The sequence below is a fragment of the Clytia hemisphaerica genome, unplaced genomic scaffold (assembly GCF_902728285.1).
Source record: "Clytia hemisphaerica strain Z4C2 unplaced genomic scaffold, Clytia hemisphaerica genome assembly, whole genome shotgun sequence".
Taxonomy (NCBI): domain Eukaryota; kingdom Metazoa; phylum Cnidaria; class Hydrozoa; order Leptothecata; family Clytiidae; genus Clytia; species Clytia hemisphaerica.
This window is the reverse complement of record NW_027104597.1, coordinates 28,674-100,762: the sequence shown is the minus strand read 5'-3', so window position 1 is coordinate 100,762 and position 72,089 is coordinate 28,674. Positions and strand designations below refer to the sequence as shown.

Sequence of the window (72,089 nt, the reverse complement as noted above, 5' to 3'; positions counted from 1 at the left end):
AAAGAGATAATTGATTATTTGATGCAAAATATTGATGCAATTCAAAGATGTTCTTTAGTAGCATTTCATTTTGATGGTTTATTACTATCAAATTTCTGGCTTGGATTTTTTTACTTGATGGGGAGATTATTTGATAGTATAACTTACTATTGTGACTCGAATCCTAAAGGAGACCTATTTATGGTATTCGAACATACTCCAGAGTCATCCAATAAGGACACTGCAAACGTTGATCAATTTGTAAGATATCTGAAGAGAGTCGAGTCTTTGCTGAGCAGTTTGGAAGACAACAAAGATGTCTTGCATGTTATGGATATTAAGATACTGATGGAAAGTCATTACAGAAATTACATTAAACAGTCAAATGAAGCTTTCATCAAAAACTTTAATCATGTATCGAAGAATTAGATATTTTTCTGAATTCATATTATTTTGGATACCTTGGTTGAGGAGCAATAAATGAAATAATTTGCGTAGTTTCTTGTGAGGTTTATTCTTTTTATCATTTTTCTTTTGTAAATGGTGCGACATGGTAAGCAATAAACATGATAACAAATGATTATTCGTTTGTACTTTCTGGTTTCCCATACCAGAAGTCAACTATTTATGGTCTCACAATATGTAATAGTTATCGGACAGTTGCGAGTACAATATGAGAAATATTTTATGAGTTCCAAGATTTTCTCGTACAATATTTTCCGAACCTTTAGGCGAGGAAAATATACGGAAAATCCGGAACGAGTGAAATATTTCCATTTTGTACGAGCAAATGTCTGATAACTGGTTTATCGGTGACCCAAAAAATACACTTTTTGTGTTGGAAGAAAGCGCAAGGCTTTTGTAGCAAAGTGACGTTAGATTGCTGCTACCGCTACAATGCAACAACACCTTTTCGTCAATTTGTATTTTGTACATGTAAAATATAAGATATATTGTACTCTTTTTAACCAATCAGATTGCAGATATTTTTTAGACTGCCGATAAGAGGTTTTTCGACCCTACTTTACTGTATAGTCAAAACTGTTTTAACCGTCATAATTTTTTGAGGTTTATTCTTATTTATTTTAGACAAAAATAAAGCTAACAAATAGAAAGCAAATTAAAAATAAAACAACAATAATTAAACATACACATGATGTCGGACCAGACCAATCAACAAATCATCAATGAAAAAACAACCATCCCATCAACACAAAGCTCTGGTCAAACTCCAGTCTTCGCTACACCGTCGCCTTCAGCCCTCCCTGTGACTGTCTCCCTCAATACAAGTTCATGTTCGATGTTGACAAGTCCTGTTCATGTCACACCCCTAACATCACCAAAAGTCGAATTTTTGAAACATTCAGAGGGCCATTTATCAGTAGCAAGCTTAAACAAAACAGGTATCTCAGAGAATTTTGGTTTGAGATATTTTACCTGTACACGTTTTTTTTTATAAGAACATCCAAAAATTTTGAAGCCTTTGGATATTCTTAATTTTTTGAATTTTGAGATTAAAAATGCTCTTAGAATGTTCTTAATTTCCCTATTTTGTGGGTATTTTTTTGTGCAATTTTCTAAGAAATTGGGTGTTTTAGAGCCCATGAAGCCTTAAAATGTCCTTAACTTGTTCTTAACATTTTGGCCATCGAAGCCTTCTGTTCTTATATAGTTTGTTCTTATAAAAAACGTGTAGATTCCTCTCTGGTTATTAAAGAAACCTGAGAGCCCCTAAAAGTTGGTTCTTGCTCGGTTCTTATGGAGTTGTTGCGCAGAACCATTAAATAAATCTACAGGCAAAATATCTCACAATCTGACACCTATAGGCGCTAGTTTTTGGATATTCTTGGTATAATCATGATTGTGATTTGATCTATCTAAGTTTAAAGAAATTTTTGGTCTGTATCATCTGTTTTAATTACCATAAATGGAAAATTTTCATGTACACGCCTGTTAGTGTGGTCGTGTTACAAAAATACAGGCTGTTTGTAGGAAAAAAATATGATCTAGCTGAAACTTTCTCCAGACCTTCTCTATAGGATGCTTATATCTCAGGAAAAATTCCCCTAAAATCCCACTGGTGGAACACCCCTTTTTTGGGACATTTCTATTTTCCCTAGGCAAAACCCTAAGGGCGAAATTTTTTGAAAATTTCAAACTTTCCAGACAATATCATGTATACCATTCGAAAGCTCTCGAAAATCTATAGAAGACTTTTAAACGGTTATAGCTGATTTCCTTACCTAACTCGAGATATTTCATGCGCAAGTTCCACTTTTCGCCACATTTTGGTCTAAATTGACTATAAATAGCATCTTCTGCGTGAATTATCTTGAGTTAGGTAATGAAATCGGCTATACCCGTTTAAAAGTCTTCTATATAGTTTTTCAAGAGCTTTCGAATGGTATACTTGATAATGTCTGAAAATGAGTTTGAAATTTTCAAAAAATTTCGCCCTTAGGGTTTTGCCTGGGGAAAAAAGAAATGTCCCAAAAAAGGGATGTTCCACCAGTGGGATTTTAGGGGAATTTTTCCTGAGGCATAACCATCCTATAGAGAAGGTCTGGAGAAAGTTTCAGCTAGATCTTATTGTTTTCTCGTAAATTATGCTAAACGACCCCACTATGTGTTTTGTTAAATGATTTCTGGCAAAGTTATAAAAAATTGTTCAAGGTCAAAATTTATTGCTTATTTTTCAAAAAAAATCGCTCAAACGTATTTAAACGATAGCAATTATCTCGGTGTAATTATTGAGCAAAATTGTTGACTGACCACAAATTCTTCTTCTGATCCTCTTATGTTTCAAAACATCGAGCCAAGAAATCTTTCTTATGTAATCTGTATTTCAGTTAATGATTTTGAAGCAATGATATATAGCCCGAAGAGCATCATTACTTAGTGGACTCTTGGCTAGGGAGTCACGCATAGCATCAGCCAAGTTTCAGCCCCCAGGCAACTATTTGATTTTTTCAAGGCAGCCCCCGGTCCCATTAGTGAAAAAGAGGCATAAAAAAGTATGGTTTAGCCCCCAGCCTACCCTTAAAAAATCTCAGCTCCCTCTAATCTCCTATATTAGCCCCCCCCCAAAAAAAAAAAAAATGTGGGGTGTAACCCATTGAGTTTGAAGCCCCAAAAGGCTAGAGAGGAATCTTCAACCTTTCTCAAGCAAAAAGAAGTGAAGCCTTAAGTTTGCTCTGCATTAAGAAATTGTGTTTGAAAACTACACGGGTCACAAGTTTAGGATGGGAAATAAGTGGCCTCATTTCCCATCTTTGAGTTTTGGATCTAGCCTCCTCGGGGCTTTAAAATCAATGGTGTGCCCTCACCCCCCCCCCCAAAAAAAAAAAGAAAAAACTACAGGGGGGCTAGAGATGGTGTCCGAAAAGACAGAAATATTTCAAGGATATTTTTAGACTTTTCAGACTCTAAAACATTTTCAAAATGCTGAAATAAGAACATTTTAAGAACATTTTTCTGATGCTTAAGACCCATAAAGTCAAGAACGAGCGAAGATTTTTTACGCTTTAAGTCTGCAGTCTTAGTCAGTCCGACAAATCCTTTCACTGATGATTTTCACATTCCAGGTGGTAATGCATCATCAACGAGTAGTACCCCAGCAGTGACACCGTTATCACAACAACGCCGAAGCTCGTCAAGGTCCATCAAAAGACCAAAGTTTGATGACGAACTGGTGGAAACGAGTGGTTTAAAACGAAGTTCGTCTAGAAAAAATTCCGAATCAAGCCCCTCAGATACCAGGTCTAGAAAGGTACAATATACTTGATGTTGTATTTGACATCTCATTTTTGATATGATGCGTATTTTCTACTGTCCATTAAAAGGAAAGCAAAGTTTTGATGGAATCACTCTCTCGCCTAACTGCCGTCACATAAGTATTTATTTTTTCTTTTCATTTTCGATTAAGTGGTCTCAAGGAACTCAGAAGAAAACATAGCATTATTTTTTTAATAATGGTTAAAATATGCCTCTTAACCAATCACTAGTACAACTTCGTTGTGTGTGAAACCTTTTTTGAACCCCTTCAAAGATTTTAGATGTTACAGTACAATATATTATTATGGAATAGAGTTCTGAGATGTATCAAATTATCTCTAAAACCTAATTGATATTTGACATAAATGAAGCAAAACACCTGCAAAAAATGAGTTTTCATTTAAAATCTATGATTTGTTTCGTTTTTAGTCTGTTTCAAAACAAACTAGCTCTCTTCAACCGAAAAAAAAGCTGAAGAAAATCAAGGTATGTCTTCTTCCTCCTTCGTTTTTGCGGTGGTGTGTTATGGCTATCAAAAGTTACATCATATTGTCGCTTATTACTTTGCCTGGATAAAGTTTAAAATTTACTATTCTTCTCAGAGTTGAGTACAGTTTATTAATATTAGAAGTATAGGGAAGAAATTCCATGCTTCGCGGTCAAATAAACGGTTACTGAATCTTAAGAATTCTTGTTTCTTTTGTGTATTGGATCAACAAAAGCTCATTAGGCGGTATACATCACCCTCTGCGGGCCTTTCCCCTCAAAAATCAATTCACATGTATAATAATTTTTATACCAAATGTCGATTTTTTGCCATTTCAAAGCGTAAGATATGACAGATAATAGTCTATAGGTTGTTTTTCATCTATAGGCAAAAAAAGTTCTTAATTAATGACCGTTTGCTCATTGACCCCCTAACTCTTAATGATTGACGATTAAATAATGACAAAAGCATTTTGTTTATTCCGTGTTTTTAATCAAGAAAGAATGCGGCAAGCATCGATATAGTTATTCAACTTTGAGATGTTGCTTAACTTAAAGGTTTGAAAAAGTCACGTGGAAAATAAAAGTGAAGTGATTATTATATTTCACGAAAAAGTACCCCAATTAACAAACATTTTATTACATTAAAGTAAACGGTTTTTGTTGCTTTTGAAATTGTGCAACATGATACAGACAGTGTAATTTCTTGATACTGCTCAGATCAGGACCTACCCGAGGCGCCGGGGTCATGAAGGGGGTACTATGGGGTTTGGAGCCCAATTTTCGTGACTTTCTAAAAAAACTGGAACAGTCGATTATAGCCCGTAAATTCGTTTCTTTTTTTTTCTCGAGATTTTATTGGGCGGCACATACCTGTACCCTCCATTTGCCAATGTAACCACCCCCTGTGTACAGCGGGATAATGTCCCTTTTCTGGTAAATGATTTGAAATACTTGAAAGGAGTATGATTGCTATTTTCGAGCAAACCATTAGGGCTCTTTTAGCCTATTTTAAAGTAAGAGTTTTAAGATTCTCGTTGGACCTGACTATGGTGAGCTGGTTGGCCTCGCTCCAAGTTCTCAAGTCCCGTGACTAACTCAATTAATTCGTACAAATTACCGCATTGTTTTTTTAAGAATTGCTTCAATGGTCACGATTATAGGCTTTTCAGCGAGCTATTGATATAATGTTTTGTAAACTGTACGCCTACAATTACCAACCGTGTTATGCAATTTACTCCTGCACGCGATCTGTAACTATCCCTGCAATCTGATTGGCTAACAATGATGTAACAGTACTGTTTCGGTATTTTTCTACTATTTTCTGAAATCAATAAAAATGACGTTTAATTCTATTTAATCAATACGCTCTTTGAGATAATTACTTAAACACAGACTTCTCATACCAAACTGCATCTAATTGATGCTTTCAGCACATATATTTTCGATTCATTTTAACAAAATACCCCCTGGAGATATCATTTAAATTGCTTTTATTTTCTACCCTATCGAGGGGGTATGTTATATAATTTGGAGCTATTGGAAAAGGTATTTAGCTAAGAGGAAGATTATACACGAAAACGCACAAGGGGAAAAAGCATTTGGTATATAGACAGTGTCTAGTGCGGTTCATTCCATTTACGAAAATTCAAATCTATTACACATTCTTTCATTCTGTCACCATCTTTCTGATTCGATAACAGTATTTGTGGTATATCTTTTTTGTCGGAAAAATATAAAATTGGGACACTCGCAAGCTGTAACAAAAAACAAACTGCAAATTTTTCTCGTCAAGAATTCGATATAGTTATCGTATGAAACGTTTCTGCATACAACATTTTCCGAGATTTTGAATATTTTTGAATATGGCGCCTCAAGCTAGCGACAGCGCGGTGGATTTGCCACCTAAAGGCTCCGCTGACAGCAATGGTGTGACGGTTGTGGACAGCCATAAACAGAAAGACTCAAAAGGATGTTGTAAAACCTTCACTGACACGATTAATGCAAGCTTGGAAAACTTCTTTGGAGCGTGAGTATATATGTTTTCATGTTTTTGCAAAGGAAAATTTCAATATTTAAAATCTTCTCCAGCCCTTATTTTAGCCGTTTGAAAACTGTTACCGATGTGTTTTTTATCGCTCTTCATCTATACTCGCAGACTCTTGTTTCGTCCTTCCCACGACTTATCAGTGCGACTCGGGTAAGCGAGCAGAGACGAGCATGTGACCTTTTAAAAATTTCTAAAATCATAAAAAAAAACGATGAGTTTGTAAAAAATGGTTTTAACCAGCTGAGCTTTTGATAGGTCCTTTCGCCAAAAAAATTGACATCAATACGTCAATATTACAATCATGGTCAGAATATGTTGACATTTTTGGGTGTTTTAGCTTTTTGCTGAATTAAAAATTCGGGCGAGAATGACAAACATTTTCAGTTGCTACTTTATCTGATTGAATATTTCGACTTAGGAGGGGTACAATGGCTTCCAGGCTCTATTGTTAGCCTAGTGAGACCATTCCCAAGTTTTTGGATCCTCAGATCTTAAGCCCCTCCTAAGTCGTAAGTCTCATTTTAAAACTCAAACTCTACTTTCTAAGGCACTTAAAAACTACTTGCGGTTATTAAAATATTCTACCGATGGTTGTAGCAAATTTAAATCCGGCTGAACTTCGTGTAACTTTTTGTAAAGAGTCTATTTTATTGTCGTTTTCTTTTGTTCTGCTTTTGTTATTACATTTATTTGTAATCTTTTTTTAGTATTGGCCGTATAGTAGCCAACAATCCATGGCCAGTCATCTTGATCGCATTGACAATCTCAGGTTTATGTATGGTTGGAATAATCGAGCTACAAACTGAAAATCGTGGTGAAAAAAATTGGGTATCTCAAACATCAGATCCTGTCAAACACAAAGAATGGGTGGACGATGTCTTCCCAATACCATCCAGAACCTCTAAACTTCTCTTGGAGAAGAAGGATGGATCGGATCTGTTGACAAGAGATGGACTTCTCAAACTTTATGAAGAAGACCAGAAAGTGAGAGGGATGTTGTTCAATGAAACTGGATACCAATGGCATGATATTTGCTACTCGTAAGTAAACGTTTTCTTAAGTCAGATGGTTTGGGTTGTTTTTGTCAGGGATATTTTATGTTGTTCAGAGAAAAAAGTCCAATAAGTCCAAGAGTCCCATAAGGACGAAATGCATATGCTGCTCTGTCACCCAAATCTCCTTAAAAAGATAGTTGGACACAATTTACAATTTGAAATCTCTAAAATTTTGTTCTAATACGATTTTCTTACGTTGAAATTCTATTGTTTTCTTGATTTTGGGTAAGAATTAGACGAAAAGATATTGCTTAGGACCATTGATGACATCTACAAGCAAAACATCTCAAACTATCTGATTATCACTTAAACGTACTTTTTTAATGAATACCCAACAACTGTTAAAAATAACTACTGAAGTAGAATCTGTGTATTTCCAGCAACTATTTGTTCGTTTTGAAACTAATCTAGATTTTTCACTGGTGTAATTTCCAAATTCGTTCATCAGGTTGGAGTCTAGTAGAGTAGAGTAAGACATTTTTCAATTAAGTTTGACATTCACATATTTTTGGCTAACCCATAATTAGTTTGGCGGAAAAGTCCCCTGTTAGTGATAAACTATCATAAATTAGCAATAGGGTTGTCGGCAATCTAGATTTTTCACTGTTTTTAAAAATTTAAATTCTTGTTTACAGAGCTTCAGCAAGTGCAGACTGTATTCCCGCATCGATCCTAGAAGTCTGGAGCTACAATCGCACTATTATTGAAAATTTAACAGATAAAGAAATAAAATCCACTATCAATAAAGGGGGATTGTTGAGCCCTATGACTGGCCGTTTAGTGACGGTAGAACGACTCATTGGAGGTCCAGTTGTAAGGGACAATGGAACCATTGTGAAAGCTTCCGTATTGAAAGTCGATTACAGATTGCAGAAGCAAGATATCTTTGACAAAGGAAAGGGACGCGACGTAAGCACTTTTAGACGACTGGTTTTCAATTCCAGTGCCTTACGGCACTTACCTTACGGCCACAATGGAATTACGGTTCTTTTTGACGGATTCCTTTTAAATACTACGGAATTTCAACAATTTTTAGAACCTTACATCTTAGAACGGAAATAAACATCTTCATTAAGGCGGTACAGGAGTGTCCAGAATAGTCCCAAAACAGGTTAGAGTACCAGGGAAAAACTTTGACCCTTTTGTGATGAAATCTCCCTTCATTTCTCAGGTCGACAAATACGCTGATAAATGGGAAGAAGAACTAGAAAAAACATTCGAGGGTGGTCAACCAGATTATGAAGTTTACACTTTCTCACAATGGTCACAAGCGAAGGCTTCGGAAGATGCTTCTAATGGAGATTTACAGTTCTTTGTGATAGGCTACATCATGGTCATAGTCTACCTATCCATCATGTTGGGGTCTTTCTCACGAATTGGACACAAGGTTCTGTTGGCACTGGCTGGAATCGGTGTCATTGGTATCTCTATCGGTATTTCGTACGGTCTGGGGTCCGCTTTCCAACTGAAATACACTGCAGTACATAACGTGTTACCGTTTCTTCTACTTGGTATCGGTGTTGACGATTTGTTTGTCATTGTTCAAAGTTGGGATAATATTGGAGGTCCGAAACGCGATCATCGCTCGGTTGAGGAAAAGATTTCGTTGGCTATGCGACACGCCGGCGTTTCCGTTTTGGTGACGTCTGTTACTGATGTGTGTGCTTTCTTGATCGGAGCCGCAACCGTAAGTGAAATGAAATGAAATCAATTTCAGATTACAGCGAGATTTAAAGCCTTTTTCTCACTAATTACACCGGCATACTTTAGTGCTACCAAGTCATTTTTTTCTGTGTGAACGAGATATTTAAAGAGAAATTCCGATCTGTTTCTACACTTTTTCAATTTTGAAATCAGTATTTTACTATAGTGTGTTCCAAAAAAGCGATAAAATTTTTTACATAAAGTGAAATCCTCGCTTTATTTCAGATTTAATGACTTGTATAAAACATACCATTTCATTCTCCACAACCTTTTAATCATCTTGGGAATTGAATAACGGTTGATAAAACAGAGAAATTGTTATGTTATTTAAACCGACTTTAAATAATGAGTATTCAGCATTTTACTAAATCTAATCTTTTTGGGACACACTATAATTATAACGACTTCTCAATCTGGAACCTTATATTTCAATCTGATAAAAATAATGCATTTGACAGTACTAAATTGATTCTTGTCTACTTCTTCTTAAAATCGTATGTTTTCGCCCTGGTTGTGTTACATGCAACCATTGAGCACTCATGGTGAATTTATTTATTCATACATACTTGAATTTCAAAATCAAAAGAAATTCATCCCTTTCTTCTTTGTGATTTTATTCTTTCAAAGACTGGTTTTTAATTTTTTTCTCTTCAGATCTTACCAGCTTTACGGTCGTTCAGTGTATGGTGTGCTATTGGCATCTTAGCTATCTTCTTATTGACTATCACTCTCTTCACCGCTTTGTTGACTTTGGATGCCAAACGACAAGAGAAAGAACGAGACGCTTGTTGCTGCTGTTTGAAACTTTCTTCAAGTTACGAGCCACCGAAATGCTCAGAAACCAAATATCTAAAAGGTTTTTTGAAGAATTATTACGCGCGTGCTCTTTTATCAACTCCTGGTAAAATTGTCGTTATGGTGGCCGTAGCTGGTTTATTGGCAGCTGGACTTTATGGATTAGTTGGACTTGAACAGGACTTCGATTACGCCTGGTTCTGGCCGTCTGATTCAAGACCAAGAGTGTTCATCGAGAAAGACAGAATTGTAAGTATAAGATTTGTTATATATTTCTTTGGTCGCCATTGCGTAAACTTTGTATTAGGTTTTTAACCCTTTTTTTGTTTGTTTTCTTGAACAGAATTTATGCAATTTCCTTTGTGAAATACCAAGGTAACCTTGGAAATTACCCACGGCTACCTTGAACAAAGCAAATCATTATAAATCAATTATTCTTAACTTCACTATGTAAGACGAATAAACATTGCAACAAAAGAGCACATTCGAGTAAAATCTGATTCAAAAATCTGAATGAATCATGGCGTTCTAAATCTATTTAGAACGCTATGGAATGAATCTAAAAAAGACTAAATTATCCTCATTCTCCCCTTTTTTATGTAGGCATTCCCTGGGAACGGCGTCCCTGGAAACATATACATTGGTCGCATCAACTACTGGAGAGACGGACATGAGCATTTGGGCAAAGTGAAAGAAGCTTTAGAGAGTGATAAATACGTTTCTGAAGGCACTGTCAATAGTTGGTTTCATCAATACCATGACTGGCTACGTTTGAACCATCCAGCTGATCTTGAAGCTGGATGCACCGAAACCTGTAAAGTGAAGAACGAAGAACGGTTTTATAAGTTGTTGGATGAGTTCTTGAATGGCGATGGCAAACTCTATAAATCGTTGATTGATATTCCAAGCAGTGATGGTCGTATTAGAGTAAGTAAACTTTCATTTCACCAGTCTTGTTGATCAAATTTTAAAGCGTCTGTTGAGATCTTGAGAAATCTTAAAGAAACCTTTGTACAATTTGTGGCAATTATGATAATTTTACGGAGGGATGAGAATTTTAGAAAGCATTTTACGAAGTATCCTCCGTTACTGAACTGAGAATTAGTTCGAATTATAGAAATATATACGAGAGTCTATAGTGGTTTTTTATGAATTGCGTCATAAGTACAATAACACTTGGCTCGTTTTCGAAACATCGTTTTTAACAATTGATTCCCATCTCTACACATTACCAATTTAAAGCATGATATTCAAATATCGATACTGTGCATGACACGAGAAAATAATTGTATTCTCTATTAATTTTCAGGCCTCGAAAATTCAATACACGCATCGTCAATTGGTTGGTTCAGACCAGCAAGTCAACGCAATGGACTCAATCACGGGAACAATTAAACCTGGGTTTATCCCTGATGGTGGAGAAGAAATCCTCCCTTTCGCGTTCACTCAAAACTATATCAACTGGTCCACTAATAAAGTCATCAGTCAAGAACTGGTTCGAAACATTGCTTTAGCTGGAGTTTGCGTTCTCTTGGTGACTTTGTTTTTGCTTTCAAATGTTATTGCATCTGTATTGGTTGTAGCTTGTGTTGCATTCTCCTTGATCGAGATTGCAGCTTTCATGGGATTCTGGGGTTTGACAATCGATACTGTGACCACAATCATCCTTGTCATCGCCATTGGATTGACGGTCGATTATTCAGTCCACATTGCACATGGTTTCATGGCATCCAGAGCTGGTGGTCGTAACGAACGAATGACTGAAGCATTATATGAAGTCGGTCCTGCTGTCTTTCATGGTGGATTTTCAACTTTCTTAGCTTTTCTGTTACTTTCCGCTTCAACGTCGTACGTTTTCTTGACTTTTTTCAAAGTATTTTTCCTTGTGGTGATTTTTGGTATGTTTCATGGGATGGTCTTTTTACCGGTCATCCTAAGCTTGGTTGGACCGGCACCTTACGCTGACCACGCCGCGGAGAATTGCGCTGCGTCGCCACCCGTAGAGACGCCAAAACAAAATGGCGGACATTCTACTGCAGAGAAGGATCATGAAATGAGGGTGGTTATCGATGGTAATGAGAATACTGGTTATGTTAAAGAATAAAACAAATTATTTTATTAAAAGACACACACTGTAAAATTTGATGCCGTTCAAAGAGAAGAGGTGACAAATTCGAGCATAGCAGGTTGAAAAGTTCTCAAGAAGTTCTTTTCCTTCCCTTTTAATGAGACGGTTTTTGCCATTTGAACCGATACGCAATGTTGCAGCTTTTCCTCTGTGTATGGAAAGTTTATATGTTAACAGTTTCATTTCCTTTAATAATATACATTTGCGAGATTTCATACTTTTTCCAGTTTGCCAGTTTACTAAAAACGCTTCACATTGCCCTGAAGATTTACATTAATGGTTTATACTTTGTAAATAAATATGCATTTATTTTGATTGTTTTAGTTGTAAAATAAATCTCCTATAAACAAAATATTGATCAACCAAGCTGATTTTGAATGTCGGTGCCATATTTCACGTCACGTCCCAGAGCTTCGCCCAAAAACTAACCTTTTTTCTCCAAAATTTCATGTTCTTTCCCATGGTAGCTACGAGAGTTCTGGAAATCTCTTAGTTCCGGAGATATAGGCCGGTGAAACTAAGTCCCGGGCGGGACGTCACGGACTGAAAGGGTTAAGAAGGTCTGAGGAAAAGCTCTTTGGCCGAACTCTTATTTTAAGTCGGCTTATTTTAATAAAGGGGTACCCTTACCTTTCCTCCTCCTATTTAATCATCCTTTGGAACGAAAGACGGACAAAGCGTACCTGAAGAAAACTCATTTTTGCGAGAACTAATTTTTGCTTTTTTAGAACCCGCGAATTACCTTAAGGGAACTAATTTTGGCGGGCAGCAAAAATCCTAAAAGAAATTAATTTTGGTGGGAACTTATTTTGGCGAATGGCGAAATTTTTAAATTTTGGCGGGAACTAATTTTGGCGAATGACAGCGTAAATTTGTTCTATTTTGCCTTATTTTGAACAACTTTGATGAATTTCAGGGTTCATTTAAGCAAAAAAAAACAAAAAAAATTAATTTTGGCGGGAACTAATTTTGGCGAGTGAGCAAAATATTTAATTTTGGCGGGAACTAATTTTGGCGAATTTCGTCTAAATTCGCCAAATCCGCCATTAAGGTACAAATGTGGCCATTTTTCATCAGAAAATTTGAAAACTCCTAGGAAATAGAAAGAAATGTATTCAAAATAGAGCGAAACGGCGAAAATTAGTTTCCTTAAGGTAAATATTAATGATATAAATAGTACAGTGGAGGCTCTTTAACTCGAACCTCTATAACTCGAATGTCCTCTTAACTCGGACAAGTTCTATAGTCCCTTCAGTTAGCAATTCCTTATAAATCTTACCCCATAACTCGAAATTTCCTAAACTCGAACAAATGTGTGTTTCCCGCGAGTGTCCGAGATATGAAGACTTTACTTTAGTAAATAATTCAGCTTCGCTTCTATAGGGCGATAATCTAAACCGGAATGAATTTCAGATATGAGTACGCAGGTTATGTCTGCTGTTTTGCGAGAGGAGTCTGTGGAAACCCGCCAGATGCTGCAATTTTATTTGAGGATTTACTGCCCATTAATACTATCAATAATACCGGGCTAATTGTTTCTGGTCAAAGCGATTCAACACTTATTATAAAGTCTTCGTGTGAGAGTCTAGTCCATCTCCAACTAGCTAGGCTACTCGCTTTAACTCGATTAAGCTAAAATCTGAGTCTGTCTGTTGTCTGTCCGCCCGTTCATATACAAGACTTCAACGAAGCCTGGGAACTTAAGATATGTCCTTTTGTGATTGTCTTCCTGCTTTTATTTATTTTTCGAAAGACTCTGATTTCGGGGGCCTAATTTTCTCATAAACTATAAATTTGAATAATTTGAAACATATTACATTTCTGCGGTTTGCAAGTTCAACTTTATCATCCACATTCTACTTTTCAACCAATCGAAAAAATGATAATCAACCATCCAACTGCTTCGTAATTCATTTTTCTATCTAACCACGGTTTTCTTTCACAGGCCAAACCAGTACCGGTAGATTTTGGACGCTGGCGTCCGACAGACGACTTGGCTCTAATCGTTGCTGTGTCTCAGGTAATTTTCATACTGTTCAATAAGCCATCAGATAATAGACCCTTCTCTTAAATCAAACGATTGTACCTTTTTTATAAGAACTATTTATTGTAGTCTTGCTGTTTCAATGTTTGCTTACCCAATACATATTTCTTATACTGAACGACGCTAGCTTAGTCGATATGTAACCAGGGAGATCTGCAGCTTTTCGGTTGGCAATTCTTGATATGCGTGAGTCAATTTTCTAACGGAAACACGCGAAAAAAGCCGGAATTTGACCACTGTCTGTTGCTAATAATCGAAACACGGTGGTCAAAATCTTTAAAAATGCGACTCTTTTTGGGTGCTCCCGTTAGAAAATACGACATCATTTCGACTTACACATATCAAGAATTCCAACGTTTTCTCTAATCATTTTATTTAGACATGTGATTTACAATCAGTGTTTCTGGGCATTCGTTTCTCGTGTCATTTCACCCTGAAAGAAGTACAAGATCGATGGTTTGCATTGCTTTACGATCCGTTGGTTTCAAAGTAAGACTCGTCTCTTTGTAGAACCGGCATTGAGAAGGATTCAGTCACATTTTGGTCATCACCCGGCTTGATTTAAACCAGGGAAAAGTTTGGCCAGGAACTGAAACAAAAGAATTTTGTCACATCATGCTAATTATACATATTTTATAAAGCGACAACAAAAGAAACCTATTAACTTGAAGCAAACTCCTCTATGTATGGGCAAGAGACCTGGTGTACGAAGAGCCGTCTTTATATTGTTTTTAAGAAGTTATCTATTAACGTTCATCTGCCTTAATGCCACCAGTCTGCTTGTTAATTTTCTTTGAAAGTTTAAATATATTACCTTTACAGACTAGCTCAACAATCCATAAAGGCTCTACCAGCAGAAGTAGTGGAAAAAGTTACCGTCAAAAGTGCATTGTGGTCCAAAGATGAGGACCAATTATTAGCTGATATATCACAGGTTAGCAACAAACATTTTTTTAGATGCTGGATAGCCTGAACCACATACAGTTACTTAACGATTCATCCCGTCTTTATCGTTGGGGATTTAGCCCCCTTAACTAGTTGACTCCTACAGCAATTTAGCCCATCCCCCTGGTCTCAGGTACCAGTGGCCGCTTGACCTTTTAGTCAGACCTGAAGGGGGGTTCCAGCCATGATTAGATGTTGAATTTCTAAAGCGTCTCCGAACATCATCATCTTTAAGCTTGTTCGGTTCTCCTGTCGTTTTTTCATCAAAAGTATCTATCAATTTTTCAATTGAACCCCTTCTTTGGCCAAAAATGTCCCAGGAGGAACTAATCCTTTATTTATTTTTCTATATATAGATTTTCTTTAGTTTTGTTTTCTATCTCGAATACTGGCATAATTTTCTATGTACCGGGCTCACGATGTTCTTGATTTGCTTTTTCTCTAGGAAGACAATTACGACTTGAACGATTTCCAAACACTGTTAGACGAGAATCCAACCACTTTTCATCGATCGCGAACGGCCGCTATACTAGAAGATCACTGGAAGCTTCTTCGACATTATCATCTACTCTCATCGCAGCTAGGTATTCCTTCTTGACAATCAAAACAAGTGATGAGCTTTGTATAATTGCCTGTTGTGAGCGAAGAAGCAGAGCTTTTTTTTAAGACTGCTCAAAAAACCGTGTTTATATTTTCTAATTTCCAGCTAAAAACATCAATTCGACAGTATGCACGCTTCAAGACATGGAAAATAGATTGGTGGATGATCAAATCAAGTAAGATAAGCAACAAAACATTCCCTACAAAACATTCATGGGTGGGATCGAATCGAATAATATGATGTGCCTCAAATTCAAAATTGAAATTGCTTGAAATATGAAATCTCTTTGTAGCACGCTCATTTCGGAGATTAAGGTTTAAAAAAATTGGGTAATTGCACTAAATTTGTTGTCACTAAATCCACTTTTTAAAGTGCTTTACTTCCATTTTTCTCGGTAGTGAAAGAAATCAGTTGCTCTGTTCCATTATCAAGTTGACCCTCTCGATTTTCAAGACGCAAGGAATTTTCTTCAAATTTGAGAAAAATTCGAATTGCGGAGAGTATTTTATACGACTTTCCAGCTGAGGGAACCAATATTTTACAGAAAGATTTGAATGACAGAGAGTTAATTATTATTACTATCAAAGTCGTTAACGATAACCTAGTCACCCAACTCTTTTCATCTTCGCCTGCATTTTACAGCCGTTCCGAGGATGACGAGTTGAATCAGGAGCTCTCTTTCACCGACCGCGCTCACAAACGTGAAATACGTCGATTGGAGCAAGAGATACCTCAATGGGAAGTCATGCTCGAAAAATCTGGATACATCGAAGGTTTGATTTTTGCTTGTTCTTTTTTTATTTACTTCGAAGGTCTGTTACATTTGCCGAAGTAAAGTCGAGATTAAAATTTGCACACCAAATAAGTGATTGAATTTTGAGAATGGAAAAATATATTTTTTTATACTTTGCAAACACGGAAATCTATCTGAAACGGCAGAATTTTGAGCATTGCTTGTACCTTTCTTATGAAGCTTTTGTTGCTCACTAAAGAGAGATTGCACTCTTATCTAACTTCTTTTCCGAGCCCTATCTACACGGGCACACATCATACAGGCCGACCACGAGTTACTGTGTACCCTCCCTTGGGGATACCTATTCGCTTATTATTTTTTTTTAGCAGACTATTACAACTCATTTGTACATATGTTAAATTTGTCGTTTCTTTCTTTCTCAGATTTAGAGGTATCGACTTTCCCTGAGGATACACTAGCAGTTCTCAAGGGAAGAATCCTCAAATTTCACATTGTCAAAGAAACTGTAAGATTTCTTTCAATGATAATTAATAGTAGTATATTGGCCAGAATATCGTCCCCAGTGGATAAATATACTCCAATTTTTCTAGAACTTATTTTGCCTTTAAAATGGTCAAAAATGACGCACTGTTAAGCTCTACAAGAAAAAAAGTGCGTGGCCCATGGTTTCTTTCATTGTTTCATGTGACAAAAAGTGAGGGAAATACCCAAAAGACACGGTGATTTTGTCCCTGGGACAAAAGCGAGATTTCACTTTTATTGGTAGAAAATAAAATGGGGTTGAGACACGAGAAAGCATTACAGGTTGGTGGGATGGAGCATGTTGCATTGCACCAACGCGAAAAAAAACGTGTCCCCAAGCCTTACTCATTTAAATCTTTGAATTTTATGTCTCTATTGGTATTTATCTCCTTCGTCTAATCCTCAGTGCCTTGAAAGTTTTCATTTGGCGATTAATATATGGGTATCACGAAAGTTTTCTTCTAAAAATGACCTAACCTCTAATGCATTTTCCGCCGGTTTGAATATCTTGCGGATGATACTGAGCAAGTCCAATCTCGAACCCAGCCCCTTTGTTCGCTTATTTTATTCTGATAGAGCTCACGATTGTATCACACGTCCATCAGTAAAATCAAAAGGTAGTGCAAGTAGCTCTAGGTACCAGATTGGAACAAATTAATAGTCCTATCGTTTTTGATATGAATCCCTGCTCTTGAATCTTAGACATACATCGGTCGGCGTAATTTGGATTTCGATATCGATGTCGATTTATCGGTAGAAGGACCCGCATTGAAGATCTCACGAAGACAGGTTTGCTTGTTTGTTTATTTTGAAAGCTGTTTTTATTTTTCTATTCGAAAAATTCTATATTCAGAGGTTAAACTCGGCATAAAAACAGAAGATTGTCATTTCTTGGCATAAAAAGCATAAAAGTTTCCAAATTTTGACATAAAATCAATACTAAAATTGAAAATTTTCGAGTGTGGCCCGTGTGCATATTCCTAGGTTCTACCTTTATCACCCGAGTCAATGTGTTATTTAAATTGTAGTTGACCATGATTGCTTTGAAAATTAATCTAGCATCGAGACTTCTTAAAGTTTAACCTAGAGTCTGTCTACTATTATACTGCGTTCTGTTTTGCTTCAGCCAATCAGCACGCTTATGGGGAATAGGTAGGTTTGTTTTCATTAAGATCGTAGACAAATGTAATGCTATTTTCTCTTTATGTCAAATTCATATATCTTTGTAGGGCGTATTGAAACTGGTGAATGGGAGATTTCATTTGGAGAATTGTGGGAGACGTCCGTTTTACATCAACGGTCAGCCGTTAGCAAGTGGAGCAAGCACGACGCTCATGAACAATTCTGTCATAGAGGTCAGTGCTTTTGTCTTGGCTTTCCACAGTTCGCTCATCCGTTCTTTTTTCCTTCCAGTGTGCATGAATTATTGAGCAAAGTTTTTCTAAGAGACCACAGATTTCGTTTGAAAACTTTTCGAATAAGAGAGTGTCGGATAGGTTACCATTATAACCGAGGGTAGGGGGTGCACTCGATTTATTAATGACCGTTTGTGCGGCCCAAAATTAGGATTTTTAATGTCCTGACAATGGAGAGAAATTTTAACCAAATTTGAGTAACCTTTGGCGAAAATTGAAACCCTTACGGTGAAATTTCTTGAACTTCTTTTCCATTTTATGGCAAATAATGGTCAGAACTTTTTTTCACTTTTTATACCCTTACAGTACACTGCACTTTCTCTCATTTTGACCCTTACCACCCTTACAGAGTACTTTGGGAATCACCCTTGAGTGTCTCCCCGGGGCCATTATAGTATGAAAAAACTTCGATTGGATAAACCAGAGCGATACTCAATGCTATACTATTTTTCTTATTCAGATTTATTGCACGAAGTTGCTGTTCAACGTAAATCAGAAAGCTGTTCAAAAAAGAAACGAAAACAATCAAAGTGAAGGAAGAAGCAGAACAAATCTCAATAGTAACTTGACATGAACATGAACGCCGTATTCATAATTGCCGTGAAAATGAATGGTTTATTCTTGATTGGAATTTTTCTTTCTGGTGGTTACTCTAGAATCACAACACATTGAAAGATGTGTGGATAATTTTTATTTGCTATAAAAACTGAATAAAAACCCTTTGGGTTTGTTAGTGACTGGCTTAGTCCGGTAGAATTAGGTTTTTTTCCTTAAAGTGTGTGGCTGAAATTTGACAAAAAGGTTCCTTATTGCTCCAAGACTCAACAACGAACCCACAGCCGAATCGAAAATTCTTGAGGCACTTTATGATGACGTCAATTTCCAGTATACCCGTGCAGAAAAGGAACCTATGTGCCAATTTTGAGGCACATGTGATTCATTTCAAGAATAGGGCCTTTATTGAGCTAACTCTGCTAGTCTAGTTGGGAACTTTTTGTAAATAGACAATTTGAACGAATTATTGTAGACGATTGTTTTGCAACGAGGTATTTTATTACACTCTTGTAACAACAACACGAAATAAAATGAAATACGGTGAATCGTGCACATTTTTTTCATATTTCATTTATTTTGACAAGAAGATTTTTGATTTTAGCGTGTGGTCGGACAAATTAGCATTAGTGCTATATTATGAATTCGTCAATTTACCAGCGAACCAGGGGGGGGGGCACGCAGTTACTACAAGACAGTATGACACTTACTACCGTGGTGGTACTGTATTCAGAAGTTATGAAAACAGTTACTACACAGTGTAGTAACTGCTGTTTGGGGGTGGTGCCAAACACTAACGCTAGCACTTTTGGTGTAGTAAGTGCTTATATTTTAATTCTTTTTAAAGAACTTTCAAAAATTTTCACCAAAGATGAATTTTTTTGTGAAAAAATTCTTTGTTAAAAAAATATTTTTGTTATAAATGGACGAAAAAAAATTTTCTCAGACCCAACTTTTAAAATTATGCTTTCCCTAATTATCATTAAAATGTTCTCAACAGCTGTTAACCAAGTAAATTAAAAGAAAATCTAGCACAAAAATGGCTTTAGGTTGAAAAATAATCGCAATTTCGGGTAATTTCGAGCATGTTTTTGATGATATCACTCAAAAACAGAAGTGGTACCTGGAAATCTTTTCTGAAAACAGTTACTACCAAGGTGTAGTAACTGCAAAGGGTGGTGGTCCTGAAAAAAGTGTTGAAAAAGCACTTACTACACATCGTGTCTTGTAGTAACTGCGTGCCCCCCCCCTGAGCTAACATCCAAAATAAAAGGATTTCGGATACTTTAATGGGATAAATTTTCGCGGGGATTAATTTTCGCGGATTTCGCGGATTTGGGTGTCATCCGCGAAAATAAGTCCCATTGGAAATTTGAAAAAGGCCCATCCGCGAAAATTAGTTTCCGCGAAAAATTTGAATTTTTTTTGCAATCCGCGAAATTTCTATTTTTATCGTTTCTTATTTTTTTTTTCTACATGAGGCAACCCTCGAAAAAGGTCAAATCCTCGATATGCTTGTTAGTAAAAAATCGTTTTCCTCAAAATTTTCTTCACAAATTTACAAACTTGGAAGAGGTATTGGAAAAATTTTTATCTAAAGTGATTGCTTATTGTTAAAAGCTTTTCAATGCAAGAGGGTAATCCAACTGGCTTGAAATTAAACATTTAAAAGGATATGTAAGATTTTGTCCCAAATAGGCTGTGAAAATTTAGCTTCGCACCATGGAAGTTCAAATTTAACTTTTGATAGTTGTAATACATATCTCCTCGCCCTATTCCAAAACACCCCTTTATTACTTGAAAAAAAAATTCTTAATTTTCTTGGAAAAATTTTATTTCAATGTTTTGACCCTTTTCAAAAATTTGAATTTGTACCCCAATCCGCGAAATTAAATCCCCGCGAAAAATCAGGAAATTCCTCATCCGCGAAAATTAATCCCCGCGAAATCTTAAAATTTCGCGGATGAGCTCAACCGCGAAATTTAATCCCCGCGAAAATTTATCCCATTAAAGTACTAGACCAGGTCGATCTGGGGGGTCTGCGTCCCCCAAGAGGTGAAAAATATTTGATGGTGGTTTTGGGTTGCTAAGATGCTATATTTTCAGGAATGAGACGGTAAATAGGCTGTTAAGGGGGCAAACTAAAATGGTAAGCTAGGTAAGTGGGGGTGTTTTTTGCCAAAATACCAATTTGTAAGGGATTTTGCTTGAAACACCATGGTAACTTAGAAGTGCGATTCTGCACTATCTAAAAATTGTTATTGCTTGAAACTTTCCAAATATGTTACAAATAGGTAAAATAAAATTTTGGAAACTAAAAAGTTCAAAAATTTTCACCAGGGGGTTCTGTATCAAAGAAAACAGGGGGTAAAACACGAAAAAACCCCAAAAATCGTCTTTTTTCAGCAGAAAAGTGGTCCTAGGCAAACGAAAAACTGTTTATGATACTTCAAAGGTTACGTGGTGATAGTTAATCCTGATTGCTCTCATCATAATATCAGGATTAACTATCCCCTGGGGGCTTAATTTTTTATTTTCAGGGGGTAAAAATTGCAAAAATACTCATTTGTTGACCAAAATTCAATTTTTTGAGCTTATGTCTCGCGATTTACCCCTCAAACAGTCTCCAACTATTAAAATTCCCAATAAAAAGCCTTTAAACTAATAAAATTATTTGTTTCTAGGTTAGAAAGTTTCAAAATATCTCAAAACCGGGGGTAAAATGTCTAAAAATATTAAATTTTTACTAAAGAATCACTTTTTATCAAAATTAAAGACTACCAAAGAGACTTTAATGACAGCGCGGTTCACACAAATCAGAATTACACCAATTAGGATCAAATTTGGTTGTAGTGAGATTAATCGAAAGAAAAATATGACCTTTATAGATTTAGAAACCCCTTGTGACCAATTTATCTCATTACACAATGTGTTACGTTGGATTTTCAATCCAATCTAGAGAGTGTTTTCAGTTATTCAAAACGTTTGTAATGTAAATTTTGTAACATTTTTGTTAAAAGAATCTCTTTTCAAGTTATCAAAGACTAAGTTGCAATCAAAATTGTTCATTGCTTGCTTTATAGCTTAATGGGTGTTTTAGAATTAGACTTGGACTTGGAGAAAATATTTTTATGGTTTACATAATGTAGAAAACTTAGATAATGTTGATAAAATTTCATGTTGTTTTTTTCTCTTTTAAGAAGAAAAATTAAAATGAAATGACAAAATGAAAAAGTGTATCATACATTACAATGGATATCCAAAATATTCAGTCCCTAAAGCTCTAAGTGAGATTAACCGGAAGCGTATTTTAGAGGCAAAGGAGGAATGTCAGAAACTTGGTGGTGCCCATTATGAAAATCATATGGAACAATGCAATGGCGTGCCAGAATTTTTCAATGAAAATCACTTTATGCATTCAGAACCTTGCTATAAAAAGTTTACAATGATCTTAAGTGGCCAATCGAGTAAACAAAAAGATAATCCTGAGGCACCACAACGCAAATCTAAACGAAAATCAAGTATAGAAGAAGAACCAAAATCACCTGGTTGGGTTTATCCACCTGAATGTCAAGATTGCAAACGTTACCGAGTCAAATACCAAGGAGAGCATGTTTTTCCTTTCAAAATTAAAACTAAACAGTGTGCTGAATCGATAAAGGTAGCTGCAAAAGCAAAGAGTGAAGATCTGTACTACGAAATCCATTTACTTGATTTAGTTGCTCGAGAATTCAAGATGCATGATCATTGTCGTAAAAAATTCCTGAAAGGATTCGGTGAAGTAACCAGAGACAATAACGATAGAAATATTGCAATCCAGGTAAACATTTCTTATCAATCAAAATTCAATTTCCTTTTAAACGGCCGTTTTTTAGAGTACCAGATAGTTTTCTTGTTGAGGAGTGAAGCCAAATATGAAACCTTAAGGATTAGAGTGGATTTTTAGTAATATGTTTTGATTGCAAATTTCTTTCATTTTTTAGCAATCATCTCGAATAGACGAAAACGAAATTTCGAAAACAGATTTCACATCACTGAAGCTCTACATTGAACGCAAATTAATCGCGGAAAGTAAAGTTTTATATGAAAATTTTACAATCCATCTATGGTGACAACTCCGACGATAGAAAAGCTCGCGCTAGGCTTAAGGAAAAAATTTTGAAGGAATTTCCTGACAAACTTATATTTGTACAGCCTGATCAAAAATGCCCCGAAGTTGTTTTCAGCAAATGCATTTTTGATAAAAAGTTGATGCCATCGCTGGACCTTGAATCAAATGTTGTCTCTGTGGCAAAACAGTTAAGAGAAGATATCATTTCCTATTGCAAATCTGTGCCGGAACATAAATGGCCACCGACTTTTTAAACGTTAAGTGAAGAGTATGGAAAACCTCCACAATCTGTACAATTGTTTTTGAAACACTTGCTTTCTACTGAAAAATCAAACAAAGAGACAACATGTCGGCTAATCGAATCTTTCACATCAGATTTCATTCACAATATCACTCATGGTAAAGTCATTACACCGAAACATTACTTGTTCGCTCTTGAGCTACATAATTTGACAGGACAAAAGCAGCCAGTTGAAATCACAAACAAATTCGGTCACTGTATCTCATACGGCACCTGTTGTGAGATTGAAACTGCTCTCTCGGAAGCCGCTGTGGAGAAATCAAGGTTGGCAAACATCCTTAAAGTTCGACCCATTGATCAGGAGTACATTTCCACTTGGTTCTGGGTCGACAACTTTGACATCATGCTTGATAAAGCTGGAGGTGGTGGATCAGTAAACACTACTCATTTGGTCGCGTTTCAAGAACAAGATGGTCACGCTATTGATGAAGATCTCCACGTGTCATTACCTAGATCGCGAAAACGAAAACTAAGCATTCCTACAGATGGTGAACAAATGGCATACAATGTTGATATAACAGCTGAGCCTCCAAGAATCACTGCAACCGCTCCAACACAACGTTTTGATAGCAAAAAATTCAACAGATCAATGTTCATATGGGTTTTCTTCAGGAAAATTAAGCATTACGATCAAGCTGTTCCAATTTTCACTGGCTGGAGATTGTTTGGAAATAAACCTCGACCTCAGAATTTCAAAAAGACCGTCGAAACATACCTCACTCCAATCACTACCAAAGTAACCGAGTTCACTACCATCTCAAAGTATATGACCTATCTCCAATCTTTGGCAGCCTCAGTCAACATGCCATACACGTTTTTTTTTTAAGAAACACACTTTTAAGAAACACGAAGCTCAGAATGCCTAAAAACTAAAAAACATCTAAGAAACATGCTGAGGCTGAGAATGAGAAAATAACATTTTTTTAATTCGTTTTTTTTAAGAACTTTCCAACCCAGCCTTCCATGAGGCTGATTATGTCAAAAAGTTTAGAAACATGTAAGAAACATTTAAGGCTCAAAAGGCCGTTTTCTTAAGAAACATTGAGGCTGCTTGGTAATACTAGTTTCTTAAAAAAAAAAACGTGTATACTAACATAACGTTGGATGTCGGTGCTGCTATCAACGCATTCAAGTTTTTGTAGTCAAATCAAGATTCTCTGAGCAATGTGGTGATCCATCTTGGTGATTTCCATTTCATGAAAGAAAACTTCCAGGTAATAAAAAGTTGCTTAATTTAGCATATTTCTAGGAAATTACAAAGATTATTTTTGATGATATTTTCGTCAAGCGATAGAGTTTTTCTTGTATAATATCTTATGTAGTTTGTAATATATATGTCTACCCATTGGCTCCTGTACCTCTCAGTCTTGCACATGGAAATGGAAAAAAACGTGAAACACCAAAAAGCAAGCTAATGAAACTACTGGTGGCAGATACGACAAAGAAAAATCCTAGATCAGATGTTACACTGAAGTCTATCAAGAAGAAAGATAAGTCCTTTGTCATTGACCTGATTGCTGCTATTCGAACTATGACGAAACTTCCAGATACCTACGAGAAATTCATATGGAAATTCATCGGAGACCTGCCAAAAGGGTACAACCGTATTGATATTGTAGACAGTTTACCCCCGGTTTTGAGATATTTTGAAACTTTCTAGCCTAGAAACAAATAATTTTATTAGTTTAAAGGCTTTTTATTGGGAATTTTAATAGTTGTAGACTGTTTGAGGGGTGAATCGTGAGACATAAGCTCAAAAAATTGAATTTTGGTCAAAAAATGAGTATTTTTGCAATTTTTACCCCCTGAAAATAAAAAATTAAGTCCCCAGGGGATAGTTAATCCTGATATTATGACGAGAGCAATCAGGATTAACTATCACCACGTAACCTTTGAAGTATCATAAACAGTTTTTCGTTTGCCTAGGACCACTTTTCTGCTGAGAAAAGACGATTTTTGGGGGTTTTTCATGTTTTACCCCCTGTTTTCTTTGATACAGAACCCCCTGGTGAAAATTTTTGAACTTTTTAGTTTCCAAAATTTTATTTTACCTATTTGTAACATATTTGGAAAGTTTCAAGCAATAACAATTTTTAGATAGTGCAGAATCGCACTTCTAAGTTACCATGGTGTTTCTAGTCTCAAGCAAAATCCCTTACAAATTGGTATTTTGGCAAAAAACACCCCCACTTACCTAGCTTACCATTTTAGTTTGCCCCCTTAACAGCCTATTTACCGTCTCATTCTTGAAAATATAGCATCTTAGCAACCCAAAACCACCATCAAATATTTTTCACCTCTTGGGGGACGCAGACCCCCCAGACCGACCTGGTCTATACATATTTGGATAACCAACCGTGCTTGGTCTATTTTTTATCTATAAGCAGCCGTGCCTGGTATATGTTTGATCGAAAGTGTTATATATAAACAACCGTGTCGGATGTATTTTTTTCGAAGGTATAATAAACAAGCAGCCGTGCCGGTTGCATTTTTAGGAGGTCTAATAGATAAGCAACCGTGCCAGATGTATTTTTTTCCAAAGTCTAATAGATAAGCAACCGTGCCGGATTTATTTGTTTCCAAGGACTAATGAACAAGCAGCCGTGCCGGTTTTTGAAGGTCTAATAAACAAGCAGCCGTGCTGGTTGTATATTTTGGAGTTTAATAGATAAGTGACCGTGCCGGATGTATTTTTTTCCAAGGTCTAATGAACAAGCAGCCGTGCCGCTTGTATTTTTTAGGAGATGTAATAGATAAGTAACCGTGCCGGATTTATTTGTTCCCAAGATCTAATGAACAAGCAGCCGTGCCGGTTACATTTTAGGAGATGTAATAGATAAGCAACTGTGCCGGATTTATTTGTTTCCAAGGACTAATGAACGAGCAGCCGTGCCGGTTTTTGAAGCAAGCAGCCGTGCTGGTTGTATATTTTGGAGTTTAATAGATAAGCGACCGTGCCGGATGTATTTTTTTCCAAGGTCTAATGAACAAGCAGCCGTGCCGGTTGCAATTTTAGGAGATGTAATAGATAAGTAACCGTGCCGGATTCATTTGTTTCCAAGATCTAATGAACAAGCAGCCGTGCCGGTTGCAATTTTAGGAGATGTAATAGATAAGCAACCGTGCCGGATTTTTTTCGAGGATTAAGCAGATAAGCAGCCGTGCCGGTTGCATAGATAAATAAAGCTTTAAACTTTAATACTACGAAATCTTGCAATTATATAGGTAATTTTTAAATAACATGACTCGTTTAAAAGTATAATTTCTTTCAACGATATACAAAAATTAACCAATATCCCAAATTTTATCATCTTCAATAAAAAACAGAAATATTCAACTCATGACAATACCATAAGAATTATCCAACTAGTGCTTATAAATTAATTGATCGTACAAAAAAACGTAAAAAGTATAGTGTTGAATAAATAAAGAAAAATACAAAATATAAAAGAAATTAATATTATTGAGTGATTCATATTGATTGGTGAATGGATAAATTGATTGAAAATTGGTGTGTGAAATTGTCAGGTGATAATTAGATTAGAAAAATTTGAATTTGTTTAACAGATTCTTGGTATGGCTAAGAGAAGGATTTGGCACTTTCGGTTCAATAGGTCTTGGCAAAACTTCCAAATTATAAAAACATAATAACAATTTTCACATACAGTAAGCGGGTTTACGAAATATTTTTTCAATGGGGAAAATATTACATACAGTTGATGCTCTCTAATTCGACGTTCTACTATTCGATAGGCTCCCTTATTCGATAGTATTGAAAGTCCCCGTCAACAAAAAACTCTCATAAACGACGCTCCCTTATTCGATAAGTTCTCTTATTCGATGAAAATCCAATTCCCCTTGAAGATCGAATTAGAGAGCATCAACTGTAGTTGGAAGTGAAGGTGACAAGATAAAATTTAATTAGTGCGAGGTTTTAAGTGAATAAATATTTCAGTTTTCGAGCATGTCCGACTCGTATTTACCTATTAAAAGGTTTATCTAAAAGCTATATTTTTAGGTCATTAATGTTTTATTTTAAAAAAATATTGAAAATATATATACTCATAAGTAATTTTTTAGATTTTTGAACAGAATCTCTTCAACTAAAACTTCCTTGCTTCAAATTTGACGTTTTTTAAACAGCATCATCAGATGACATGAGCAATGGATTGATGTATTCGAAGCCGTCAAACTCTGATTGGTCAATCGTCTCCAACAATGATCTGCGTGAGAAAAATATGAGAGAAATATTTAATAAATTGGTTCAAATTTGAATTTTGTCTCGCCAAATTAGTTATCGCCATGAATGGAATGCCATATTACCTAGCCAAAGTAAGTTCCTTTCTAAATCTAAAATTTTTGCTGCTCGCTAGAATTAGTTTTCTTTAAGTGATCTGTGACCGTTTTAGCAGAGACTTAGGGGAAGATGCTTTTCCCTGATTAAGATTGAAAAACAACTTCTGTTCCAGTCCCATTTAAAAATGTTTGTCTATCAAACCTGAAGACTGGGTCAGAGAAAAACTAGTTGGAAATCAAAGCTAATTATCGTGCAAATCTGACTTTGTGAATTATAAAGTAAAGTAAGTATATTCATCTGGTGGCTGTCGGCGGAGCCGGGAGTGAGGGAGTCTATCCCCTTTTCTATTTGCGCTAGACCCGGGAGATCGAATGCTGAGGTGGAGCGCCACACCTACTCTCAGCTCCCAGTAACTTACCGCCTAGATCAGATTACCCAATCTAAGCTACTCATCCGCTGAGTTGGCGGTGACCGGGGATCGAACCCACAACCCTTGGATTGTAAGGCGAATGCTCTACCGACTGAGCTACCCGGCCGTAATTATAAACTAATTGATCAAAAGTTTCTCAAACTGTCTTTAATTAAAACCAAAACGCCATTCGGCATTCTAAAAATTGTCTTTCTGATAAAATACCTTTCATAAACATTCTCTACGTCATAAAAGTAATAATCTCCATGAAACTCGAAATCTTGAAACCTAAAAAGACATAAGTGCTCTAACTAGTTCATTTCCTGCATAATGTAATCTAAAGATGAGAAGATCACAAATTGAAGGCAATTTGCTCCAATTTGTAGAATGGGCTTTTCCAGAAAGAAAATGAATATGGATGGTAGAGGATATAACATTTTTAGAAATTTACCCCCTGGACAGCAGGTCTGACCCCCCCCGGACAAGCATCAGTTGACCCCCTCGACATTCAAAATAACCCTCAAACCGAGCAAGTTTACACCCGGACAGAGCAAATTAGGTAGATTTTTCACTACTTCCCGTACACTGTATCTTCCATCCCCACGTACGGACATTTTCTGAAAGAGCCTAATTATATTCATGATATGCACCATTGCGATGTCTTCCACGGACCCAACATCTGATTGGTTGAAAGTGACGTATTAACTGAGTTTACGTTACTCACAACCAATCAGCGGCTAGGTCCGTGATGTAATGTCAGAAGACATTGCAATGGTGCATATCATGAATCGGTGAAGGAGTTTTCACGACTTTGAAGATTTTAAGACATCCTAAATTAAGAACGCTTAATTTTCAAGAAAAGTGGAGACTTTCATGTAATAAAAGGAAAACACTGAAAACCCGCTTGCCATTAATATAGTGAGGTCTTAATAATGATTGATGTAACAAACTTACGGATCATCGGGAGTGAGATGAACAGGTTCAGTCGTGAATTGAGGATCAAAGTTGGACAAGATATCATCCTCATCTTCAACTTTTGGTTTGAAAGGAGGTGCAACCTGCCGTTTGTCCAACTGTCAAATGGAAAATAAGAAAACATAGAAATCAGTGCCCGTTTGGAAAATCATATCAACCTCAGGTACGCAGAGAGCTCCAAATTTTCGTCATACACAAAACTTTTCAATTTATCATTTTATCAGACCAGTAAATTCTAAAATATGGTTAGCAAGAACATAAGCAGAGAAGTATACATTGCCAATTACAGGTTGGAATACAGTGCAACCACTAATTAGCTGACACAATTGGGAAGTTTAAAATATATCCGCTAATTGGAGATGGGGAAATAATGTTGTGCCCGCCGCTATTTACATACTGTCCGTCTATTAGAGTGTCCGTTAATAATTGGAAGTTTCACTGTATTCTTGAAAAAAACATGCATTTGCTTACCGCTTCCCAGTCGATAGATTTGAAGAAGAAATGCGTACAGATGTCGCTGAAGCCTGTCTGTGGATGACATCCCAATCGCTCTAATGGATTCTGTAGAAAACAAAAGGATGTAAGATATTGTAATACAAGAATTCTTTTCATAAGAATCAAAAGGCTCAAATTTGCAGAATTTCAAAAATTTTCTAAGAACAAGAAATAATAAGAGAAAATTCATTGGTCAATATGAAAAAATTTAAAATTTTGAAACAAATTGAAAAAATTAAGGATGTCGAGGCTTCGTTTTATATAATTCTTATAAAAAAAGCGTGCACCTTGAAAAATTAGATTTAATTGCCTAGAAACCCTAAATGTTCAATTACCGATAATTAGTTATAGCGTGTTAAAATTCATTAAAAGTAATAACAAACTCAATAGAGGCTTTTTCGCAAGGGCAGAAAGTTTCGCAGGCAGAAAGTTTCGCGAAGTCAAAAAGTCGTGAAATTTAGCGAATTTAAGTTTCGCGAATTATGGTTTTAGCCGAAATTTCACAGATAAAACTTTCGCGAATTCATATAAAATTTACCTTTTTTGGTAACAAAAACTCATAAAACACGCAAAAATTTAGCAAACAGTGCAAAACTGAGTAAGAAAGTTTATTTTTCGCGAAAAAAACGTTTTTCAGGTTTAATTTCTTACCTGGCAGAAACTTTCGCGAAAAAGGATCAAAATCGCGAAAAACGCGAAAGTTTCTGCCCGCGAAAGTTTCTGCCCTTAAAGTATGCAATCAGCCATTTTTCATACAAACCATAGATTGATAAAAAAGATAAACCTTTTTGAAAATGACCTCATTTATATACAAAACTATGCAAGTCTGTTTCCGCAATCTATGGTTTGTATGAAAAATGACTGTTTGCATATAAAATGACATCAACGGCGAAAAGGCCTATTCTCATAACAGTTGTAACTCAATGAAACGAATCCTTATTATAAAAACTTACTATAAAAACTTATTATGAAAACTAGTTTTTGAGTCAGTCTTTTTCTCGTTGTGGTACTGTGTTCATGAAAGAACTATGAGATAAAAATTTATTTCAATACTCAAGAGAATATGGCTATGACGAGATCTCAAGGGAATTCTACGTTTTCAACCTCCAATTATCTTTAACTACAACTTGTCTCTAAGGAACAGCTTCTGTGAACGTTTTAAACCTTACTAATTCCTTTGGGAAATTCAAAATTTTTTTAAAAACAGAGAATTTTTTAGAAACTTCACACTAGCTACTGAACCGTTTATGTGTAACTAGGCATACTTTCACAGTGTTCTTTACATCTTATCACTAGATCATTGTTATACTTATCTATTTGTAAAAAGTTTATAGGATGTTTTTATAAAATATACGATTGGTGTTGAAATAAAATATGTTATTTTCGTTTGAGGTACGAATTAGAAAATAAATCAATTTGGCATCCACTGCGTTGTTTATAAGGATTATGATGAGTGTTGCATCCAAAATTGAAGCGTAAAATATTCAGTCAATTATGGAAATCAGTGAGATTAGCCACAAAAATCATCAAATCATCAAATTTATGGAAGAAAAGATTCAAACAGAGCCTTCCTTGATGCCCTTTCTTGGTGCTTTGAGACACCCATGCATGAAAGATCGAGTCCGAATTTTCGCAAACTTTTCCTTGGATGTTGCCACGAACAGCGAGATGAAAATTATTGTATTAAAAATGCCGAGTTGTAGAGATTGCTTAACAGAGCTGGAGAATAACGAACCATTGTTCAACACGCCGAGAAGAAGCCGGTATAAGTTTTTGATTTGGTGCTCCGAAGATAAAATGAGTGATCAGGCTTTGGCGCTGAGCTTAGAACCGCTAATCGACCAATTTTCATTACAAAGTGCAAAGAAGCATTTATTTAGCATCCCAAACAATACTATCGAGGAATTAAGGATTTCAAGCTTGAAGAAAGAGTACGACTTTCAGGCGTTGACGATTTCCGATTTACACGATAATATACTTCAGTACTACGATGGTAACCGGATGAGAAATGTTTTCGAATTATCGATCCAGTTGGAGTTGAATTGTGGAGCTTTTGACAAGAACACTGGAGAACTTTGCGGATGGGTTTTCGTAGACGATGTGGGAAGCTGTAATGCTTTGATGGTTTTACCAAATCATCGAAATAAAAATTTAGGAAAAAATCTCATTTGTGAATGCATGGCAATTTGTAAGCAACATGGAATTCCTTTCCATGGCTTTGCACCTTCACCAAGAGGATCGTTCGTTGGAATGACCAACTTTCAAGTTCATACTTATACCTCTTTGTATTGCTATCGTATTGAAGAATAAAAATCCGTGTTCTGTAATTAACGCAATTTCATTATTAGTCTGGAGATCCACACTCTCTATTCACTATTCTATTCACTTTTGATTTTTCAACTCGCGATTTTAATTTGCAACTCGCGATTTTAATTTGCAACTCGCATTTTTAATTTGCAACTCGCGATTTTAATTTGCAACTCGCATTTTTAATTTTTCAACTCGCGATTTTAATTTGCAACTCGCATTTTTAATTTTTCAACTCGCGATTTTAATTTGCAACTCGCACTTTTGATTTTTCAACTCGCGATTTTAATTTGCAACTCGCACTTTTGATTTTTCAACTCGCGATTTAAATTTGCAACTCGCGATTTTAATCTGCAACTCGCGATTTTGATGTCTTAACGTGAAATTTTCAACTCGCAACTCGCACTTTTATTTGGTTGAAATAGCAACTCGTAACTCGCAACTCGCATATTTGATAGCAACTCGCAACTCGTAGGACCAACTCGCAACTCGTATGTTAAAAATCCACTATTCAAACTTACAACACATAAGCAAAAATCCCATCAGAAGCTACTCATTGAGAGTATGGTATTTATGACCATGGAGGTATAAAGAAAGACAGGAGAAGTATGCTATTGTAACCAAGCTCGCCCTACGATTAAAAAAGTTACGATGTATGCATGCTCATAATCTCATATATCGTGCATTTTTAATGAGCTCTTTTATCCATAGGTTAAATCTTATTGGCTCATTTAAGCTTTAGAAATTAGATGAGACGAGATTCATTGTTTCTGACATCAGTGTAAGAAAATATTTGGACTAAAAAAAGGCCTGTAAACTTGGCAATCCTTCATCAAATGATAAGATTTTTCGATCAATGTTTTCTTTCAGGTGAACTCTATTGCTTGATACTTTCCTCCAAAATTCTCCAGCGACTTTATGTCTACAAATTGAGTCTGAAATCGTGTGTGCTTATAAAGAACTTTTCATTTTCTGGCTTGAGAAAATATCTTTTCAAAACAAAATTGAACGGATAGCGAAATGGAACATAAATTTGTTTCGTGGACGAAGTTTTATCTAATTTTCGTATATTAAAAGGCTAGAATCTTCAATACTGATTATTAGAATGTTCAGAGCAAACTTGAGTTCTACTAAAAAGTCTTATTTCATCGGGCGAGCTTAGAATTTCTTTTGATACATTTTATAAAAGAAATCAAAAGACTTTAACGACCAATTACCGACACATTCAACTCCTGTTTTCTTTATACCTCTATGTTATGACCTAGTTTGAATTTGTTTACACTTGGTTTGAATTTCGTGCCAAAAAAGCCGTTGATAAGGTTAGCCAATCAGATTCGCGCACTTCCAATCAAAACAATAATATCACGTGGTTTCAACAATTGTTTAACAACCAATAGAATTCTGCGGACAGATTTGGCATCTACAAAAATACCCGGCTACTGTTATTTCTATCAAGATTTCTACATTATTATTCGTTTTAACTAAATGCTATACTTCGAAACCACACGAACAGAGTAGACGGGTCTCCCAGCTATTTCATTATATGTTTTATACTAATTTATCCTGATTCTATCCAATGATTTACATTTCGGCGAAGCCTCGTCCAATATCTTTTCTCGCACGCCTAATAGTTTTGCATATTGGGTTCGACTTTGTCCAATAACTGCTTAATATACAGGAGAAAGTTTTGGTACATAAATTTGCTAATTCTCCCACTTTTCCCATCAAAAACTCAAAGGTTTGGTCTAAAAAAGTTGTAAAAGCCATAAAAGTTGTGAAATATCTTACTATTTTTCCCCCCTCAAAAGAGGTTCCTTGAAAGTTGTGAAGATGTGAAAATAGGACTTTTCAAAACTTTCCTAACCAACAAGGTCACATCTGATAGCGACAGTCAAATTCAACAAAATCTGAGTTTTTCTGAAAAATCATGAAAAATCGCTACTAGACCCACTCAAATTCATCAAAAACATCAACCAATTCAACTTAAACATCACCATAACCATCCATCATGACGTCCACGAGGAATAGAAATACTCCAAATCTGCTTTGCAGTCCTTCATCCTGTGCTGACGACCAAAACGAAGAAAGTTTAACCTGCTCGAAGTGTAATCGACTAGTGCACTACATTTGTACAAGGCTACCACCCTACATGATTGCAGTCTGTAAAGACGGGAGAAGAACTGCGAACGCATGCAAATACGTGTGTCAAAATTGTGTGAAAGTAAATAAAGATCTTTTGGTCCTCTCCCCTCAACCTGGACCTCACCATCCCTGCGAACGGCCGCCGAGCTTGCAAAATTAAATGAGACGATTAAAGAAAACGAAAAGACAATTAAGAAATTGAAGTCTAATGAACAACACCTTCTCGAGATTATTGAATCTCAAAAAAAAGAGCTCACTAATCTAGAGAAGAAATTGTCTAATGACCCGGCGTTTCATACTGTCGAATATGTAGAGAGTAAACTGGAAAAGAAACTAGAAACCTTCCGAACGGAAATCTTAACATCATTGAAAGAGGAATGTAAAAAATCGTATGCTACAGCCACTTCTGCCAATGACCAAGCAACGATGTAAAAATAATAGATAACCAACTTGCCTTGATTCTCAAAAAACATCCGTGTTATGGTTGTAAAAATATTAATGACATTTTGCATCGTAAAAAGTGCAATTAAATAAAAACTTGCTTCATTTGCAACCTTCTATTGGACAGAATCGATCACGTGATGTATATTTTTCCAAAATTTGGGTTAGAAAAAGTGTATTTTCCTATAGGCAGCCTCACAGAAGGAATTTTTTAATTAGATATTATTGTTCTATAAACATTCATCTGTTTATTTTGTATCAGGCAACCTTCATGCACTTTTCATTCGTGAGATATCGCACTTCAAATCACACATATATTTTTCAGATAACATCATTTTATGAGCGTTTATTTATCCAGATGAAGATTAAGTGGTATCAGGCCGATCCGTAGTCAATTTGTCTAAAGATTGGTACCTTTATCTTTTGAAAAAAATTCCAAAATTTGTAGTAAATAACAATTCAAATTTTCTATCAATTCAGTGGATGTCAAAAAGTGTGTCAAAATCTAGCTAAAAGCATAACACGCACTGCACACAGAGCTATTTAAAGGAGTGCTCATTTCAATAGGAAAACAATGGTTGTTCTCTTGGGAGAAGTGCCTTCTAGAGGTAGTTGGTTATCTATTATTTTTACATCGTTGGTCCAAGTGCCTAATGACAATATCAAGACCGCCGTTAAAGAGGTCCACGAGGAGGAGGCAGTAGAAGAAAGGGATAAGATCAGAAGATCAAAGAACATCATCATCCATGGTGTTGAGGATCCAACGACAGAGGATGCTACCAAAAAAGATGAAGCATGGGTGAAAACACTCATCGAAAAGCTCCACGTCAAAATTAACATCAAGTATATCTCAAGAATTGGCAAATCAGTAGACGGGAAAAAGCGTCCCCTCATTGTTACTCTGAACAGTGAGGAAGAGAAAATGAATGTTTTTGGAAATCTCCCAGCGCTAAAAGGAATTGATGCCTATAAGGGGATGAGCATTTGCGAAGATCTAATTCCAGCTCAAAGAAAAAAGTACAAAGAGGCGGCAGAAGATGCTAAGGCACGAAATCAAACCGAAAAAGATGGAGTCTGGAGAGTGCGGGGTTTTGCAAAAAACGGATTCGGTGTAAAGAAGATAAACGCCAAAGATCGGCAATAAACCAAACACAAAAAAAAGACGTAACAAAGAAGAAAGACGAACAAACTAACAAACGAAAAAACCTTAACATACTATATACTAATGCAGACCAACTAACTAAAATAAAGAGAAAAGAACTAAATGAAGTGATTTCAAAAGAACAACCCGATATCATTGCAATTTGTGAAGTAAAACCGAAACATTCGAAAAAAGAACGTCTCATACAAGACTACCACATTGAAGGCTACTCCGAACCCTACGAAACAAATGCCTTAAATAATGTTGGACGTGGAATCATCGTTTTGACACATAAATCGATCAAAAATGTAGTCGAAGTGACACCCAATAGTGAATTTCAGGAGGTATGCTTGCTGGAAATCAAACTCAAAGGAGCGGATTCTTTGCTTTTTGGATGTATGTATCGAAGTCCAACCAACACGCCAACATCAGCAAAAAACAATACAGCACTTAATCTTCTTCTGAAGGAAATAGCAATGAATAAGAAATACAGTCATAAGTGTATCGTCGGAGACTTCAACTATAAAGATATCAATTGGGAAAACTGGTCAACTCCTCACGATGACACGAAGGAAGACGAACAATTTCTCGAAGCTTTAAGAGACTCCTTCTTTTACCAACACGTCGATGAACCAACAAGAGCTAGAGGTACCGATACGCCATCACTTATTGACCTGATTCTGACAAATGAAGAAAGCCAGGTTAGCAACATAACCTATCTTTCACCACTTCATAAAAGTGATCACAGTGTTCTATCATTTACGTTCGAATGTTACCTTGAAACAGAATGCATTATTGAAAACTATAACTACAATAAGGCAGATTTTGAAGCAATGAAAGGACATCTTGAGAACTCTGACTGGGTTACAGGTTTCCATCAAAAAGCAGGAAATGCAAACGTAAATGATTGCTGGAAGATGTTGCGAGATAAATTATTCGAGCTTAGGAATCGGTACGTTCCTCGTACGAAGGGGAAACATGCCTACGGAAAAAAGGGAAGTTTTGCAATCGATCAAGATATTCAACAAAGCTTAAAAGAAAAACGTCGCCTTCATCGCAAATGGATAAGATCAATAGGTACAACTTCGGAACAGAGAAATAGAGCTATTTACGCTACTGCGAGAAACAAGGTTACAGGAAAGATCAGACGAGAAAGAAGAAGACTAGAAGAACGAATTTGTGGTCAAGCAAAAAGAAGCCCTAAGAAGTTTTGGAAGCATATCCGGAACTCAATGAAGACCAAAACGGGAATTTCCCCTCTTCTCCTTGATCCAAATGATAAATCATCACTTCGTTTTACTGATGAGGATAAAGCTGACATCCTACAGGATCAGTTTTGCAGTGTTTTTACGAATGAACCTACCTGAGTTTCCATCACGAACAGATACAGATGTAGCATTCGATCTAACAATCGACATGATCAAAAAGGAACTGAAAGATTTGAATCCTAATAAATCGCTAGGACCTGATGAGATTCACCCAGTCATGCTGAAAAAGCTGGCCTTTTACATAGCCGGTCCTTTACATACTATCATGGCCAAGTCCTTCGTAGAAAGTAAACTACCTGATGATTGGAAGACTGCACATGTGTCCCCGATCTACAAGAAAGGAAAAAAGAACCTTGCAGAAAATTACAGGCCCGTTAGTTTAACATCAGTTGCGTGTAGAGTAATGGAAAGAATCCTAAAGAAACAAATAATGGAACACCTCACGAATGAGAAATTGCTATCAACCAAACAACATGGGTTCATGGGTAAGCGATCGACAGTGACACAACTACTTCACTACTTAGACAAATGTGCAGACTCGATATCCAATGATAAGGTTGTTGACGTAATCTATTTCGACTTCGCAAAGGCATTTGACACCGTTCCACATCGCAGATTACTAAGAAAACTCGAAGCGTATGGTATCAGAGGAAGGGTACTTGGTTGGATGAAAGCATTTTTGTCCGATCGTTACCAATATGTGAAGGTCAATGGAAAGTTATCTAAGAAATGCCAGGTGCAAAGTGGTGTACCACAAGGAAGTGTCTTAGGTCCACTCCTTTTCGTTATTTACATCAATGATCTAGCTGAAGTTACCAACTCAGAAATGTTTCTCTTTGCCGATGACACAAAGCTTGTTGAAGAAATAAATAACGCTGAAGATGCAATTAGACTTCAGCACGATATCGAGGCAATGGAAAAGTGGTCTGGTGACTGGTTGTTGAAATTCCATCCTGACAAGTGCCACGTGTTGACACTAGGGAAATTCTGGAACATTCAACATGCACATCCTTACGAGATCGCTGGCTCTGTCCTAGAACATGTTGATCAAGAGAAGGATCTTGGAGTGATTATTGATAGTGAATTGAATTTCGAAGAACACATCTACACCAAGATCAAGAAGGCTAACTCGATCGTTGGATTGATTAACAGAAGCTTCGACTTCCTTTCTCCCGAGATGCTCCGCACACTTTTCATTGCATTTGTGAGACCTCACCTTGAGTACGCGCAAGCTGTTTGGTCTCCACGACTGATCAAACACTCTGATGCAATTGAAAGTGTCCAACGTAGGGCCACAAGACTTGTCGGTGGTTATAGAAACCATTCATATGAAGAACGTTTACAAGTCATGAACCTACCCAGCCTCAAGATCCGGCGTTAAATCGGGGACATGGTGGAAGTATATAAACATCTTAATGTCTATGATAAATCTTCCCTATGTCAGAAACTCGTTCTTCGAAATCGACCTCAACGTAAGCACAATCTCGAATTAAAGAGGAATTTCGCTGAAGACGGCATTAGAGGATACCAAACGAATTCACTTTACTATAGGAGCATTGATACTTGGAACAGTTTGGCAACCAATGTTGTAAATGCACCGTCCGTAGGGAAATTCAAACTAGAATTGACAAACGAATGGAAAGATAAGATCTATAAATTGTAAAGATGTAAGATTGTTTCATAGAGGTCAATAGACCTGAGAAATACACTTCTATAAATTAAAAAAAAAAAAAATTAAACAACAGTAATCATTTGGATTTGCAAAGTTTTGGTAATTTGGTGGGAAAATGGGATCTATGATGTCATAATTATTCCAGACTCGGCCGAAAATTATGCGTATCATCCTCAAATAGCAATTGAATAAAGAACTTCCACTTTCGATTTCATGAAAGAATAAATTATAGCGACCATAAATTACGATTTTCCAAGGTCACCTTTACTTGAAAAAAATTATGGAAATATTTTCTATTTCGTGCTACCATGTTGCAACCATGGAAAATCCCCCATTTTTACAAACAATTACAAATTTTTGGTTAGGAAAGTTGTAAAAGTGTGAAAGATTGTAAAAGTGGTAAGTTTTTTCCCAAAACTTTCTCATGATAAGTAACGATTTTACCCAATGTTTGCTCAAATTCCTTTTTTCGAGAAAAATGCCCAATGGGCAACACCATCGAAAAAACACTTTATTTTGACCCCTAACTTTTACAGCCCTTTCGAATCACTCTTATTAGAGAGGGGAGCCTCTTAAAACATCCTCAGAAAAGCCAGTTGGTGGCTCACAACAAAACAACAACAAAAAAAACAACAAAACAAAAGAAAATATTCCAAATTGAAAAAATTAAGAATGTCGAGGCCCACTTCGTTTTATATAATTCTTATAAAAAAAGCGTGCACCTTGAAAAGTAGATTTAATTGCCTAGAAACCACTAAATGTTCGATTATCGATAATTAGTTATAGCGTGTTAAAATTCATTAAAAGTAATATCAAACTCAATAGACCTTTTCGCCATTGATGTCATTTATATGCAGCAGGCGAAAATATCTATTTTCATAACAGTTGTAACTTAATGAAACAAATCCTTAATGAGAAGTTTTTGAGTCAGTCTTTTTCTCGTTGTAGTACTGTGTACATGAAAGAACTATGAGATCAATTTGGCATCCATTGTGTTGTTTACATAAAGATTATTGTGAGTGTTGCATCCAAAATTGAAGCGCAAAATATTCAGTCAATTATGGAAATCAGTGAGATTAGCCACAAAAATCATCAAATCATCAAATTTATGGAAGAAAAGATTTCAACAGAGCCTTCCTTGATGCCCTTTCTTGGTGCTTTGAGACACCCATGTATGAAAGATAGAGTCCAAATTTTCGCAAACTTTTCCTTGGATGTTGCCACGAACAGCGAGATGAAAATTATTGTATTAAAAATGCCGAGTTGTAGAGATTGCTTAACAGAGCTGGAGAATAACGAACCATTGTTCAACACGCCGAGAAGAAGCCGGTATAAGTTTTTGATTTGGTGCTCCAATGAAAAAATGAGTGATCAGGCTTTGGCGCTGAGCTTAGAACCGCTAATCGACGAATTTACATTACAAAGGGCAGAGAAACATTTATTTAGCATCCCAAACTATACTATAGAGGAATTAGGGATTTCAAGTTTGAAAAAAGAGTACGATTTTCGTGCATTGACGTTTTCCGAATTATACAATAATATACTGCACTACTACGATGGTAACCGAATGAGAAGTGTTTTCGAATTATCTATCCAGTTGGAGTTGAATTGTGCAGCTTTTGACAAGAACACTGGGGAACTTTGCGGATGGGTTTTCGTAGATGATGTGGGAAGCTGTAATGCTTTGATGGTTTTACCAAATCATCGAAATAAAGATTTAGGAAAAAATCTCATTTATGAATGTATGGCAATTTGTAAGCAACATGGAATTCCTTTCCATGGTTTTGCACCTGCACCAAGAGAATCTTATGTTGGACTGACGAGTGTTCAATTTCATACTTATACCTCTTTGTATTTCCATCGTGTTGAAGAATAAAAATCTCGTGTTTTGTTTTTACCGCAATTTCATTACATGTTTATACTAATTTATCCTGATTCTATCCAATGATTTACATTTCGGCGAAGCCTCGTCCAATATCTTTTCTCGCACGCCTAATAGTAGAGGGCATTTTGTAAAATCGCTCGAATGTTTTGATCAAAGCACTTGTTATACATTTTTGGAAAGCTAAGGGGTAGGGGAATCGAAATTACAATGTTTCCAATTTTTTTCGGACACTTTGGTGTGATTTTTGGACAAATATGACGGTCTCAGGCAAAAATCATAGGGTTAAAAATTAATGAAAATTTTAGCTCGAGAAAACGGAGACCTGTTGTATATTTTTGGAAAGCTCTCCAAAAATTAAGATTAGAGATATATTGCAAGTATAGGTGATTTCAGTACCTAACTCAAGATATTGAGCTTCAAAAAGCGCAAAAACTGGACAAAATAGCTGTTTCTGGCTGAAAAACACGGTTTTCAAGGGTTAATATCTCGAGTTAGGTACAGAAATCACCTATACTTGCAATATATCTCTAATCTTAAATTTTTGAGAGCTTTCCAAAAATATACAACAGGTCTCCGTTTTCTCGAGCTAAAATTTTCATTAATTTTTAACCCTATGATTTTTGCCTGAGACCGTCATATTTGTCCGAAAATCACACCAAAGTGTCCGAAAAAAAATTGGAAACATTGTAATTTCGATTCCCCTACCCCTTAGCTTTCCAAAAATGTATAACAAGTGCTTCTAACAAAACATTCGACCGATTCCAAAAAATCGAACAAAATTCCCCCTACTTCGACTTTGTCCAATTACTGCTTAATATAAGTAATGATTTTACCCAATGTTTGCTCAAATTCCTTTTTTCGCCATTCTCATATTGTATGCCCAAAGGGAAACACCATCGAAAAACACTTTATTTTGACCCCTAACTTTTACAAATCTTATCAGATCCGACGGCGAAGCGTTCTTATTAGAGAGAGGGAAGCTCCTTAAATTATCCCCAGCAGAGTCGGTTTGCGGCTCAAAAAGCAACAAAACGAAAATTCCCTCACCTTGTTAAGAAAACCTTTCAGACAAGAAGCAGCTCGGACAGATAGTGATCTTGGAATTCGAATTGGTTTCTCCAAAATAACTGAAAAAGAAAGTTCATCATTTCATCGTAAGTTAGAACTCTTAAGGCTTGGGGACACGAGAAGTTTTTGCGCGTTGGTGCAAAAACATGCTTTATCTCACCAACACAAGAAACAAATTGTGTGTCCCATGATTTCATTTTTTGTTTCATGGGACAAAAAGTGAGGGAAATACCCAAAGGGACAAAAGTGAGATTTCACTTTTATTGGTAGAAAGAAAAATGGGGTGGAGACACGAGAAAACGTTTCAAGTTGGTGGGATGGAACATGTTGCATTCACCAACGCGAAAAAAACTTCTCGTTTCCCCATGCCTTTAAACACTCTCAAAGTGGAAGGAAGTCGAAAGAAATATCTTACTCTCCCCAATCTAAGTTCCAAGAGCCACTTGTACCACACTTTTATTTTACTGATGGGCGTGATACGATCGCTCTGGGAAATACTTTCGTGAGTGACATCAGAATCATAATAAAAACAAACTAAGGGACTGGGTTCGAGCCTGCACTCTCCCAACAAGGAAAGTAACTCGATTAAAATTCGAAAAAATGTTTTACCTTGAAAGAGATAATCTTCAGTGTTTTGATCGGGGTTATCGGTTGCCGTAACAATGTCGAAGGGCGAACGCCCAGCTAACATCTCGTACAAAAGAACGCCTAATGCCCACCAATCAACACTGGCCGCTAAAAAAAAAGAAATACGATTAAACAAAAGGATGAGTGATTTAGTACACTACACTTGTTGTTTTATAAGAACCAGTAAATTTTGGCTGAGCCTGAGATTGTTCTTAAATTTCTATTGTTTCAAACAAAAGAGCTATCTATTCGAGGGCCTAGATCTGAGGCTTGTGCTCTTATAAAATTGTTCTTATAAATAAAAAATCATGTTTTCTATTTTCCTTCTAATGTTAGGTTGAATATGCTTTTTATAATGCTGAACTATTATGTTGGAAGGAATCTAATCAAGGTAAATAAAGTAAGCTAAAGAATTGGGAAGTCGAGCGAAGCAGGTAGGGTATCCAATCTTTGGAATGACCAAGATACAGGCTTATTGAATTCAAATCTTAAACCTTTCAAAATCAAGAGATTCAAGCCTTAAAATTTACGCCTGATTTCGGGCACTTTCTTTGTTTTAGCTTTTTATGGTCAAAGGTATAGAACATTGACATGTGACTGTATTATAAAGGATTTGTAAAATATCGAAATACAACCCCAAAACTTGACATTATGTTTATGATGCATTTTAACTGTTTTAAATTCCTGTGCTACAGACATTATGTTTATGATGCATTTTAACTGTTTTAAATTCCTGTGCTACAGACATTATGTTTATGATACATTTTAACTGTTTTAAAATTCCTGTGCTACAGACATTATGTTTATGATGCATTTTAACTGTTTTAAATTCCTGTGCTACAGACATTATGTTTATGATGCATTTTAACTGTTTTAAATTCCTGTGCTACAAGATTATGTTTATGATACATTTAAACTGTTTTAAATTCCTGTGCTACAGACATTATTTTATGATTTTTAACTGTTTTAAAATTGCTACAGACATTTGTTTATGCATTTTGTTTTAACTTGCTACAGACATTATGTTTATGATGCATTTAACTGTTTTAACCTGTGCTACAGACATTATGTTACATTTTATGTTTTAAATTCCTGTGCTACAGCATTTGTTTATGATGCATTTTAACTGTTTTAACTGTGCATTATTTATGATTTATTTTAAATTCCTGTGCTACAGACATTATGATATTTAACTGTTTATTGCTACAGACATTGTTTAACATTTTGTTTTAATGTGCTACAGACATTCTGTTATGATGCATTTTAACTGTTTTAAATTCCTGTGCTACAGACATGATGTTTATGATGCATTTTAACTGTTTTAAATTCCTGTGCTACAAGACATTATGTTTATGATACATTTTAACTGTTTTAAATTCCTGTGCTACAGCCGAGAAAAAAGTCACACATTTTTTACTTTTTATGCGAAAGGTTTGCTCCTGTTTGTCAACAACTCAAGGGTAAAAGACTGCCAAGTACTTGCCTCCAGCAAACTTGAGATAAGAGCCTTTAGATTTCCCAACTTTGAAAAAATCACAGCCAGTAAAATTTAGAGGTTTTACTTAGTAGAATCGTTGAAGAATCCTTTCTAAATCTCAGTTTTTTTTTTATCTGGTTTTTCTTTATTTTCATCTCAGGATTTTACAAAATAGTTTAGATATAATTTTAGAACTTTGTTAAATTTTTCTGAATTTATGATGCAATGATACAATATTTCTAATTAATATGGTTATTGAATTTTGAAATTCCATAAGTCAACTTATTTCTATTGAATTCCGGTCTTGAAATCCTCTGTATTTCACATCCCTGTCTCAATACCGAGTGATGTTTAAAGTTTTTTTTAACTTTTTTTTTTGATTCTCTGGGCTCTTTGCAAGGGAGACCTTTTGAAGAGGCTGGAGAGGTATTTTCTCTCCGGGGACGAAATTTTTGCCCAGTTTTACAGCAGGGTGATGACACAGGGGTGTTTATGTTAGTTCTTTCGTTAAGGGGTGTATCAGAAAATTGCAATTCGGAAAAAAGTTTTCGAATGTTATTTTTATTTGAACGTTCGAAATTTAAAATTAGAAAGATTCGAAAGTTCGATTTTGAACGCAAGGAATTCGAAACCGGAAGTAAAACGAGTTTAAAACGAAAACTAAGAAATAAAAATACTCGAGGCTTAGGGTGGACAAACAATTATTGAACTTTTCACAATGATTCATGAAAAAAATTGCATAATTTTCCTCAGGTCCGTAGAAGTAAACGTCGTAAGTTTGTACACCTGAAGTGTTTGAGTACATCTCTAAAGAGGCTCGGTCTTCCTGGACCTGAGCAATTGTCGGGGTTTCGCGGGGTTTACAATTACGAATTGATTATGAATCTATTTTAACTTGCAATTTCTAGTGCGTGACCCTATAAATATTTTGCTTGTAACTTGCGAATCGAGTGACTTGCCTGGATCGCTTCGCAATTTTTATACATATACACTAGTTATGTTTTTCAAATTGTGACTTCTAATCAAGCGAGCCACGTAAATTATGTAGGAAATAAATGGCTTCAAACTTAATTCTACATAGGAGATTTAATAGAGCCCTAGGCTGTACCCAATGAAATAGTAGCCCAAAGGGCTAGAAGCGAATCTATAACCTTTCTCAGGCAAGAAAAAGTGAAGCCTTTAAAATGTGCGCCATATTTTTGATGATGGATTGAATCTAGCGATTTCTTTGCTTTCGAGTGGTAGATTTTCGAAAATCTGGCGGTAAATTTTACTTTCAATCCGGCTTTGTGTGAAATCAACGCGGACCGCGCTAGGCCGCGCAACTTAGGTCATTTCTAGCCCTTCGTGGTTCTATTTCATTGGCTGTACCTTAGTGGTCAGGTGTGTCCTTATATGAATCAAATAACAAACTCAAAAAAAGTGAAAAATATTTTCTTACCGTAATCTTCACCACGGAGGATTTCAGGTGCGATATAATTTGGCGTTCCACAGAAAGTGCTCGTCTTCTCCCCTGGTAACAGACCTTCTTTACACATACCGTAATCAGTCAGCTTGACGTGACCGTCGGGATCAAGTAGAACATTGTCGAGTTTCAGGTCACGATAAATGATTCCTTTCTCGTGAAGGTAGTTCAGCGCACAACTGATCTCAGCCGCGTAAAACCTATAAAAAGAACAATGTATGATGAAAATGAAGTAAAATCGCGAATTTTCCAGTGCTTTCTCCCAGGGTTTTAATTGACGTTGAATATTTACTTAATGAGGCAAATTTTTGAAGACAATTCGAGGTGAAAATTTTATTACTTTTAAGGGCTCTGGTCATAGTGAAAAATCAATTTCAGAATTTGAAGATAAAACCTTATGTTTTTGCTTCTTTGACATGTTTAAGAACAAACTGCTTTTGAAAAAATGAATTTAAGTTAATTACATCATGAGTAATTAAGGAATAAGTGTGGCATGGACCTTAATAAAACGTCAAAACGACGCTATTCATATACTTTTCACAAAAAAAGCCTAATCTCCTTGGAGAAATCATTTTATTGTTTCAAACTTTTTTTAAGTTAATGACAAATAATTTCTTTATTTAGATTTTTTCGGAAAATTTTTCTATTTGGCTACATCCCAATTTATAGCTGTTTTCCTATGGAAATTTAGTGAAGAAAATTGCCAAAAATGAGGTTTAAGTTGGTGTAAAATCGAAAAATGTCCAGAGCCCTTAAGCAAATTAAGAATTCGTCCGACAGACTAACTGGTTAAAAGTATTCCAATCAACCCTTATTATTTCGATTGTTTTTCTGTGATTCTAGTCGTTCGAAGTTTTTCAACACTGCAATGACTTTAAAGCAACCAAAATTATGACGTCATTCTATTAAAGATGGAGCATAATTTTGCTTCAACTAGTGTTTTATAAAAGATATCTGTGATTAAATACCGGATTAAAAAGAGTACAAAACATGTTGGTCTATACCTTGCATGAGATTCTTCCAATCTTCGCATTCGTTGCATATGGAACATCAAATCACCACCGTTCACAAACTCAATCACGAAAAACAACCTGAAAAAGATCATTATAACATGTGGTAGTACCTGTGACTCAGTCGGTAGAGCATTTACCCACAGTCCAAGGGTTGTAGATTCGATCCCCGGTCACCGCCAACTCAGCGAATGAGTAGCTTTGATTGGTTGATCTAGGCAGGAAGTAGCAGGGAGCTGAGAATAGATGTTGCACTCCCCCAACTCCCGGTTCAGTCTTTGACTTCCCTTGTACCCCTTTGAGAGACTTCCGAGGGTGTGAAAAAGAGACCCTTATGTCTCGCATATACCCTAAGTACCCCCCCCCCTCCCCGGTTTGACTTCTTTGAAAGTTGACCTTTAGTGTTCCGTCGAGTCGTTTTCAACAGTCCATGTGCGTAAGCCTGAGAATATCTCGGTAAGCCCGCCAATCCCCGAAAAAGAAGGCTAGGGTTCAGACCTCCCAATGTAAAATCCGTGACACTGTCTGACAAAATCCCATAATTCAAACCTTGTAGATATTAAAAATTTTCCCGACCTTCGATGCTTTAGCATGTTGGAAGAAAATTTCTACATTTGGTGCTAGATAAAGGTTGAATGGACGATATGCACTTTTCATGGACATTAAAGTCGTTAGCTTGTTGTTATGTGAGGTGGAGACTAGTCTCGATTTCCAGACCACTATTCTTTTTAACACAAAACGTAGGAGCAATCCTCTGCCTCAAAGTCAAAAAGAAGAAAAAAAGCCGTACGGGGATTTAGAATAATGGTCCGTACAAATTGCTGGTTTTTCTCGATTTGGAGGTTGAAAAAGCACAGGCAACTGAACCATTATTGTGGTTCAAGGATTTTCGTGTATGAAATTTTCAATTCGAACATCAAAATAAAGATATTTCTTTGAAAAATGTGAGAAATGCAAACTCCTTTCTAACTACTTTGAGTATAATAAGCTTACGCACTTACCGACTACGAGTTTGGAAACATGAGTGAAGGCCGACTAAGAAAGGATGATTGGAAGCGATTTCGAAAACGTGTTTTTCCGTTTGAACCCAATCGATATCTTCATCATCGTTGACCAGTTCTTTTTTGATCACTTTCATGGCGTATATACGATCCGTTTCTTTTAGTCGAACCTACGCGTAATAGAGAACTAGGTCAGCGTGTTTCAAACACACTGTTGGCGATCGCTTATTTCCGACAAAATCATCGGAGAAAGAACCTTCTGTAGTGATCACTAAGAAATTAATTTTCACTTTGTCCATTTTTTTGTTTAGTCGTAGAAGGCAAGGTTTATTACTTTACACCCTGCGATGCGGATCGGTCTCTGATAAATTATGGCAAGATTAGAGCAGCTAGACGATATTATAAAGTCGAGTAAAATGGTCGAGTGAACCTTACCTCTTTAAAACCTACTTTATTGTTTTTTTGTTACTATGGCCATGCAATTTCAATTCAGGACACTTATTTCACTATCAAAATCGTTGTAGTAAAAAACAAAATGTTTACGCATGCGTTTTAAAACAGCTGTGAAATTATTGTCTCGCTTAACGAAGTAAATCAATTTAACAGCTCTAAGCATAATGTGGCATAATGAACATGGATAAATGAGACGAACATTGAAATGATAGGGGAATGACGTCATAAACAATACAAAAGTGATGAATACAATAGACTACTTAAGGCTGTTATACATTTTATTTGATCTGCAACTTTTGCCATTATTAGTCAGTACATAACACATGATCAAAGCAAAAGTAAAGCGTAGACCCTAGAGGAAAAAGTTACACTTTGAGGAAGGGGATGGGGTATAGCCTGAAAAAAATTTAAAATCTCTCCTATTCAGACAAAATGTAAGGAAACTAATGAGTTTATAAAGGTAAGCGAGTCAAACATTTACTTTCGATTTCAAAAACGAGATTTGACTTGTATATCTACACTGTTAAAATCGCCCTCAGGCGATCGATAAAATGAGAATAAAATACCTTTAAAACAAGCGATACTTTTATGGACCTACCTGGTTATGCATTTAACACATATATGATTGATATCTACGTGACGTGACCATTAAACAATCATTCAAAACACAATTAGTGACGATATATTAAAATAGTCGAAAGTGCGCAACGCACTGGCCTCAACTTCAGTGGCTTCAAATTATTCATAGGCCCAAGACACTTAGTGTAGACCCCCAGATATTCACCCAAGGAACAAGTGTGCCAAATTTCAGCCAAATCCGACCATTTTTAAAGTCTCCAGGCTGCCCCAAAGTTTTAGCCTTGTTTTGGCGAAAAACTCGTCCGTCCCCAGGCCCCAAAAATCAAAATTTTCAAAAAATAAAAAAAGCACCCCCAGATATTTACCTAAGCAACAAGTGTGTCGAATTTCAGCCAAATCCAATCATTTTTGAAGTCTCCAGGCTGCCCTAAAGTTTTTATGACAGACAGACAGACAGACAGACACACAGACATTGTCCGATTTGTAGCTCAACTGAAGTTAAGAATTCGTCGTTCGTTTCTTATAAAAAACACGTTTAGAAAAAAAAAATCCAATTTTCAACGAGCAACTTTTTCGTCACTTTTTGCCGATGAATCAGTTTGTCAGCTAGAAAATTTAGTAGCTTTTAGCTAAGGTTTTAGAAATAGAATTTATAAAAATATGATGTAGATTGATGGTACGCTTAAACTGTATTAATGGAAGTTAAGGATGTCTTTGTTGTTTACGCTAAACCCTGTATGAACGATCTGAGACGAGTTGGTCTGAACATACAGTTTACTCCCTCTAATTCGATCGTCAGGAGGGGAATTGTTCGGATTATAGAAAGATTCGGGTTACGGAGAATGATTTATATAAGGTCTACTTTCTGCCTTGTCTTCTCTTGTTTTTGACGAAAGTCGGCAGAAAGTCGACTGCCTAAAGTCAATACGATGACTTTTTTTGACGTCAGTGCAATGACATCTTTCAATCTTTTTCAAGCAAAGATTTGAAACTGGAAACTTTCCGTCGATCTTCTGCCCTCTTTCACGTCGAAAGGAGGTAAGGCAGAAAGTCGGCCGTTTAAACTAGGTCTAAGTCTTTCCAATTGAGAGGACCAATGCCTGATTCAAATAATAGAAAGACGTTCGAATCAAAGAGAGTTGATTGCACATACTTAGAATAACATTGTTGAATTACATGAGACGAAATATTTCTGAATATATACTAAATACACAATACGTAGATACGTACCATCATGACTTTCGCGTAAGAACCACGCCCAATAACACGTATAAAATCGAAATCGTTGACGCCGATACGTGAACCGCTTCCCGGTTCAACGTCTTGGTCTTTAGTGTAAAATTCATCTTTGACTAATCCTCTGCGTCCGCTTGATGTTGTACTCTTATCTGAAGAAATGGAAGAACATTATCAAAATGGAATGTAAGCACAGATATCATATTTCATTACACACTAGATAGGCTGATTGCTCGCAGATCTCGGAGATTGTGGAATTGTGTCCAGTTTTGAAGTCGACTAGTCCGTCACATTGTTTTCTAATTTGCCTCAGATTTTCAAAGTTCAAATTTCAAAACGTTTGAATCTCGTAGGTCCCCAAGCAGAATAGAAAAAATGGCGGACTAGCCAGCTCAAAAGCTGAATACAATCATGTTAATATAGAAAGCCCAACCCAGTGAATCTAACTCTTTTCAGCTTGAGTAAAAAAAAATCTAAGCGTAACTAAATTAATTCCCGAACTATCTATTTCTTGTATTCCGTAACTCTAAAGACAGGCAAATCAAGTTGAGCTATGGAGTTATGAGCTAGTCAAATTAAGTCAAGTATTGATTCTTACCAAACTTTTGATTTTACAATTTCAGACGTTTCAAGTAAAATTAAGGACAACTTTATACTAATTCTCATTCACTATAAGGGTCTATAGTAATTGAGAAAGAACACTGTAAGGGTGATGTCTTCCATGTTTATTTCTCGTTGCACTGTAAAAGTGCCGATTTTCAAGCCGCATATACCGTTGGTTTTTAGATTTATAGACGATTCATAACACACAATAAACCCTGTCTCACAGCCATGGTGAAACTTTTTCTCACAGTGGGGACATAACTTTCAAAATCCCAATGAGGATAAGATTTCTATTGTTCCTAAGCCGAAAATTCCGTTGGGATGATTTTGGAGTGCATTTTATACATTGAATTTTGAATGAGTATGAAATCAAAGTTAATTTCCCAAAGGGGCTGAAATTCTAGGCTATTGTTCCCACCGGGGACGAAATTTTGGGCAAGATTTTCAGTGCGGTTGGGGTCCCAACGGGTCTGTGACACAGGGGTGTCACAATGATAAGAAACACAATAGAACTTACTTCTTTTCATGGAACGGTCAAGGTCAAGCATATGATTAGTGTAACCATGTACTTCTGGTACTGTGTCTCCAGTATATTGTAATGGTGCTTGTTGAGAAATCTGTTGGTGGTAGAATAGATGTTAGGTGTTATTTGAGTAGTTTATAATCCGTGTAATACAGTTAAAAGTGTTAATATATTACGGGATAATATCAGTTTTAATAAACTACAAGTTGTCCCTTCCCTCATTTTTTGCTATTGTCGATTGTCTGAACGTATGAACTGAAAAATTCGTCTAGCATGCTAGACTAGGTGTTAGTTTAAGATGAATTGTTTGAAATTTGAAATGTTTTTTAAGTAAAAACAGATTCATAGTTATGGACTATTCCAAAAATAATTCACAGGGGAGGAGGTGTTAAAAAATCATTATTTTTTTATAGATATTTTTTACGGCCTCTTTTCAATTTGGTAAATCAGTTCTGCAATCATATTTACCTCTTTTCTAACGACCTTTAACCCCCAGGAATTTTAACAATTCACCAGTAAAAATTCTCTGGATTCTCTGTGATATAGCATCACACCTAAATTTCACGAAAAGTTCTAATTTTAGCGAATTTCGTTACAAACCGGCTCCATCCTTAATGAAACAGGATTGAAATTATCAGATCTATTATCTGCATCGATTTATTTAACCCAAGCACACGACACCTTTAAATCTTCTTAGATCTCCAAAAAAGAACTGTTAACCAAAATCGCCGTCATTTATACAAGTTCATCTTTAAACACTTATTGAACAATCAAGTGCCAAAATGTCATCCTATGGGAATCTCCCAATTTTTACGGTCATGTGCCAAATGGTCTGAACTTAACAATGAACTTTGCAGCACAGCGACCATTTGCCATCCTGTTACTTACCACTCCCTAATAAAGTCGAAAGTGACGATATTTCTTTCTCAAAAAGTGTTAGTCTGAATCGCAGACCTCTATAGATATACTTCCGATATAGAAACTTTCACTAGAGGATAAGCACTCAGGGGTCTTATTTAGGCCCGGCGAAAGGCGAATTTCGCCGATCCAAAGCACGAAAAATTAGAATTCGTCGTTCGAAAAGTTCGGTTCACCGCCTTAAGTACATATTAATGCTAATCAATGCACTGCGCTTGTTAAGAATTTGCCGGCCTAGAATCTAGAAATCGCCAGGGTTAATTTTTGGCCAACCTGCCAAAAACAAAGCAAAATCCCTGAGCAGTAGCCTTAAAAAAGTGTTTGAAAATATAAAGTCATGGAGTGATGAAATAATTGGTATAAGTATTACCTTAATACGACAAGCTTGGCCATCATAGTGTACGCTATACACCATTTTATGAATATGCATTTCCACAAAGTAATAATTCCACCACTGATAATAAGTTCAGTGAAGGAAGCCACATTGCGCAACCAAATAAAAACAAATTGAACAAAATCCAGCCGTTAAAACGGCTACAATCCCTGTTAAGACCACTTGAGCTGAATATTTTTGAAAATCACCAATAATATATAAATAGTCGTATATCTTATTCGATATACGATTATTTTTGCATAGGCTCCAGTAAAATCTTCTACTAAGTCATTTTTAACTTTCAAGTGATTTATTCATAATATGAACTATGAGGAAATTGAAGTTAAGTTCGGTTCAATTAAGTTTACACAAGAATTCAACAATTCTGAAACATTGAGCACAACTCCTCTTAAACCATAGCTATCAATCTGAACTTATTTGGTGTGACATAACACGGCAAGATAAATCAAGAGGGAGTTGTAACTTTCATCACCTCAAAACAGCAAAACCTTTTGGTCTGCGATTCTTTTAATTATGCAGGGTTAAATAGTTAAAAAGAAGCAATTTGTACATAAGACTTCGGACGTTTACAATTTGATGACCAGAAAAGTCTGCCATTTTGAGGTGATTTATAGCTATTACAGGACAGCAACCTTAATACTTAATAAAAGTAAGGCATAAACAAAAACAATGCCGGAAGAATATTCGTAAGTCCAAGAGAATCCAAGTAGCATACAGTTGACTCTCTCTAATTCGAACTCGAACGGGGAAACTAAATTTTTCGAATAACGGAGGGATTCGAATTATAGAAAACATTTTACAAAGGTTTCGCATTGACGGATGATTCAAAATTAGTTCGAAGTATAGAAAGATTCGAATAATAGAAAGTCTATAAGTATTTCTTCAGTATTTTACAGTGCGATGTCAGTCAGAAAGAAAAGACACTTTTTTATTCTGCTACTGGCAGTTTCATGCCACTTTGGTGACAATATTCAGGCAACAAAAAGTGTCTTTTCTTTCTGACTGAATAATAGAAAGTCGAATCAACGAGAGTCTACTGTATTTCTTAGAAGTCAAATGAAAAAATTATTCCAATATTCAAATCGAAGCAGTAAAAATCAAAGGCATCAAAACCATTCAGATGCAATTAAGTTAACTTAGCAGTCTCTCATAACTAGTTCCTACCTTATTACAATACATAAACTCTTTATAACATCAAAACAAAATGACTTCAAAATACGAAGGACTTAATCAATTTTTTCGAAATCATCAAATCAGCACAAGGCAAAACAAATTATTATCAGCATTCCGTATCTTTATAAAAATACTACCAAACGAGAGAGAAAACAAGCATTTTTCATCCATATCTTTCTTGATATCACAACAGATCTTTGAAAATGCAAACGTTTTGTGGCCGATAGCGACCGACCGCGAGACACGAAAATATTCAGACAGAAAAGAATCCTGAATAGTTATGATTTATACGAAAACCACCTCTGATATTTTTAAAAAACATGCTCATAATAAACACTTTCATAAGAACAATTTTATGAGAACAATGAGGTTCAACAAAAATAAGAACAAATCTGTGCCTGAAATTGCTAAGTTTCAATCATCTTTATGAGCTAAAGTAGTACACTTTTTTTTTATTAGAACACCTAAAATTTGGCTAAGCCTGGATGTGCTTATTTTTTAGCAATTTTCAGCCTAAAATGTTCTTAGATGCGTTCTTAAATTTTCAGACTACTCTAAATCGACAATATCATGCAAAATAAAGAGCAAATTAAAATTTGTAAAATTTGGACAATATTTGACTCTCGATTTAGAAAATCCATTCCTAAGTTTGTTTAAAACTGCTTGAAAAGAGGAAAAAATTGTAGTTTCTTGTCATTTTTTTCCAAACTGAGGCTGGGCATGTTCTTACGATGTTCTTAATTTTTCGACGAATTTCAGCCTCAATGTTCTTATAAACTGGGTTCTAATAAAAAATAACGTGTAAAGCTGGGTGCCTAAAGTACCTCAATGTTGACCTAAAAATAAGAGCAGCAATTTGAGCCTCAAAGTACCAAAAAAATATAAGAACAGCCGAGCCTGAGCAATTAAGTTTATGGGTTCTTATATACAAAAGAATGAAGTGGAAACTCAAAAAGACTGACACTGCTGAAAAAGCGGGCAGAGTGGGCGTTTTTGCCCAAACTTCAAAAACCTCCTCTAAGATAAGTAAACACCGGATGATGTTATCTAAATGGAAAAATCGATTTTATAACAACAGTAATTCTCAAGAGCACAAGGCAAGAGTGTTAACATTATTCTTCAACATAACCTACACTTGTCAGAGAGCAATTTAGAAAATTCTTAAGACTTCAACTTTACACCAAAAACAAGATTTTACTTCACATACGTCAGGATGATTTGCGCAAAGAACAAGAACAACAGTTTTAGTGAAAAAAACTGATGCGTTTTTAGTTTGTATCTATCATAATAATCTCACGCCTTTTTTTTCAAAAAGGTCATTTCATGTATCTATAATATCAAAACAATAATTCATTGTTTTTCAAAATAATGAAGAAAATGTCAAAATCTTGCAAAATTCTTATAAAACGGCATTAACAAAAAAACGACTAGTATAACTGACCGCGGCTAAAAGACGTCAAATAGGGATATCTATATTAAAGTATTCAGACTCGATGACATTGACTTGCCTTTGTAAAAGAAACGTTTTATTTGATAAAAATTTGATTCCCCTAACATCGAACATCGAAGTAGAATCTTTGAAACACTCAAAGAAATATTTCAACGTTAAAAGCATACGTTACGTAATCAGGCACATGGTTACGTAATGATATTGTAAATTTCATAATGGCTGTGCACACAAAAAATTGACGATTGCTTTTTTCAAATATACATCGTACGGTAATCTTGATAAGTTTCATAAAAACAGTTATATTTGATTAGCCGCTAATTATTGATAATCACTGATTAATCTTAAAATTTCGGTCAGTTTTTAAAGGTCAAGTAAAAACAACAAGAAACAAGCAAAAATTGCTTTCTAGGGATACAAAACTCACACTAGTCGCATCCCTGTCTCAAGCTTGATCCGCCCTACTCAGTGAAGTCTTTTGCCCTAATAAATATATCACTGGCTTTTGAGAGATTCAACAGGCGTTGAAGAGCGATGACTCAGTGATTTTAAGTGCGTAAGTACCTGAAACCAGGGGTTCCAGTTCGAATTACCACCCCTTCCAATGTTCTGTTCAGTTCGTAGTGAACCAAGCCGGCTGGCCGTGGACCCCATTAAAATAATCAAAAGACTTTTATTGAACATGGATTTCGATTAATGGCAGTACAAAGCAATCTATGTGTACCGTCGTTCGGCTACTGGGCTATCCACATAAAATTATCTACCATCGAGGCAAAAGATTCAATCTCAAATTTGGTAATTGAGAAAATTGAGATTTTTTTTTTGCAAACTTTAAGAAACTGAAATTAACCCTTTTCTTTTTGTGGGAAAGATCCTATCTACAAAAGAAAAGGGCTAATCTTAATACATCATATTAGCAAAGCAAAAAATCTAAGTTTTCTCAGACTCGAATTTTGAGATTGAACTTTTTGCCTCGATGGCAGCGATATAGATTCCATTTACATGAAAAGCGTATTGTAATAAAATGACAGAACTTACATGTTCACCGCATATGAGTTTTACAATCCTGTGACAACGTTTGTGTACAGTGTACTTGCAGTTCATACATTTAACACCCTATAAGTAAATGAATTATAAAAAATTACTGTATACAATCTCTTGAGATAACCAACTCGATCTTAGGCTGTTTGTAATGGATGCATGATCCTTAAACTTTACTCGGGTTAACTTTCGCGAGATTCAATTTGGCGAGTCAGCGATTTCGCGTGATTTCGTAAGATTTATTTTCGCGAAAAAGGCGAAAATTTACGATAACGCGAAATCAAATCTCGAAAAAATCTATCCTATTAAAGATTTTACATAAAATTTCATTTACATTTTATATACCTTAGGTTTTCTAGACGTCTGCGTGTCAAACTAATTCGACCCTAATTTTTCTTGAACATGAATTAGGAGTGATGGCAGTACTAAGTAACCTCTATATAACGTCGTTCGGCGAAGATTCACTAAGATTCCACTCGCTTTTCCGGTATAACCGTCTGAAATTAGCAAAGGCTTGTTTCCTTGGTGTCAAATTAAAAGACTGCCGTACTTTCTGAAGCTAATTTCTCTGTTGTCCAGGATTTTTTCGATAGGCCAAATAGTCAATGAAATTTTAGCCTGGTGAGTTGAATTAAAGAAAGCAAATATGGCGATAAATAAGGAGGTACAAAGTTCCTCAGAAATTTCCACAAAAAAATTGTGTATTATTTAAAGCAAATCAATGTTTGGTTAATGTTCGATCGCATTCTAATCGAATTCGTGTAAACTCTAGGAGCTAAACTTTTTACAAAAAACAGGGGTTCTGTTATCTTTTTCGAACAGTGTAATTAAAAGTTGGAAAGTGTTAAGTGTTGATGCATTGGTATTATTGGTATCATTGACTGTTTCGAAACGAAGAGAAGTCACAGTATGATTGTTTTTATTGAAACGATAAGCATATTGAACTTATAATGCCTTTGTTATTTTAAGTAATTAAAGAACTTTGCTAATTCCCAAAACACTAAGCACAGTTTGGCTATGAAGTCATTATCGTAAAAAGATCGTAAAATGTGTTATGACTGAAAAACTGTTTTATCATCACTACCCCCGTTTTTATTAAAAATTTAGAGATTTGATGTTTCACAGAAAAGTGCTAGCAATACAAGGGGTATTTCGAGTCCCATATCTTCAGAAAGACTTTTCCGTTTGCCTTGAAATTTGACAACCTTCTTAATCTAAGGTTGAACTACCACTGGTGTAAAAATGAACGTTGTAGCATAAGTAGAAACAAGCAACATGCTGAATGGACCTACCTGATGATGAAAGCTAGATAATAAGGCAATAAGGAGAAAAATGAAAACAATCAGTCAGACGATATATAGCGTTTTGCAAAAATGCATAACACATTAAATCTTATCATTGATTGTTTATGGGGGGAAGAGGGAAGGGGAGTAGGGAAAATAGAAATAGAAAGTTCCGGTTGCAAAAATCAGTTTTATTGACAATTGAATCATGCTTAATGGTGGGATTTGTTATCAATAATGTTTTTGTGTGAAAAGACAAAGAAATAAGGAAAAAGCCAAATGAAAATCTGCAAAAACGGCGATTACCGGCATATTTCCGGCATTTTCAGCCGGAAAATAATTTTTCGCAAAAGACAAACTGGGTCATGTTTTGAGTATTGCGAATACGGATCTTTCTGCAAAAAATCAGAAAAAACTAAGGATGAAAATTCGAGAACATGTCAAAAAACTGGTTTTTCCGGCGAAAAAAATGTTTGTCACATTTTAGGTATTGTCATCTTGCATCAGTGTGCAAAATTTCATAAAAAGATATAAAGTACAGCTCGAGAAATTCAAGAAATACTGTCTTTCCGGCGAAAATAGGTTGTTCCGGCGATTTTTGAATAGTTCCGGTTTCAAAAATCAATTTTTTTGAAAATTGAAACATGCTTGATGGTGGGCATTGCTATTAATAATGTTTTGAAAAAAAACAACCAATTGTTAGAAAAAAATCCAATGAAAATCCAGAAAAACGGCGATTTCCGGCATATTTCCGGCATTTTCGACCGGAAAAAAATTTTTCTCAAAAATTGGACTCGGCCATGTTTTGGGCATTGTTAAAGGACCTCCACCGGGGTACCCGGAGGTAGGTCCAAAAAAGCTCAATTTTTGCAATCGCAAATTTAACCGCTAAAAATCGCAAATTTTTCAACCAAAAATACATTCAAATTATAGCGCTTTTGATTCTCTAAAACAAGCAAAAAAAATTTTCGAAATTATATCGGACTATCAAAAGTTACAGGCATTCTTGTTTCCACTGTCAATTATATCTGGATACACTTTAGAAGCAAAAACTAAAACACAGATAGGCAGAGTCTCTTTCTCCTTAACTCTATGGTCCTTTCAGTTCTTATAAACCTTACTCCATAACTCTAAATTTCCTTAACTCGAACAAATTTGTGTTCCTGGTGCGTGTTTGAGTTACGAGTATTTTGTTGAGTTTTGGATCCTAATCCATTTCGAAGTCGCGCAAGAAGAGATACGAAGAGAAGGGGAAAAGAGAGCAGTCTTTTACAAAAAATATGGTTTTGCAAAAAATATATAACTCTCCTCAAGCCTATATAGAGAGAGAAAAAGAATAACTTAATCTATCAAAAAAATATAAGATTCTTCTTCTATCTTATTTTTCCACATCTTTCTTCAATCAGATAAAGTTTTCGCTGAAGAAGATGTTACTAAAGTTAACTATTAGAAAAGTTTCCATTTTTTAAGATAACTTAAAAGAGATTGTAAGTTTGGTTCAAGTGACCTTTACAACAAGAAACTGCCAGAAAAGTCAGCGTGTTTTCAGTAACACCTTGAACCCTGAACCCAAACATTTTGGGGTGCATGAAAATCTTAAGTTATCTCTAGTTTAGACAGCACACTTTTCGCCCTGTCTATTCTAATTGTGATTTAAAATAAACTTGGCTGTCTATATAGTCTATGCGTTGCCCTCTTCTTAGCGACGTTAATGCAATGACTTCTTTTAATGTTTTCTAGGAAAGATTTAAACTACTCTTTAGGACCGGTCTCCACTTGCGCGCGCTGCGATCGCACTTTTTTCGAACAAAGCTATCACGCTATTGGTCAAAAGAAAAATGAAGCAACATTTTTATGACGTAATCTTTTTTCCAAGCAAAAAAGGTTGAAGCCGAAAAGTGCAATTGCAGCGCGCGCAAGTTGAGACCGGCCTTTAGAAAAAGTACGATAGAAGGTCGGGCGCTCTAAACTTTTTTGCCAAAGAGGTGCCTTCCTCTTCTGGTACAAAAAAAAAGGTTAGGGGAAACTTATATTGTTTAAAATGAATTTCACGTACCTGTCGACCAAGTCCCCAAATGATATCTCTACAAATGGGACATACTGTCATCTAAAGATGGAAAACAAAAAGTAATTAAATTTACATTAAATTCTCATAATCCAATCCCATGCAGAGAAATTCAGGGAAGCATTTGCGCAAACCAATGGTATAAATTGACTAGCGTACTTACCTATAACAATCAAAAGTGCCAAAATCACAAAAAAGTGGCTATAGCGCACATTATTCAAATTTTTCGATTTTGGTGCTTTTGGATTGTTAAAGTCTGAACTTTTGGATTGTTATAGGTAATACGGTAATGTAAAACCATTTATCATGAGTTTTGCTATTTGCTTATTTCAATAAAGTAAATGTCATATCACGATTTTGAAAAATATTTAGGTCAAAAGATGCACAAGGTATAAAAAGGCACGTCTAAAGAGTTATAAAGAAAACACTTACTTTACCAAACCTTCTGGCAACAAAAGAATGACCATTGAACTGATAAATCTTCCGCCATCTTCGAGCTCCACGACGATAAAGACCTGTCGATTAAAATAAGAAAATAAAATTATTTGTACTAACAATCGTATATTTTGGAGTACAATCGACGATGACCAATAAGATTTGTGTAAAATCATGCTATCTTGACAATTATAAATATAACCAACGCTTTTAAATAAAAAATTTGACAAAAATAGAAAGCCAACGTAGCTAGACTCTAAAGCTCCATCAATTAAGAAAACACAAGACTATTTTAAAAGCTCAAAAATACATATAATATTGGAGATTTTATAGGATAATTTGAATGAGGCGAACATAAAGGGCTACATACACTACACAATATATATAGTATAATGCTGAATGCCGGCAATATATTAAAAAGGTGTCCGCAATATATTGTCAGCTCGATTTGCAATATTCCAACAATATATGGGCATTGTTTACAGAAAAAAAATATTCCTTTTTATAATAGATCACCTGTTGTTAACTCTGTACATTCTGGTCCGAAAACTATATTGTCGAATAATGCTCACCAATAAATTGTGTAGTCTAAGTAGCCCTTAAAAGTTAATTTCAGTTCTGCGAAAACGTACTGAGAAATATTCGAAACGTATCACTTGCTTGATATTTTATCAAAACTAAAACAGACATCTTCACTGGCAGACTTGCTTTCTTCAAGACAAAAATTTCTAACTATATTACAGTAAACAAAACAGAGTTGAAAACAGAAAATTCAAAACAGAAAATCCTGTTCAGCTTAACCTTTTCAACCAAGATTTAATAGATCTCTTGACGAATATAGAAAAATTTCAAAATAAAAAAGGAATAAATTATATGAGATAATAGATTTTGGAATACTAACTTCAAAAACTAACCAATAAAACTAGTCTAAAATTGTCTAAAACAACATTAAAATTCACACAAAAATCGAACGAGATGACTGATTGGGAACTTAAAACCAGAATATATTAAGTGTGAAATAACCACACAACTCGATCTCTTATAAGAAAAACAATAAACAATTACGTCATCACAAGTATATGACTAATATTAAGTCGACTACACTCATTCTTTTCTTCAGAATTTTCGTTGAAGTTAGGTTATCCTGTTATCTTTAGTACTTAAAGCACGTTCTTAATCCTGTTCTTATTTTTAGGGCAGAGTTGAAAAAATTCTAGGCTTAATACTAGTTTTTAGTACTTTTTTAACCCTTAAACTGTAATAACATTCACCTAGCTCATACTCAGTTTTGTTATTGAATCGTAATAGGGGGCCAAGCCTGGGGTCCCGTGACATCTTTTTTATGACATAGCCATTTTTAGTCTATTCCAAAGAACAGTATATAACAAGATATTTTTGAGAGGGAGGAAATAAAAACTGAAAGGGAAAATATGGGGTAGGAGAATAGCTGATTTTCAAAAGTCAAAATAAACGAAAAAGACTGGTACCATCTGAAAGAGCATGGAATTCTGAGCATAAAAATGTATCACAAAAACTCTCTGACTAAAACAAAGAAATACAGCCGATGGAAGTTCAAAAACATACCGACGTCAGTACGATCAAGACAAGATTTGACGTCAAATCACAGTAGAGCTGACAGTTAGTTAGTCTGTTAGTTCTATTTTCCCTTGCAGTTTTGCCTATGGCGTCCCTATTTTGGTTACAAAAAGTTTTCTCGGGCCTAATCCGCGTCCTCCCTCTCAAAAATATCGTGTATTATTATCCGACGCGAGTAAATAGCGACATTTGATTGGCTTCTTTGCTGTCCAATATTTTTGAATATATAGCTTCCATGGGGGCTATATATTTCAAAAATTGACGTCACACAACGAGTTCAATGACAATTGAGCATCTTCTTTTTGACGTTACGTCACAAAATAAAAATAAGACTTTTGAATAAAAAACTACCAAGAAACCAGATTTACGAGCTTATAAATTGGAATTATGTTTGAAAACGAGAAATATTTTAGCGATGAACGGATAATAAACCATTTATTTGGACGCAGTCTCATCCAATATGAAAAATATTGGGCTACGAGAAAAGATATTGAACTCGGCGCACGCCCAATATTTTTGCATATTGGATTCGACTTTGTCCAATAACTGCTTAATATACTGTTCTTTGGAATAGACTAAAAATGGCTAGGTCGTAAAAAAGATGTCACGGAACTTAAAATTCGTTATAGTATAATGAAGGTAATAATAATTCTACTCAAAAAGAACTTTTTGTCTGAGAAACTAATATTTATATACTGTATTTCTGTATAATTTCGCAGGTCTTATAATAATAACTTTTTGTGATCGTATACATCTTGGGCCATTTTTACATTGATATACCATTTACCATTCTTATAAAAAACATGCTAACTTACGGTCCTCTCCTTCCATTAACATCCCTGGTTGCTTTGGTGTTCCTTTGAAGACTAAAATTGAAAAAATAGATTGTGTGAAACTATTGGTTGCTGTGTTTTGAAGCAAGTTAGTATCAATTACTTGCTCAACTATTTTGAAGTCATTTCATACTAGTTCAGAGTGTCAGGCCTGATGTACATAACTGTTTTTTAAATAAGTTTTCATTTCACTTTTACAGATGCCTGATTGCAAAAAACCTCAGTGCAACTCGTTTTGACGCTTCCAATCAGATTTGATAGCTTTTCAATTAAAAACGAGAATGTTAAACAAAGAGAAAAGGGTTAAAGTGGAAGGAAGATTAAAATAAATGTTAGAACCTTGACTATTTCATAATGACACAATTTAAGACCTAAAACTTTTTGCTTTCCAAGCACAAATCAAAAGAACACAGAGGATACTTGACACATAATGGTTTTGGAATATCTCAGGGAAGTTTATTCATATTTTTCACAGATTATAACATATCATGATGGCAAATTATCAACAAATTGATGTAAAATTTGTATTGAGTGAGTAAGAACCTAGGGGTAGGGAACTAGGGTTGGAGAAAGCGGGGTATATGCAGACCAACCCTTAAGCTTTCTTCACATGTAGGTAAAATCTTACTTAAGACTTTGAAGGGTGGGGAATTTCCCTAAGCTTACGTAGTGTTTTTAAAGGCCTTAATGTAGAGTTTGTTTACGTTCAAAAAGTTTTTCCCCGACATTATGTAGAGTTTTTTTTTATCAAGAGGGTCTTACGTGACTTTTCCTTCCGTTCAAAACTTTTTGAACGTAAGCAAACTCTACATAAGGCCTTAAAACACTACGTAAGCTTAGGGAAATTCCCCACCCTTCAAGGTCTAAAGTAAAATTTTACCTACATGTGAAGAAAGCTTTAAAGAGACTTAATTTAATTGCAAAATCTTACACTAAGTCGATGAAAAAGTGACCCTTGAATAGACAATTACTTCCAATTTTCCTACCCTTAAAAATCTTTGACTTTGCATGGTTGACATACAACCAACCGTACCCAGCACCTATTTTTGCCTTACACAGTGTAGTCCCCCCACAACGAAAAAAACACAAAAATAACCATTAATGACGAGTTGTGATTCAGCATTGATATGGTACAATCTGACAGCTTCGTCAAGTTCCACTTGTTTTGATAAGGTGCAAGGATCGCCTAAGTTTTAAAGAATAAGAAGAGATTAAATGAAAATCTTTTTGGTATTAATTGTCATTGATTATGAACATATTTCATAATTCTATTCTTACTTAAATATGAGTTACTCAATCATTTTTTAAACAATAAGTAGCAACGAATTGAGTCAACAACAACAGGATAGACCGATAATATTAAAATGGCTAGTAAATAGACTAGTAACCTAAAACTAAACTAGTAACCTAAAAATCAAATCCTTATATTGATATTATAAATAGACCCGAGGTTACTGATAAAACTTAAAACTTATTTACCCCCCTCAAAGGAATGTAAATACGGCATAATTTTCCTGTGTTGACGAAATTTATTTTTAATTTGATTTGATGTAAGGGGAGATCTTTTAGGAGATTATGAGGCCTATATTCTATAAATTGAATATAGTACAAAACTTCACGTTAAATTATTATGCCAGGCAATATTTTAGAAAGGCAAGCAGAGGCAAGGCAGTATCCGTTGGTGGCCAAAAAGGGTTTTTACAGTATTTTTCCACTAAAAAGGCTGTTTTTACCAATATTTTAGTAATTTCTGGAGGGGCAGCGTTCGATAACCGGATGCTTAAAGGGCATGAGAAATGTATACCTTCTTCATCAATCCACTTCATAGTAAATGGATCTTCACTGTTGAATTTACATAAATCTCTCAAGTCATCACACAAGTCATCAAATGCAATGTTTGGGTCCATTACTAAACACATCACATCTCTAAAAGACAGTTCAATGGTTATAAGTTGCTGAGTGTAAGTAAGTTTGAGGCAAAAAAGGATATAATACCGGGTGCACCAAAAAAAGTATACAGGTTTGTCGAGATATTGTGAGCTTCAGGATTTAAATATTTTGTTCATTTTTTTTATCGTATAGAAAATATATTATCTAACTTGAATTTTGAGCTATCATACATTAGGTTTGAAAAAGTAGTTCAAAAGTTATTTTTAAAAAACTAACTTTTTTTTAATGGCAAAAATTTCAAAAAATCATCAAAAACAGCGAGAAAAACTTTTCTCTTGACACTTACCTTTTTTACACATAAAAATACCAAAAAATGCAACTATGTTCATCAAAACTCATTTCAGAATTTAACAAGCTAGATGCTGAATGGACCTACCTGATGATGAAAGTTAGATAGCAATGCGAGGAGAAAAAAATCAGTCAGAAAATATAGCGTGTAGCGAAAATGCATAACGCAATAAATTCATCATTGATTGTTGATAAGGGGAGAGGGAAGGGTTGCAGGGAAAAACTAAATAGAAAGTTCTGGTCGCAAAAATCAGTTTTATTGACAATTGAATCATGCTTGATGGTGAGCATTTTTATCAATAATGTTTTTGTGTCAAAAACATAGAAATACAAGGAAAAAAATCTAATGAAAATCTGCAAAAACGGCAATTTTCCGGCATTTTCAAGCGGAAAAAAAAAATTCTCAAAAATCGAACTCAGCCATGTTTTGAGCATTGCGAATACGCATCTTTCTGCAAAAAAATCAGAAAAAACTAAAGATGAAAATTCCAGAAAATGTAAAAGAACCGGTTTTTCCGGCATATTTCCGGCATTTTCGGCTGGAAAAAATGTTTTTTAAAAATCGGGCTCTGTCACATTTAGGGCATTACCATTTTGCATCTTTGTGCCAAAAATCAGGAAAAACTAAACTTCTCGAGAAAAGTTGGTAACGAACTAACGAACTAACGAACAGACAAACCTCAGTTAATTTATAGTACCTCCTGGTAGGTCCAAAAAAAGGTAAAGCAAGCTATTCCCATGTGGGATAATATTTTTGGAAAGGCTGACAAAAAGTTTTGGAAATCTCCAAGAGAGGTTTTGATGTTATGTGTGTGCTATGTGAGAAAACTTTTTAAAAAATAGATCACCATTCCTCGACTAGTTGCTCAAAGAACTTGGGTCTGCATTGAGTTTGCTTGTGTTGGAAATGTTCAGGACGGGCAAATAAGATGGAGAAACTGTTGTCAAAATATAAATAAGAAAAAAAACAAAACAAAAACAATAAATTGGTCTTATTTATAGCGTGATTGCAAACCTGTGTACTTTTTTTGGTGCACCCGGTATATTTTTGATTTTTTAATACTATATAGTCTGGGGGGCAAACTGTCCCTGCCATAGCACATTTGGCAATAATCTCATTGAAAAATGTTAGAAGGGGGTAACCTTTCAGATTATCAAAATAGAATTTATTTATATACATATAGAGCTTAAGACAAGGTGCACAAATTGTTAAAACCAGAATGAATAGAACAGAATTAACTTACCCGTTAAAAGCTGCGCGTAATGGTATACCCTCCATGGTATAAGAAGTATCAAGAGCCAAAACCAAAGAATTCTATGATTTGATATTTTTACACTACACTATGAAAAAATTTTAATACTTTAAATGCAATTTTTTTAGTGTTAGTTTGTAGGTTTTTGAGCACTTTCTTAGGCTGCATGCATCCCCTAATGTTTCGATTTAGGGGATACTAATTGGATATAAAATTCCCACCTGAGAATTACCCCAAAATAAATGGGGTAAGCTGTTCATCAAAATTAACCAGCTCATTTTTTATCTTTCTTCTTCTTCATTTTCAATGAAGCACTCAAGTCTACTTAGTTAAGCACGTATAAAATATTCTTATAATTTTTTATATTCACAGAAACACTGTTCATAAGGCGCTGTAGTGGAGTGCATGATGCAACTTGCGCAACAACTAACTCGCCTTCTGTTGCAAGAGACCATTTATTTTGGTGTTACCACCCTGGTGTCTCTGTCTTTCTCTGTCCACCATTTTAATGGCCTTAACAATAGATCAAAACAGCTCACTCATCTTGAAACATAATTTGTTTTGGTCTCCAGCATTGGGAAGTAGCAGTATTTTTGGTTGTGTCATTTACTATTGCTAGCTGATAGAATGGCAGGATCTTGGATGGTTTCCCTAACTGGTGATTGGCTTTAACAAATTCACATTCTACAAAAGTTTTGTCCAAAATATCCATTCAGTACTAACTTTTAAGGAGACTAAACTAAAACTGCTATATCAGGATTAGAAACTAGGCTAGACTTACCTCTTTTCTTTTCTCTGCCAGTCTCTGCTGATTTCCTCACAGTACTTTTACTTGGATAGTAAAACAAATCTTTTAATGTAATTACTTTCATCGGTTAACAGTAAATTTTCACGAAAAATATTTCGCGATGGCGGTACGCCCAATCGCCCCACCCAACAGGAAAGTTCCAATTTTTATTATTGGGAAATATTTATCACTGATATAATAGTTTTTATCATTTGATAAATTTCACTGATTATAGTTTTTATCATTTATCGCATGAGTATTCAGTATTCTATTAGGGCGGTCGGAAGTCACGTATTTTCCCGCCTTATTCCATCCACCATCGTTGAATTTTTGTCTATTTGCACCAACATTGAGTCTGTTCATACCCGCATTGATATTGTTAATCAAAACAAAAGTTAAAAAGACGCGATGAAGTCGCAACATTTCGAAGGAAACGACAGCAGGCTGGCCAATGAAAAGTTTTTTTTACTTAAGCCAATTCAAAACTGTACTTTTATTTAAGTTGCGAATTTGTGCGTGAAGGTGAAAGCTGGAGATTGTGGACGAAATCAGAGTGAAATTGGCTGAAAAGATTTTTGTCCCAATACTTGTTTTTTTATCGGTATGTAGTTGGAACCCCCCACTCCCTTATCGGCCCAATGCCGATAAAAAATTTGAAAGTTTTTTGTCCACGATCCCTTAATAGAAAAGAATTTACTTACCTTTGCATTGCAAAAAACAAGAAGTCTTAACTTTCTTCGTTCATTCGAAATCTTTGATTTTCAGAGCTAAGGTAGCCCTGATTGTTGTGAACAAGATCACGGCACCCAAATTTCGAAAAACCATGGTTACTTTTGTTAAGATTACAATGAAGCAAATCGGTTCCATAACAAACGATTTTTTGAGCTTGAAAGATGGTAGATCAAGCTTACTTTTGAAATCTTGCGATCAGGGGTCTGGTTCCCACATTGTCGTTGAGCAAATTTGAATCATCTGAGGATGATTATGCGAATATTCTGATTGGTCGGTCCAAGCAAATCAGAGATCTGAATGGTGGCGCGGGTATAAAAAATTATGCGAGCCGACTTGAAAGTGTCCGCCTAAGTATTTGGATGGACCGCGCAGGCGATCAGCAAAGCGCGTACACGCTGCTTTGCAAATCTCCCTGATTTTTCTTTTTCGAAGCAAATAACAATAGAATACCTAATTATCTCTGGGTGTTTGACCACACATCTAAATAAAAATAACAATAATGGTAGGGAAGAAGTGGGAAGATCAAAACATGGGAAGTTTTAGATGTTTTGGTTGTTTTCTTTTCAATTACTTGCTTAGATATTCTTGTTTTAATCTTCTCAATGACTTGGTTGCATTTGTCAACATTCCTGTTGTTTCTACATTATCTTACGTTTATATTTTATAGAGTAGTACATTGACACTTTGGTGGGTTTTACACTATCAATCACTCGATCCGTATCATTTCTTTCATGGTAGCAGACGTTGGTTGTGATGGCAAGTAGTGGTTTTCTAAACCCACCTCAGTGGGACGAAGAAAACAAGGAGTTTTCTTTATGGTTACGTGAAGTGAAAGCCTGGAAAGAGGCTACTGCAGGAGTTGCAGGACTTAAAAATGTTCATGGTTTACAACTGGCATTACACTTACCGAACAATAGTGAAATTCGTCGCCAGGTTTTTGACACCTTTGATACTAATGAAATGAAAGGAGATAATGGCTGGGAGAGAGTCATTGAATTGATTGAGACTTACTATAGTAAGGATGATAATACTTCCGCATTTGAAACATGGAAGGAATTTCGAACTCTTTCTCGGAAAGAAGGACAGACAATTGAACAATATATAATGCACTATGAAAAGTACAAAGTTCGAATGGAAAGATACAACATGAACCTGGGTGATAGAATTCATGGCCTGAATCTTCTTTGTGGGGCCAATCTAAATGACTCTGACCTAAGATTAGCTATGAGAGAGGTTGACGGTGACCAACCAAATGAGATGTATAAACAAGCTAAGAAAGCACTAAAGAAATATTTTGGGTTATCTGCCGTTTCGAGTAACCAACCGCAACCGGAGCAATCTGCAGCTGTAAATGTTAAAACAGAAACATTGTTTACATCCGTTGAAGAATATGAATCGTATGTGGCATGGAAACAATATCGATCAAAGGATAAACCGCCACCAAACAACCGATATACCCCACGCTCCCCAATTCGCACTAATCCACTAAACTCGGATGGTAGACCGTTAACATGTCGTATCTGCCGATCCATCGCACATTTTGCAAGAGATTGCCCGCATCGTGAAAAGAAGAAAAATCGAGACAATTCTTCAGATGAAAACCATACATTTGTTGCATCCATGAGTAAAACCGAGAACGACAACATCATTGAATGTCGATCTGCTGACACATCTGCTGGAGGAGCTTTGAATTACATGATCCTAGACACAGGTTGCCCACAGAATGTTGCAGGATCTGTATGGACTGATTGCTTTCTTGATTCAATGAGTGACAGTATGCGTAAAAAGGTCACTGAACAGAGTAGTAGTAATAAATTCAAATTTGGTGGTGGACGAGTTTTTAAATCGATAAAGAAAATCAAAGCACCTATCATGATTTCAAATCAAATAACATTCATCGAATTTGATGTTGTTGAAACCGATCTTCCACTACTTCTTGGGAAACACAACATGAAAGAGTGGAACGTTTTGATAAATACAGGTGATGACACTGCAGAAATTACAATAAATTCGGTTAAGAACAATGTAGAGCTGTTTAATGCTCCGTCTGGTCACTGGTGTATTAATATTCAACCTGGATTTCCCGTTGAAGTAGTTGATGTTATGTTTTCCGTCAAAGAAATGTCCAGAGAGCAAAAAACGCATGCAGCCAAACAAATTCATCGACAGTTTTGCCATCCAACTTTCGAATTTATGAAAAAAGTCTTGAGTGGCTTGAATGATCCTGACAAGGAATTTTTTGAACATCCTTGAAAATTACACCAAGAACTGTGAAGTGTGTAAACGCTACAAACCATCGATTCCAAAACCAGCTGTCGGTAATTTGTTTACTCCCGATAAAATGAAATTTAATGAAGTTGTCAGCATTGATCTCAAAGAAAGAAACGGTAAACATATACTATACCTCATTGATATGGTAACGCGTTACACTCGAGCAGATTTCGTCAAATCAAAGGAAAAGCATGTTGTTATTTCAAAAATTATTGAACTATGGTTACCAATTTTTGGAGCTGCAAATACATTTCATATGGATAACGGGGGAGAATTTGCAAATGATGAAATGAGAGAACTTGGAAATCAATTTGGCATATCGATCAAACATACCGCAGCATACAGCCCGTGGGCTAACGGTCTTAACGAGAGAAATCATTGCACCATAGACATTATGATGGAGAAAATGCTAGAGGACAATCCAAAGCTCTCGGAATCTCTTGCCCTGCAATATGCCACATCCATCCGTAACACGTGCATGTTTGTACATGGTTTTACCCCAGCACAGCTCGCCATTGGACAAAACCCAAGATTACCATCAGCACTCCATGACGATTTGCCTGCTCTGGAAGGAGTCACAACTAGTCCAAACATTGCTACCCATCTAAATGCTATTGCTTCTGCTCGGAAAGCTTTCATTCATGCCCAGACAAGCTCGAAACTCAGGAAAGCATTACAACATCCCATTCGTGAATATTGTGATCGTGTGTATCAATATGGTGATCATGTTTTTTATAAATTGCCCGATGACCGTAGATGGCAAGGACCTGCCACAGTAATTGGAGTAGACGGAAAGGTTGTTATGCTAAGACATGGAAGTGTTGTTCGTCGAGTACATCCATGTAGACTGCAGTATACAACAGAACCAAAGACTTCTGAGAAACATGAAAAAACTGAAATAAAAAACATGCAGACCCAAACTGATCCCGAAGCTCCAATCCCTGATGAAAGTATTGAAAATACTGCCGAAAAGCCAACTGAGGACGTGGTTCAAGATGCTGACGGACACAAAACTGCTCCAGTTATCATTGACCAAAATATGTTGCCAAAACGAAACCAGACCGTGTCATACAAATGTCCAGAAACCAATCAATGGAAAACCGTTAAAGTTCTAGGACCGGCTGGAAAGAAAGGAGGAGTCCATCAAAACTGGTTGAATGTCAGAAGTGACGAATCAACTTATTCGATCGATTGGAGTTTGGTGGACGAGTGGAAACTATCTAGCAATATCGATCCTTCCAAAGATGAGATTTGTGTTTCCGTAGCCTTTTCCGTTCCTGATGAATTCAGAGACGCTAAATTACAAGAACTTGAAAAGTGGAAAAAGTATGGAGCATACACTGAAGTTGATGATGTCGGCCAAGAAACATTGTCAGGCAGATGGGTTTGCACTCGTAAAACTGTTAATGGTGAAACATTCCCTAAAGCAAGGTTTGTTGTGAAAGGTTTTCAAGAGAAATCTTCAATCCCTGCTGACTCGCCAACTGGTAGCAAAGAAAGCAATCGCTTAATTCTTTCCATCGTGGCTAGTAAGAACTGGACGCTACAAACACTAGACATTAAAGCTGCGTTCTTACAAGGTAAAACCTATCGAACGTGATGTTTATATTGTCCCTCCAATCAAAACCAAAGGGAATAAACTGTGGAAGCTAGAAAAATGTGTTTACGGGCTAAACGATGCAGCCCGTATGTGGTATTTTGCAATTTGGGATGAATTGGAACGTCTCGGATGTAAGCGATCGTCCATCGATTATGGAATCTTTTACTGGAGAGACTCAAATGATAAACTTTCTGGTGTGATATTTGCCCATGTAGACGATTTTCTTTGGGCGGGTACACCTGAGTTCAAACAAATTATTGATAGTATCTGTAATCGTTTTGAAGTTAGTCACACAGCTTCAAAATCCTTCAAGTATGTCGGTGCCAATATGCAGCAAAACAGTGATGGCAGTATCACTCTTGACCAGCTAGACTATATTGAGAAAACTGAACCGATCGTGACGGAGAGGAATCGTCAAACCTTGAAGGATTCACCTTGTACCGTGTCTGAAGCCAACGAATACTGTAAATTAGTCGGTAAACTAAATTGGATTGCAACACAAACCCGTCCAGATATTTCATTTGATGTATCTCGCCTTAGTTCTTCAATGAAATCACCTACCGTCAATGACATTTTGAAAGCAAACAAAGTGTTACGAAAAGCCAAATCCAATCCTTTGAAAATCAAATTTCCAAGAATTAATCTCGAAAAGTGCTTCATTACTTGCTTCAGTGATGCTTCATTGGGAAATCTCCAAAACAGTCAAAGTTCAGGGGGATATATCGTCTTTCTTCACGATAATGAAGGGAATGCTGCACCGCTATCCTGGAGAAGTAAAACACTACGTCGAGTTGTTCGTAGCACACTGGCTGCTGAAACAAGTGCTATGGTGGATACCCTCGATACAGCTTTCTACCTTTCAACCGTCTTAACCGAAATCCTGGTGCCCAAAGGATTTAATACCATACCAATCCACGCATTGACGGACAATGAATCACTTTACCGAAATGCTCATTCTACGACAATGGCTGAAGAGCGTCGTTTACGTGTCGATATCGCGATCATCAAAGATATGTTGACAAAGAATGAAATTGAATCGTTAAAATGGTTGCCTAGTGAGTCCCAACTTGCTGACTCTCTTACAAAACAGGGAGCAGATGCGAAAAAGCTGTTGAATGTTTTGGAATCTGGAAAGTGTATTGTTTGAATGTTTTGATGGCTTGTTTTGATACTTGATGGTTTTGATGAAATTTACTTACAGTATTTGGATAATACTGGTGCTTATTGATAAAAGCATTATGAAAGTGTTTTCGGAGCATTTATAAAAATGCTGCCATAGGGGCATGTAAAAGTAGGCATGTCGCCATATGTTTTTGATAGAAGTTGGTTTGTCTGGCTTTGTTTTTGTTGTCATTGGTTTGCTTATAAGGACAGCTCTGGAGCTGCATTCTTTAGTTTATATTAGTATATTCTTTTGATATTATTTCTCTAGGACAAAAGAAAGAGTGGGAATGTCAACATTCCTGTTGTTTCTACATTATCTTACGTTTATATTTTATAGAGTAGTACATTGACACTTTGGTGGGTTTTACACTATCAATCACTCGATCCGTATCATTTCTTTCAGCATTGTGTAAAAAACTAAAGGTAAATCTTTATTTTGCTTCAATTCTTCTTTTATGTTTGCCAATTTTGTAGTGCTTTTCTCCAAAATTCACTTTGCACTTTCTGTCTAACAGACTTTCCACCACACTGTCTATATTTCATTTTTATGGTCAAGGCTGACATTCTAA

At 35.8% G+C, this 72,089-nt stretch overlaps 4 protein-coding genes across 5 annotated transcripts in view; 3 read left to right on the top strand and 1 right to left on the bottom strand.

Annotated features, from left to right (window-relative positions):
- The window catches only part of LOC136824049 (cap-specific mRNA (nucleoside-2'-O-)-methyltransferase 2-like), a 2,403-nt gene extending 1,844 nt beyond the window's left edge, over positions 1-559 (top strand). The window contains exon 1 of the mRNA XM_067080203.1: positions 1-559. This exon is cut by the window's left edge and continues 1,844 nt beyond it. Within this exon, the coding sequence (XP_066936304.1) occupies positions 1-408 (408 nt within the window). The 3' untranslated portion in view covers positions 409-559.
- A 509-nt stretch (positions 560-1,068) lies between these two features.
- Positions 1,069-19,359, top strand: LOC136824050 (microspherule protein 1-like). The gene is made up of 13 exons (XM_067080204.1): positions 1,069-1,382; positions 3,564-3,748; positions 4,183-4,239; positions 13,917-13,991; positions 14,395-14,504; positions 14,838-14,949; positions 15,406-15,544; positions 15,667-15,736; positions 16,204-16,334; positions 16,738-16,820; positions 17,540-17,626; positions 18,067-18,192; positions 18,713-19,359. Exons 1-13 carry the CDS (start codon positions 1,133-1,135, stop codon positions 18,824-18,826), a joined length of 1,539 nt encoding a protein of 512 aa, XP_066936305.1. The 5' UTR covers positions 1,069-1,132; the 3' UTR covers positions 18,827-19,359.
- On the top strand, positions 5,778-12,342 carry LOC136824048 (patched domain-containing protein 3-like). The gene is made up of 7 exons (XM_067080202.1): positions 5,778-6,268; positions 6,997-7,329; positions 7,980-8,253; positions 8,516-9,031; positions 9,703-10,092; positions 10,447-10,770; positions 11,153-12,342. The coding sequence occupies exons 1-7, from the start codon at positions 6,105-6,107 to the stop codon at positions 11,945-11,947; spliced, it is 2,796 nt and encodes a 931-aa protein (XP_066936303.1). The 5' UTR covers positions 5,778-6,104; the 3' UTR covers positions 11,948-12,342.
- Positions 19,360-26,427: 7,068 nt separating the features above from the next.
- Positions 26,428-65,070, bottom strand: LOC136824066 (protein kinase C iota type-like). Of its 2 annotated transcripts, XM_067080224.1 has the most exons (17): positions 64,958-65,070; positions 63,280-63,401; positions 62,572-62,661; positions 61,458-61,508; positions 59,044-59,126; positions 58,603-58,653; positions 55,261-55,338; positions 50,285-50,384; positions 49,159-49,316; positions 46,897-47,066; positions 45,890-45,976; positions 44,862-45,085; positions 41,926-42,051; positions 41,296-41,375; positions 29,369-29,458; positions 28,877-28,995; positions 26,428-27,439 (listed from the first exon to the last, which is right to left on the bottom strand). In XM_067080224.1, the coding sequence occupies exons 1-17, from the start codon at positions 64,990-64,992 to the stop codon at positions 27,352-27,354; spliced, it is 1,752 nt and encodes a 583-aa protein (XP_066936325.1). In that variant the 5' UTR covers positions 64,993-65,070; the 3' UTR covers positions 26,428-27,351. The 2 variants fall into 2 exon arrangements, with proteins under 2 accessions (XP_066936325.1, XP_066936326.1); XM_067080225.1 differs by lacking the exons at positions 61,458-61,508; positions 62,572-62,661; positions 63,280-63,401; positions 64,958-65,070 and adding an exon at positions 59,679-59,765.
- Positions 65,071-72,089: the final 7,019 nt, after the last annotated feature.

Coding starts and splice junctions, on each gene's coding strand:
- LOC136824048 (XM_067080202.1), top strand. CDS start 6,105: ATGGCGCCTCAAGCTAGCGACAGCGCGGTGGATTTGCCACCTAAAGGC. Junction 6,269..6,996: donor TTGGAAAACTTCTTTGGAGC/GTGAGTATATAT, acceptor ATCTTTTTTTAG/TATTGGCCGTATAGTAGCCA. Junction 8,254..8,515: donor ACAAAGGAAAGGGACGCGAC/GTAAGCACTTTT, acceptor TTCATTTCTCAG/GTCGACAAATACGCTGATAA.
- LOC136824066 (XM_067080224.1), bottom strand. CDS start 64,992: ATGGAGGGTATACCATTACGCGCAGCTTTTAACGG. Junction 58,654..59,043: donor TTGCCAGAAGGTTTGGTAAA/GTAAGTGTTTTC, acceptor TTCCATCTTTAG/ATGACAGTATGTCCCATTTG. Junction 28,996..29,368: donor AATCTATCGACTGGGAAGCG/GTAAGCAAATGC, acceptor TCCATTTGACAG/TTGGACAAACGGCAGGTTGC.
- LOC136824050 (XM_067080204.1), top strand. CDS start 1,133: ATGATGTCGGACCAGACCAATCAACAAATCATCAATGAAAAAACAACC. Junction 3,749..4,182: donor CAGATACCAGGTCTAGAAAG/GTACAATATACT, acceptor TTTCGTTTTTAG/TCTGTTTCAAAACAAACTAG. Junction 14,505..14,837: donor TACGATCCGTTGGTTTCAAA/GTAAGACTCGTC, acceptor TTACCTTTACAG/ACTAGCTCAACAATCCATAA.